The 72,089-nt window shown below is 39.6% G+C and overlaps 1 long non-coding RNA gene across 1 annotated transcript; it reads left to right on the plus strand.

The window, feature by feature from the left end:
- Positions 1-14,612: 14,612 nt before the first annotated feature.
- LOC137154181 (uncharacterized) lies at positions 14,613-34,276 on the plus strand. The gene is made up of 4 exons (XR_010920128.1): positions 14,613-15,670; positions 16,423-16,592; positions 33,372-33,427; positions 33,790-34,276. It is a non-coding gene; the product is annotated as an uncharacterized lncRNA (long non-coding RNA).
- Positions 34,277-72,089: the final 37,813 nt, after the last annotated feature.

Below are 72,089 nucleotides of genomic sequence, written 5' to 3' on the forward strand. Positions count from 1 at the left end.
AGCATGGAGTTCAAACTAATAACATCTATGATGGCATGACCTTGCATCTGAAGTCAGGTGGTCACCTTTGCTACGTTACCTGGAAGTTCCAGTTCTGGAGCACTAATGTGCACTGTGTATTACACTAATGCATCACAGTAAAATGCTGATTTTGAGTGTAAGAGGAGGGAGCAGGAATGTAGTGTGGAGAATCATGTTACAAGGCTGACAGTATCAATACCCTGAGTAATCAGGGGTATTTGAGACTGCTCATATGGTAAGTATTGCAGGCACTTTGAAAGTAGATGCAGGGCACAGATAATTTACCATACACATACCTATAACATAAACATGCCATGGTAAAGAAAAAATTAACTGGTAAAAAGGTAACTCTGATAAAGAACAGAAAGTGTGGTTAGTAGAATTTCTTGGTGTCTTCTAAACAGACTGAAACATAAAAATTCAGTGTCAACATTGTATGAGTGAATTGGGCACATTTAAACACCTTTTTCATCTGTTTTCTTGTTGTTAAGATTTCCTGAGGGGACTCTTAGTGGTAAAAAGACAACTAATATGTCAAACTAGACAGTAAATGGATGTGTGATGTCGAGTTCATTTAAACCAACTTGTCCTACTACAATATATAGGCAATTTCTCTGTGGGTGGTTTGATATTGATATAAAAATATTATTACCAAATTTCCAGGGATACTGACTGGCCAGGTGCCAAATCCCAATCTCATTGAAGCCCCTATCAAACTCATTTTGAATTGAGTGTGAACAGGGTCTGGCCCTAAAAATGTATCTCAAACCATTTAAGAACTTTTTCAAAAATCAAATTCTTTTGGACCAGATCCTTAGCAGTTGTAAATTGATTTGAATGGAGCCATGCTGGGATACAACCAGTTTAGGATCTGGCTTGTTATCTTTCCTAATAGTTACGTCACTAAAATTTAAAGCAGCATCATTTAAGCAAATGTTAAGTTCTCCTGCATGAACATATTTTTATATATTCTACAAATGATTCAAAAGTTGTATGTTACTTTTTAAAGCAGGCAGGTGTAATTATTATGTAAATCCATTCATAGCTATTGCAGTTTCACCCTAATACAAATAACTATTTTGATTTTGTGCCCCTAGGCAAATGCATTTAACTGCAGTGCACAAGCTGAAAGCTCCATTATGTGTTTTGTACTAGAATGTAAGATTTTTAACAATATACAAAGTGTTCACTTGTGGTTTCAATCATTGCAGTGTGCCTGGGAGCAGCATTGCAGCCTCTCTAGAGCAGGCTTAAATGACTTGCTGTAGAATTTAAACTATTGCACAAAATGAAAAGTAGAAGAAAAATGTCAATAAAATTGCAAGGCAGAAGTAAAGACCTGTATAACATTCTGAAACATTGTGAGTTCTACTCAGAAGAAATTGCAGTATATGCCCACTTCTGCAGCATGAAAGGTCATGAATTGGGTTTCCACATTCAGCTGAGCTACTGTATTAAGTAGAAAAACTCACCCCAGCTGCAGTCATATTTGTGTACATCCCTGCATACTTCGCCTAGAAAGCATTGTGAAAGTGGCAACACCATAATATATTTCTCTCCTCCATGCTCTCTTTACACACACAGCACTAATTCTATTTTGTGTCCTGTTCCCCCCCCCCCTTCTGATACTCCCCACTTCCACCTCAGAAATATTTTTAAAATGTCAAAATTAATGCCCATAGGAGCTGGAGATCCAATTACATATACCCTGAATCCTCTATGCAAAAACTCTTTGCAGGCAGTCATTTAAAATGGATAGGTGTCTGGACCTTAGTAGTCAAACTCAATGCACGTCCTAGTTCTCTGGCATGCCTACACTCATGCCCATCTGCTAAAGTGGCATTGTGCCCACTCAAGGTAACATCACAGTTTCAACAGGACACAGTTGCCAAGTGCATGTAGGCTTATAAGGATAGCCTGCAAAACACAGCAAGTGATCCTTTTTCTCCTGCAAGATCCTCTTGAGGCAAGAACTACCAAATTAGGCCCATACACACACATTTCATTGCTAGAGATCACATCTGTTGACACCTAATGTAGAACACGCATAAGGGAATTCTATCGTATCCCAAAGTTTGACACGTTTGTTCCAGGCAGTTTGTGAGAATGAATAGCCAAGTCATTAGCTCTCAATGGGGATGAGGAAATAATAATAATAAAAATCCCTGACTCCACCTGAATTTACAGAAAGTTATGTTACCATAGCAAGGTGTCTGACCTGTGGTGGAAAACCCTAAAGATCATTACCCAGTTTCAAGAAATCTCATGTCACTATTTTGACTGAACTAAATCCTAAAGGGTAACAAAGGGTAAGCGTACATACATTGAATAATCTTTGGCCAAACTCATCCCTAGTGTAAGAGCAATGAGCTGAGTTACATTAAGGATATATTTGTCCTCCCGAGTCTAAGTTTACAGAGGCTGATTCAGCTGGTTGGAAATATGATGATGATGAAAATCCGGGAAAATTATTATTTTTTAAAGTCTAAAAGTGACATTAAGGGCCAGATTATTAAAGTGGTCTCAACCTGGCCTCTAGTTTTATAGGCACAGTTTTATTCATGAACTATTTAAAAACACAACAAATTGTGGCCAAATTGTGGGCACCCTTCAAAACTTGCTGTTTACCATTTTTACCTGATTTTATCTATGGTGTTCCTTATTTTTGAGGATAAGGAAATTATTGCAAATACTGCAGTAACCAGTTAAATGCAAGTGAAAACTCTGACTACTAACATTTAGGAGCTCACTATCTGGGTGCAGTCAGGTAGTTAATTGTCTACTTAGCATTTGCACCCACAGTTAATTGTGCCTGCAAAATAGGTGACTGTTATAAAAATACAGATCTAAAAGCTTAATGCCGAGAAATGCTGAGCACCTGCAAGTAGCATTAATGCCTACATCAAGAAGAGGTGCTCAGTGGCTTCCAGGATCAAGCCCTCATTCAACCAACCTGTTTGAGACTTACCTCCCATGTGTTATGCTAGTAATGCTCATGTTAGAACTGTCCTATGACATCTGGACAGAGCCTGAATGTGTTTTCAATTGAATCTTTTATTCCTCCATGACTACTACGCTTGTTCACCGAAACTGCCTATACTCATCCTCAGCACATGAAATTAGAATAATGCCTAATTAACACAAGAGAAGGGCAAACTTGTTCAGATGTTCCTCATGATTTCAATTCACAGCAGGAGAAAGGATATCATTCCTGTAATACAGTGTTTGCTATGATTATTTCATCCACCTCTTCTCATGATACTGCCTCAGTTCTGGAACCCAATGCTTGTCTGTTATGCAAAGTAGATTTGTTCTTCAAAAATTCTTAAAGATTATGAAGGGCAAATAGATTATTTGATACCTTTGGCTTTCACAACATTGTTAATTTTACCTTTTCGTGAAGATGGAGACAAATGAGAATATTAAACAAAGTCATGAAACCATTATAGAGGAAGGTGATGTGATATAAATAGAAGGAATACAAGTCTTGGCACTGCAAGTCATTGGTATTTCCTTGTGTCTAAAAGGAGATGTCCTCATGGAAATGTATAGGGGATCATATCTCAGTACTCTTATTACTCAACCTCCTTGCAGTGTTTGATATAATCCATCAATGGGCAATTTTGATCAGCTGACACAACACAGCTGTAGTTGATGGACAGCACTTATGATGAGATGCCACAATCTCTGCTGGCAATAAAAAGTTGATGATACCCAGCTCCATGTCTCATTTTTCCATTAGCAAGCAATCCCATCACAAAAAGACATAACATCTACAAAAGTCTTCTGCTGAAGTAGCTGGTTCAACCTGAGCAAGACTGAAGTGGTGCTGTTTGAGAAAGGGAAATACTCTGAAAAAATAACTGGCACCTTGATCTCCCTTTCCAGCAAAGGCATTTTCCCCAATTCATCAAAGTATTGTAGAAGTGGCTTCTTCCACCTTTAACTGGCTAGAGAACTTCATCCTGGAGAAGAATCTGGCCACAGCGATCTAGTTTTGTCACCTCCAGACTGAATTACTGCAGTTTGCTGGGCCTGAAAGTCGATACAATGCAGAGGATTCAGCTCACACAGAATACCAGGCCACTGTGAGCATATCAAACCTGTGCTAAGATCCCTCCACTGGCTCTCAGTCTACTTCTGGTGCCAGTTCAAGTCTTGACCTTCGGCATCACTGTCTTGTTAGGGTGGAGGGTCATGTCTATTAGTCTATGCAAGTGCTTCTTCAGTGTACCTCATCCCTGACTTGGAGGACCATAGGACAATGAAGAAGCAGTTAAATCTCCAGTAACTCGCTGACCTTTCTCCTGAGAGTGCCAAAAATGGTGCAAATAATGCAAACTGGATGCAGATACTTGTCCCTTGGAAATTGGACAGAGACATAGGTCATTGAACAGTCATGAGGTGGCAACAACTTTTGATCACTGCAATCTGAGTAAAAATTTTATTTTGTAAGGTAAGAAATAATAATAAATTATGGTCTATATGCATAAGTAATTTGTATAATGGAGCTGTTAAGATAAATTGCAGGTGCATGATACACAAAGAGTAAGTTTGATCCAATTTTTTATCTGTAGACCTGGTCTAATCAGGAATAATGACTGCAATCGAAGCACGTTTCTTTACCCATTCTGGGTAAAGAGTCATTCTTCATATCTGCTGCCTACTAGTAGGCAAGAGAACCAAAAAAGTGGACCCATGACTGATATTTGCTCCATTCAGCCAGCACAGCAGGTCACTAGCTAATGGCTGGCTTGGCAGGAGTCCAGAGCAAGGAATTCTGCATAGATGTTCTTCACCATTGGAAGTAGGGTGGAAGAAAAGCATTATCAGAGAGAGAGTAAATGAGTCAGGGATAAAAGGAAGACAAAAAGTGATGGAAAATTATTCTGTTTTAAAAGATGTCATTGGGTGTTTTCAAAAGGGAAAATTTATTTGTTGTCTTATGACAAATTAATGTAAAAATGTGCATGCCTTATGGCCTAAAGGACAACACAGTGGGATCAATGTTCTTTTTGTACTCTATGAAGCTTGAGATTAAAGTCCCCACTGATAAACTGAACATTCTTTAAAAGTGACCAGAAGCAAACAGTGTCTGTTTGCTGGTACTTTATTACAAAGATACCACTGAGAATAGCTGAGAATACTATTTGATCTTAAACAGGTTGACCAGATGATTGCAGTTGGCTCCAGTACATGAGATGCTTTCTGCAAATTATTGTTTCTGGTTACAAACCTTTATAATATCTCAGAATGAATTATGTATGTATTTCATGTTTTCTTTTCTCTTATCAGCCTTGATGTTCTCATTTCAAGTTTCACCCTAGCCTCCTAATAATGCAATATTGAGGCCATTCAGACACTAATTATGCCTCCATGGCTTTCTTGAAATGACTAAATCAGCATCAGTTCTATAATTATCATTAGCAAGTTTGTATCAGTGCCTCACATCACATGAAAAGCTTAACTTTAAATGATTTATGAATATATGCATCTAAAACATATAATGTGCCCTTTCTAATTGAATACATATATGTATATGTTAAACATATGCACACACAGTTTAGATATATGCATACCTGTATAGATACACACATACATTGTGTGTATAGTACACTACTCTGTACATAATATAATCACAGTCCTATTGCATGAAAGATATATTTACAATCAGATACTAACAATATTGTTTTCCTAATTTAATGAATTGGTATATATGAGGATACTGAATACCAAATGAATACAGTGTGTTAAGCATCAGCAATATTTAAACAGTACAAACATAAGCAAGCATTTCTGATACACAAGACTAGTTCTCAGACTCGATGATTTCTTAATTTTCATTATGTTTAAATGGAAGCCTGGCAAAAATGATTGACAGGACAAGAAGAAATATCCAAATGCAATTCCTCTATATTTTCATCATTTCTGAACTTGAATTATTCATGTTGCCAGTAGTCATTTGTCATGAAAACAAATCAAGATACATATACTACAATGCTATACTTCCATATGTTTATAAATTGTTTATAGTGCATCAGTCATATACTTTAAGAAGGACATAAATACATGGGCAAAAACTATTGGAAATTCTACAAAATAAAACCATTTTCCTAACTTTAGCCTGGTTGATAAATCCAGCATATAACACAGAAAAAAAATTGTATAGATGGAATATAGACTTTTTTAAATCAAGTACTCCTGAGAAGAATAACCCATATTCCTGGGAACTAAGAGACTTAAGGATTCATATGAACCTCAGTCTCCTGTGACGTGGTACAACATGTCAGAAACCATTATGCCAGCTGACAACAACTAATTTTTAAATTCTGTGGCCCTTCCTAGTACTGATTCTTTGTTTTGTATAAAAAGTTGTGCCAATCTCTGGTATTTAATGACCTATATTATTACCCTCTAGGTAGTGGAATGATGGTGCCAAACTAATTATTGCTTTGTCTAATTTTAAATCCAGGTCTAGAGAGATTAACAATTTACGCATTAATTCCAAGCATCAACAGCCTACCTAACATAATACAGTTTAAAATGAATTAAAAAGCCTGCTCTGAAAACTTTTATATATTCTGGGCCAGACCCTTATCTGATGTAAATTACCATAGCTCCATTGACTTCAGTGTGGTTATGCCAAGTTACACCAGCTGAGATCTGGCCCTTTATATGCAGAAAATTATTTTTTTTCTCTGATGTATATAAATGTCAGAGGGTAAGACTCTGATCTCATTTATGCTGGCGGAAACCCAGAACCAGTCTGTTAAAGTCATTGTATTGATTCAAAATTTACGCTGCTGTAAATGAGATCAGAATCTTGCTTTACTTTACTTTACTAAGTACTTTACTTAGGTTCCTTTAACACACATACCAGTGCTGTTGGGGACTTTTCCAGTCTTTTGCACTAAACAAAATATGTGCTAAGCTACAAGACAAGATATTCACAAACTTGGAAAGTGTGAATATTACTTTATAGGTGGGTACAAAAAATAGAAGCTGCAGTATTTCTTGAATTGCTCCTTCACCTCCCGTATTTAATTTTTGAATGCACTCGATGCATTAAACAACCTAGGAATTTTAGGAATATAACTCGAAACAATGTATTGATAAATTATTACTAGAGATGGTCTCACACCAGAACTCCCAGACCTGAAAATGCTCCAGGTTTAGGGAAGCTTGGTTCTGAAGTTGGGAGCCCTCTCTAATTGTTACAATTTTCCAGTTCCATAAAAATGTATGCAAACATGAATGATACCAAACCCACTGTTAGGGACAAGAGCACAAATGCTCAAACTTTCCAGTTAGTCTTAAAGTTAAAAAAAAAAAATCTAATAAAGTATGTAGTACAGCAATGATAGAGTTTCATTTCAAAGTTAAAAGCTGGGATAGAATTGAAGAGATTTTTAGACTATTGTTTAGTACTTCCCATTACACAGGAGAGAGATAAAAACATCTGGAAGAAAACATTTCAGCATAAACATTTAATTTGGTGTCAAGATATCACAGGCAGTTGTGCTAATGGAGTCATCTTTGCATCTGTGGCATCAGCTGCTGAATGGCTGTGTTGACCCCCTTGATACTATTGTACAGTAGTTTGACTCAATTTTAGTTCTGATTAAGTTGTGCAATTGTATCAATTTAAGGTCAAGGTCCTGAATAAATTCTTTTGTGAGAACTGTTAGCAAGTCTTTTCAAATTAAAAAGACCCAAGTGTTTAATGGTCTTATGAGAATAGACTTACAAATGATGATCTTTAAAATAAATTGTAATTTTATGGAAACTTATTAAGAGATTTTTATTGTATCAGTAATTTGCAATATTGTAAGTGCTATGGTCAGTTTTGTGAGCAGTAACAGAAAGAAAGAGCAACAGATATTTATTCATGCATTTTGTCTTTGTCTTCAGTTACTACAGTTGATTTTTATGGGAGGTGGATTCTTTATAGATTATTATGTGTCTGTTCTCACTGATAGCTTGATTCTGCAAGGTGCTGTGCATTCTGGTCCCACTCCAGTATGTGCTTTGTTTTAGGCACACGAGTCCCATTAACGTTAATAGGATTGCTCATGTGCTTAAAGTTAAGCACATACTTACATGCTCTGATTGGAGTCAGAGTGCTCAACACCTTGAAAGAATGAACCCTACACCTAAAATGTCAACAGACTAAATAAAACAGCTGTAGGCGTAAGAAGACAAGTTAACAAGGCTGGTTATTAAATTGTTGATGATCGGTAAAGGTGATTCTTCTGGTAGTGCCAAACACAATTACATACATTTATCTTCATAACACCTTTATATCAACTCAAAGTAAGGAGATGCATCACACAGTAAAATTTTATAAGAAAGCAGTTTTGCAAATGGCAGTGATACTCATGTTATTTAAATAGTTCTTAGAGAAGAATAAACCTCATCTATTTTCTTCCTCTCTTTCTTCAAAGAGTTAAGGTAGACCTTTCTGAAATATTGTTGTGCTGAATGTTGGAAAGCCATTTTATTTTGGATGCTTGATTTATGCTCATAAAAAACACCTTCCTATAGCTGAATTACTAGCAAGAATAGATAAAACATTTCATTCATATAAAAAGCTTTAGAGATGACTGCACAGATAGATTGACAATGTTGCTCCATGACTCAAATGAACCCACATTATTAAAGACAGCTTTTCCGAACAATAAAAATCACAAACATTGTGCTAATTTTGCTATAAAAGCAATTTAGCTTTGGGAAGATCAATGCCACCATTTAAAAGTATTGCTTAAAGCAGTTATTTGCTTGTGAGTAAAGCAGCCTTAACCCATCAAAAAGAAAACTTTGGTTAGAAATCTGCTCCTGAAACAATAGCAAATAAATCCCAGTGTGGATCTTATCAGACATGCAAATCCTATAATGTATATTCTATTAAGCAAACCTTTTTCTGTAAGTATGTGTAATTTTGAGCAATTTTGAAACTGCATGTAAATATATTCAGTATTCTGTTAAATAGTTTTCCTTTTCTTTGATTCCAAAGTTAATTACATTCATTTGTATGTTAAATGAGAGATTTTATAATATGTATTTGATGATCAGATACAAAATGTTTCTCAGATGAATATATAAGATGGTTGAAAAAATAAGACACTAGCTGCAATCTGTTAATAATGCTATTGTTTAATTTTCACTGTATTTTTTTCCAAAATCAGATGTTTCATTCTGGAGATTGGATAAATAGGTACAAACTGTATTTTTGTTGTTATCATTAATCTCTAATTATAGGCCTAACTACTTCTGTCACCTTAGTTAAGGTTGCCTGACACTGCATTATAAGATGACGTTTCCATTAGCTTATAACTTTGCCAAACTTTAATGATTTGGGCTGACATTTTCCATGCCAAGCCATGTTCAAGCTGAATTTTTAGGAAACTTTCAGCCAGAACTGTTAAGTTATTTCTCAGTACAAGACTAGGAATGAATACGTTGTTTTGCCTCTGTTAAAAAAAAAATCTTACAACTATTTTGTTGAGGAACTCTAGTGCCTCCATGTTTTGGAGCAAGGACTTGAAATTTGGCAAGGGAATCATCTAGGTGTCAGGGATGTACCTTTTGGCATCCTTGTAAAAATTTGCCCAAATCTGACCAAATTATGAAAATTTCAGTTTGCACATGCTCAGTAGAGACTTGTTAGAATTTGTCAGCTAAATTCATTAAAGATTCTAGCTGCACTAAGCGTGCTTATTCACAGGATTTTTCTGAAATTGCTTCTTCTGGGTGCTGGTGGCAGCTTTTATGCTGGATGCAAGACCTGAGAGAATGAAGACTCTCTCTCCTGTGCTCTTAATGCTTCCGTTGCTTGTGCCCAGGCAACATGGAGGAGGAAGCAGTTTGATGAGTAGAGAGAGAAGTGAAGAGTGAGTATAAAGTTCTTAATTAGTCACTGGAGTGGGGTATGTAACCTGGGTCTCCCAAGAGAGTGCACTAACCACTAGGCTACAGAGTCACTCACTCTGTCTCTGGCCAATGAATATTTAAGTAATTATACAAAGTGGAATACCTTCAACAGGAGAAACTGAGAAAGGACCACCCCACAATACCGAATAGCCCACTGGTTAAGGCATTCACCCAGGAGTGGGAGACCTGGTCCAAGACTCTGCTCCAAATGAAGCAGAATGGGGATTTGAACCTGGATTATAGGGGAGGTGGGCTCCACACCCCCACTTCCTGGGATTTTCTTGAGAAAAGGCTGACCTGTTTTAGGCCCCTAACTCTAAGAGAGGGTTCATGACTACGAATCCCAAACGGACATGGGTGCTTCCCCCTGACATGAGTTAGGTGCCTATTTCCCTTTGAAAAGCAGGCCCTAAGTCATCTCCTGGATATTTGTGCTGGTTATCTTGATGTGCTGGCTTTTGTGTATCCCATTCTTAGGTATCCAAGACTTGCCATGCATTATATAGAAAACCTGGCTGAGGATTCCACTGAGCAACAGGGTGCCTAAAGTTAGTTGCTCCAACACTGAGCCTAAATCCCCTTTGTGGATTTAGCCATGAGGTTGTAGCCCTTCCATCAGAAAAAATCCTGTTGAAGTCAAGGGGAGTTTTGCTAATGTGTTAGGTTTTATAGATTATAAATCCAAAAGGGACCAACCAATGTGATCATCTTGTATGACCTCCTGCTTAACACAGGCCATAGGACTTCCCTTACTTAATTCCTGGTTGAACTAGAACTTAACTTTTAGAAGAAACATCAAGCTCCCACTAAAATCAATGGGAGTCTTAACAAAAACAAAAATACAAGAGAAGTTTTGTCTGTTTAAAAAGTACAGAATCTGCCCCAAAATGGGCTGCATCCTATCAGAATTATCTGTTTTTACAGCAACATCAGAACTGAAACAAAAGTGACTTCTAAGACTTAGCATTCAGTCCCCAAATAGTTGTGCTTTATCTTGGTCTTCTACCTTTGGTTCTTTTATTCTTTGAACTATGGCTTGATCCTGTTGCTGCTCCATGTGTGGAATTTCCACTGAATTATGTAGAAAAGTTGCAGGATCTCAAAGGTGGAATTCTTGCTCCACTAAAGCATCTGAGAGTTTACCATTGTCTTCTGTGGGCCCAGTTCACATGTGGATTGTAAATTACCTTCAAACCAACTAAGTAGTCTTAACCATTCTGAGTTAAATTCACTTCCATGCATACGGCCAGCACAAGACCTGTGAACCACTTACATCCCACTTCAGCTTTATTTTGAAGTTTCAGCTGGGATGTAAGTGGTGCATTGACTTTATGTTGGTCCTCTGCACAGGAATGAACTGAATCTCTGAAACCTATTGTGAAGTACATGGGAACTACCTGTAGTATTTCATTAACATTATATGTCCATCTACTTGTTTGATTGTTATTGTGCTGTTTGCTACAGGATTACCAATGTTTAATTTTGACTGGGGTTAGTGGCATGTATGGAGGAAATGGAATCTTAGCTTCAGATTGCCTCATTTACTGATACTCAAAGAACAGTGCAAGTGTCATTTGCTTTTGAGGTTTCAATTCCAATTATGATGAATACAATAGTCTGCCTTGACACAGGGGAGGGATCCTACATTGGTTGGTGGTATTTTCAAACTATGGGCAAACAAAATTCACCCCTGTACAGAGGACCAGGATGAGGCCTATGCTCAAACCTCTCAAAAATAGGTATGAAATGGGATTTATGTGGTGCATTGGCTGTGTGTTGACTCTGTGCACAGAGATGAATTTCACCCCACACGAATGTATATTACACAGCTACTGACTGGATGCAGACTACTTTAATGTAATGAGCTGTCATAAAGGAGAAAAAAATATGTATATAAAACTAAGATTCCAGGGTTAATGCAATGAAAAGATTGTTAAATAAATAAATTAATTCAATGGTCAGGCAATTTCAAAAAGTCATGGTACTCCAGTTAATTCAGCTATGCTGCACATCTAGCATACTTCATAGCACTAATGTTCACAGAGGTACGTTCAAGTTTACATTTAGCAAGGGAAGCAGGAATAGAAAATATTATAAACAGTATACACAACAGAGCCAGGTTAATGTTTCACTCAAAATGATAACTTTTGGAATTTTGCTTTAAGCTCATCCTTAATCTTATATTAATACTAGTGTTTGCACTTAATCTCCCTGGTCCTTGCAAAATTAAAATACAAGAAAATGAGCTGCTAAATGAACTGTTAATGGGCACATTCTAAACTGAGGTTCCATTAAACTGCGGAGGCTTTTACTGATGTGTCTTTATATCAACTTGTTTAACAGATATGTCCTCAGTTGGGGCAGCATATACTTCCTTAATTGACAGTTACTCATTCCCCTGAACGCTATGTAAAAGGGCCACAGAAATGTAAAGGGGGCGGGCAGGATTCCCCCTGCACAGCTTTTGCAGAGACAGCCAGAGGGAGCATGTCACGGGCAGTGCCATCTCACATAGTTCTGTGGAGAATCTGGGCCGTGCTGAGGCCCATAGGTAGCCCCAGGAAGGTGCTGTAACTTGGGACCCAAATGCTGTTGGAGTCATTCCAGGAGCCTCTCTAGCCATGTTAGTCTCACTTCTCTGGGCTTTGAGTTTTGTTTGGGCTCTGAGTTAAATGGCGTGAAAGACCCATTCTGCAATTGGGGCTATGCGCCAACACGCTGGCTTTCTGTCTGCTTGGGGTCCCGAAAGTGGCACAAAGTAACTGGATGATGTGCCAAGGATCTGGCCTATGTTGCTTTGTCTGTGTTTTTCTAACCCCCCGCCCTCATCCTAAAGGTCCTGGCCTCTTGAAAGAACCATCAGCCAGCTGGTGAAATTTACTTAGGGGCTGGCTGACTGCATGATCATTTCATGGACCATCTTCCATCAGATGGGTCATATGTTGCCACCCAGTCCTCCATCCCCGCACCTGAGGGAATCCCCATCCCCCACCTTACCCAGGAAGTTAGGAATGCAGGTTCCCCACAACTGCTTTCAGGGATGCTCCTAAACCTGTTGTGCTGCTGCATGAAAGGCAAAAGAGGAACACCAACCTTTTCCCTTCCCTTTAAAAGAAGCCAACACTCCACGTGGGTGCACCTCCCTGACTCCCCAGCAAAAATTGTCCCTGACACACTCCTGCCCCACACCAATGACATCAGTACAACTTGTCTTCTTGCTTTGAATTAACTCCCCCAGTCCTGAAAAGAGTGAAGATCCACCCATGGTGATCCTACACCACTTTCAGGATCAGGGAGATGGGAATGTAACTAACCAGGGACAACCATGCCCTACCTCCTCCAGAGCTGGGGAGGCAGGCGAGGTGTCTGCCTTCCCACTGGCATGGAAGAAGATAAACTTCCTCTTATGGTCCTATGTTCCCCAGCCCTGGAAGCAGGAATGAAGATATTCCTTGTGGAATCCCTCCTGTCATGGTGAATGTGGGTACTGGTGGGGATTGTGCATGTGGTGTGTGTGTGTGTGAGAGAGAGATGGTTTGTGTGAATAGGAGAAAGAAATAGATATGTGTGGGTATATGAAAGACAGAGAGAATGTTTTATGTGAGAGATTGCTAGGGATAGAATTGAGTGTGTGTGTGTGTGTGAGTGTTAGGCATGTATGACAGAGAAACGGAGAATGGTGTATGTCTTAGAGGGCCTAATTTGTGTTGTTTGTCCACTTTAGGCCTAAAAAGGCTATCAAGCCATCCTAAGAACCCCCTGGCAGATTCCTCTGATGTAAGGGGAGTCCCCAGAAGCTATGGAGTTGGTGTAGCTGCTTCTGTGCCATTCCACTGCAGCTGCTGGGGATATGCTAGAGAAAGGAGGTGTGGCTGGAGTGTCCCTATCCCTCACTTGTTTCTAACTGTCAGAATGTCTCCTAGAAGGTTTTGATAGCTTGGCTCAAGTTAAGACAACTCCTGAAGCCCGATCTACACTAGAAAATTAGGTCGGTTTAACTATCTTGGCAATAAGTGTGAAAAATCCACACCCCTGAGTGGTGTTGCGAAGTCAATGTAAGTCCCTGTATGGACAGCATTAGCTTGATGGATGAATTCTTCAACTGAGCCTCTTGGGGAGGTTGATTAATTATACTGCTAGGATAACCCCTCGTGCTGGCATAGTTAGTGTCCACACTGAAGTGCTATAGCAGCGCAGCTGCAGCATTTTAAGTGTAGACAAGCCCTGAGACCGCTCTAACATTATAGAGGGGAAATGTGAAGCTGGCAGAATGCCTTGAGAGTCTTACTTCATCCATCTGCTGAGTGGAGTTTGGGCACAGGGATGAATTTGGCAGGAGAGAGGAGAATTAGAATTCTTAGTCTTTTTATAGCACTTTACATCTTCAAAATGCTATACAAACATTGACTAATAAATCTTCACACCATCCATCTGGATAGGTATCACCATTTAATAGCTGAGGAAACAGACAGAGAAGTGAAGTGACTGGCCCAGGCTGTATACTGAGTCAGTGGCAGAGCTAGGTTTAGAACTAGAGGACCGTCTGCCTTCCCAGCCTGTGCTTATTCTTCCACAGCTGTGGATGTGTGTGAGAGAGAGATCTCTTGGGTTGGGGGCTGAGAGAAGAGTGTGCCTGTTTGTGTGTTTGGAGGAATTGGCCCTAAAGACCGGGGGAAGAAAGGCTGAAAAATCACAGCTGACATGCAGAGGGGGAGGCCAGGCCCCAGAGGGTCAGCACGAGGGGGCTGGGTGGAATAAGCCGAACATTTTTATTTAAAAACAGTTTTTTTTTCCCATTCTTTCTCCCAAGCGCATGCTGGGCACTGCCCTGGGGCCCCCTGAGCTCCTTTGCCCACTGGGCCTTTCCCCTTCAATCGTCTCCCGCCCTCTCTCACACTTGGGTCAGGCGGCCACGCCGCTTGTCATGCCAACACACCGTACTGAGCAGAGTGTGCCTGGCGGGGGGGAGACACTGCTCCACCGCTGCTGCTGCGCTGCGAGGGGCTGGAGACACCGCTGCTGCTCGGGGAAGGGGGAGGGGAGCTCGGGAGACAGACGCTGCTGCTGCCGCTGCTGCTGGGGGAAGGGGTGGGCCATGGAGACACGGCTGCTGCTGACCGTGGGGGACCGGGGCTGAGCCGGGCTCCAGGAAGATTGCTGCGGCCGGAGGCGGGGCGGGGGCTATGGAAGTGGGGATCCCAACTCATTTCGTTCCCGCTGCCACAGAGGCGAGGGAGTGAGAGCGCCCGGGCGGCTTTGCCATGACCTCCCGGCCACCTCCAGCCCGTGTGCGCGCGTTCCCCTGCCGCAAGCCGCCGGCAGCAGCCCCTGCCATGTAACATGACCTGTGCCGCCGCCGCCGCCGCCACGGCCCTGTGCGGCGCAGCCATTGAGCGCTCCCTGCCCATGAATCTCCTGCCTGTCTCCCCCTCGTCGCCCCTTTGAAAACTGATCTTTGGCTCTTAGTGTGAAAGTGATTTGAATTTGGCTCGGCGGCGCTCTGCGCAGGCGTCCAGCTGCTGGCATGCTGGCTCCTTGCAAAGCAGCTGTTTTGGGTTTGAAATTCCAACATGGCAGAGGCTGCAGTCAGTCTTCCCTTCAAAAACTTGGAATGATTTCAAATCATAGGCACCTTCACTTAACCCGAGCCCCCATTCATCAGCAAACACGTCGGATCGATGCTACTCTAACCTATCGGGTTCTTGTACCAAACCTGCAGGTAAGACGATCCCTTTGCATTTTCCCTACGAGCATTTAAAACATTTATTTAATCTTAAAGCTATCCAAGACAGCCATGTATTTTTTTTAATCGCCTACTCGTGCCTTAAGTATTCATTCTAATTTGCAATCGCTGTAATATAGTAAATATTTCCAGACTGCTTTCCTAATTGTAGTCTGGAAAGTACAGATATACAATTGCAGTGCATGGTTTTTTTTTTTCTCCTTGATCATTGCCAACAATAGTAGGGAGATTAAGAGTTCGCGATTGCAAGATCCCTCCCCACCTCCCTCCTTTAATTTGATTTATTTTTAAGTTGTATGAAAATAATAAAGTGTAGGTAACGTGGGATTACGCTTTCCCTGGGAACTAACTTCTAAGTAAATAAGTGCAAATAAGAATCGTGTAGAACAAAAGTTGGGGTTAAATCGCAGTATTTTAGCTGGGGGGACATGACTATGTCAGAGGAGCTGTTGCAGTAAAATGTAAGCACATCATCTTGGAGGGGGTACTGCGTGGTGGGCGTATTGTTGGCTTGGAACGGAGAGAAAGATGTATAATTTAATGGTATATACAATCCACTGATCCTATTACTATCCTCCCTGGAGCTCTTGTTAGTTTCAATGGGAGTGAGTGAAATTGACATGGACTTGCATTCCTGGTCATGTGCTTTTTTTCCTTTCTTTCTTCTCTTGTGATCTGAGATCCCCTTTTTGTTGATGTTGCTTTCCCACTTAATTATATGCATGTAGGTTAAATGAATACCTGACGAAAGGGCCCACGTTTCAAGGCAGTGACATTTGATAGCTGAGAGGAAAAGTGGCTTTAATGAAAAGCAACCTTTGGAATTCCTGCTTGTGAAAAATCCAATTCAGCTTTTTGTGCTGCCAGCAAGAAATGATCAGTAGCACCAGTGTTTATGGTATGTCCGTTTTGGGATCTACTTCCTTTGCATCTTACTAGCAAAGACAAATTTAAATAGCATGATAAAGCACTGAGGAATTTGCATGTGAATATGACTAGCAATAAATACCTAATGTTTAATGGTACATCTTCAACTGTATAAATAAGCATTTTTTTCTCTTGCTATCATTTGTTTATCATTTCTGCTTTGATTTTAGAATTAGTTTTGTCCATTGTATCGATCTCAGTTGTAAACCTAAAGTTGCATGTTACTAGCAGTGCACTATATACACCACCGAACTCAAATAGTATGTAAATTAGTAAAACTCAGTGACTGGAGAAGGGAAAAACGCTTAGTAACGAATATTATACGTCTCTCCCTCTATGCACACACACAGAGCTAAAATACAGTGTTTTTCTATTTCAAACTAATGATATTATTGACTGTTTCTCTGAACTCCAGCTGATCTCCCCCTTTCTTCCCCCACTTTTGGCGTAATCCGTTCCTGCAGGTTTTAGCTGATGATGGGGGAGGAAATGTTTTGCATGTAAACAAAACAAAAATACAGTTGTGATCGATTGTTTATTGTCGTTGATAAGCAGGATATTTTATGCTAGTTTACATGGCTGTCATTGCTTTATTGTTAACGTGTAACAGAATGAAATAATCAGGCGCTCAAATTGACTTCATTTTTTTAAAACCGCTCACTCTCAACCCCCCTGCAACCCTCTCTCCCTCCTCTCCCCCCCCCCCCCCAAAAAAAAAAAAAAAAAAAAAAAAAAAAAAAAAAGTCAGATAAAATGGAGCATGGGGGATTTCAACAGACCTTGTTGCGGTTCAGTATGTACTCTTCCAGATATGCAGTTCAGAATATAGAACTAGCAACAGAAACAGCTATTAATCTGTTTTGTCCAAGCAAAAGGGGGAGGGGGAAGATATGCTGACTTTTAATAGCATGTGGTAGTAACAAATAAGGTTAGAGAGAACACTGGGGCATGGGGGAATCTGGAGTGTGTGGTTGATGATCTCTGGTAATAACACATCTGAATGAAAGAAAGGAATTGAGAGAGCAGTTGCACAATGTACACTCCTATTTTGGTGCTGTAGGTGACATCTATATCTATATATATAAATATATATCCTAGACTGCTATATGGAGGTGATCTGATTTGAATTTTGCATTTGGAACTTGTTGACTTTAAAGTGATCAATAAGGCGACTGTTTATTTCAGATGTACCTAATTTGCCCTGAGAAATGTTTTGAGGGGAGAGGGCCACAGCTTTTTTTTTTTTTTTTTTCCTAGAGCTGTTGGAGTGAATGTGATTGCCAGATGGGAGATTTCCCTCTGTGATGTTAAAGCTGTAATATATATTCAGAACAGATTGGACTGCTGCTTGTGATGAGGAGGATATTACATTTATAAATTTTAAATCGGGAATCGGACAGTATGCTGAGAGCTGAAATTGGATGGTGCGGACAGGTGGATATTTCAATGTGATTCCCGGATAATAGTAGTAATAATAATAATATCAGAAATATGCAATAAACATGGTAGTGCTAGGCAGTTATGAATATTTATGGAATATAGGTACATATTTTTAAATGTGCTCTGTTCCCTAGAAAATCTTAGCTAGTTTGTGTGTTGTTTTTGGTAGTTTGTTTTTAAAGCCCACTCTTAAAAAAGAAATGAAATATCAGTTACACATCTGAAGAAAAGTTTTTTGATACAATTATTGTTGCCAGCAAATGCACCTCCTTTCTAGTTTTTGTTTTGCCCAATTATGTGGCCTCACTGTCTTGACACAGCCACAAACCTGAAAGGCTGGAAAGTGGGAACTAGTCACACTCGAGCAGCTCTGCTGTTGCAAATTAAAAGTGTTTTGTGGTCAGGAAATGAAAACTACAATGTCTCTTTTGAACAAGTCGTTTATCAAGAGAAACATCTATCAAGCAGCGACTTGTCACATTGATCCTCTAAAAGTTAGATCCGAGGTGGAAACTGCTTTGATGTTTTTTTATCCTAAATTTATGAAACTGAAAAAGCTAAAGAGACTAGGACCGATATAAATTTAAAAATCACTTCTCTCTGGGTGTGACTAAACCAAGATGTTGTTACTACTGTGGTACAGAACTGAGAAAATAAGAATGTATCAGATATTCTTCCTATTTTTTCCATAATAAAACTTTCACTTTGAATGTTTGGCACATGTATTTGTGTTAATACTTCTAAGATCCTTTCTGTACATTCCTACATTTTATCAGGCATGCTTTCTTGCTCAGTAGTGCATGAGTTGCTTTCAAACTGAAAGATCTTTTCCTTGTTGCCATTGTGGTGCTGTTTCTAGAGTTTAGATGGAAAAAGCAAATCCCAGTTTTCTGCCCTCATTTCAGTCTTGTGTTTCTCATGCTATATTTGTCATCCTCCTCACATCTCCTATAATGTAAAGCTTCTCCTATTGCCAAAGTGTTTATGGCAAGTAAAATGGCATTTGGGTGACAGAACTTGCAAAATATTACAGGTCCCCTTAAGTTTATTTTCACCTTTTCATCTTCTTTCCATTGACTTTTTTTGTCATGTGAGCCACATTTTCATTCTCACTGAAGCAGAGTATTTTTATTTGAAACCTCAATAACTGTACATTCAAAGCACCTATCCAGTTTATTTTTAGTGATTTGAAGAAACTGTACATCAACTAACTTTTTATTTCAACTTTTTTCTTTACTTCATTATGCATGAAGTTCTACAGATTATCAAGGAAGTTCTTACATATATATTTTAAAGATATCCTTAGTTTTGGTTAAAGTAGGAGTGAAGTCTTCCTTAAAATAGGGCACTTTGACCCTCTCTCTCTCTCTCTCTCTCTTCTCCCCCTCCCCCCCTTCAATAAGTGAGACTAATGCTGCTTATGGCTGCTTGATATTCCATATAGCTCCATCTGCAAATAGGCAGCTAACAGAAGCGTGGTGGGAGTTTTGGTGAGTGTTCTACTTGCTAATTAATCATGTTTGAAATGAAGGAATAATAGCATGGTAATAAAGCCTCATTGTTGTTTGATGTTTGTAACAGGATGTGACTCCTACACAAACCTGGTGGGTTTTTTCCCCCCCAACAAGATACCTACAGTACAGGATCCAGTTGTTTATATTATCCATTGGAACATCTGTGGAAATACAGGGATATCTGCTGTTTAGTAGCATAGAAGGATTTTATTATTAATAATTTGATCACAAAATTGTCAGTGAAAAAGACCAGCTTTAATCACTAGTTGTTTATTTTTAAAGACTTTTACTTTTGAACTGAGTTAGAAGTGTTTTCCTATTGTTTTTCCTGTAGAACTAATATAGATGTAGAACTAATATAGCATTTTTTTAATACCAATCAGTAAAAAATGGAACTTCACGAACTCTTCCGCAACTACTTGCTCATGTTACGTATACAGTGTAAAAAAATTAATGAAGGAAGTATTCCTGCATAGATTATACAGTTGTGCCCCCACAACATTTTAAGATTTGTACTGTAATAACAATGAGATTGTTGTCTGTGGTTTGTATGTGGGTTTCATTAGCAGTTGCATACAGCTGCAATCCTCTTCTATTGGTGTTGTTCATCTTTTAATTATTAATACTACAATTATTGAATTTTTCACCATGTGCAGTTTCAGGTGGCAAAGCTTGAACTTCAAAATCTGACTTTCCAATTTAGGACTATTTTATGGTGCATGAAAATAGTTAAAGATCCGGTTTTGACGACATGTCTTATGTGTGTTTTTTAAAAGAGAGTCTCTAGATGAAAATCATTCTGAATGCTTGCTGTCAATAAGTTAAACACATGTATGCATACAAAAAGTGCCAGATGTAATGACTGATCTTTTGCAGTCTTAATCATCAATTAATCAGCTAATCTGCTTGTTAGGAGTGGCTTTAGTGGTACAAAATCAGCATGAGAGCTGTGTATGTGAAATACTTGTATGTTGTTTTTAACATGCTGGTTTCATCTAGCATTTTCAAATCTAATAATAGAAATATATTTGGCTCTTTGCCCTCAATCAATATATCCCTTAAGAGAACAAACTTCACATAATACTTTCATAAAGTGCCAGATTTATTACTATGGAGCTGATAAATTTAATTACTGGAATTTTACATTGATTTATTGATTTTTTATGATTGGAGGAAATTGTTCTGCACATATTTGTGAGGTATTGAAGTATACTGTTGATCAAGAGCACTTGATTAATCAGCAGTCATTGATAAGCAAAAGGCATAAAGATATAACACTACAAGAATCTGAAATAAATTAACTCAAAGTCCTATTTATTATTGAGAAAGTACATGAGAAACAAAATAATATGATAGTGAAAATTCGACCAAATTTGAACTCAAATTGTGGCTATTGAACCAGATTCTTGGTTTGTATAGATTGGCATCAAAGAAGATCTGGCCCAGTGGATTATTTTAAAAAATAAAAATAGCAATTTTTGGCCTATTGGAAGCTCTTTTTAAAATCTGTTATATCAAAGTGTCTGATCCAAAATGAACAGTACAATTATAAAGGTAATTTTAAGAGCTGTAAATTCAGGATTGCATATCCCTGATATTGTTTCAGAGTATGACACTCTTGCTGCTAGAGATGGTATCCTTTAAGTGAAACATTAGCTTCCTTATGGGAAAGATCACTTTGGGGAATTTAGGATGGGAATAAGCCTGGAATTTCCTCTAAATAAAAAATAAAAAGTCCCAATAAATAGAGCTAGGTGAAGGAATGTCTTTCAAGTTGAAAATCATTACTAGAGTATTTGATTCCATTTCTAAATGGCATCTGACCTTTTACCCTATGTTAAGGTTTTGTGAGTGAGACATTTAAGCACAAAAATATCTGTTGCTTCAAAATTCTTTCAAGCATTCATTTCTGTACATTCTCTCTCTCTCTAAATCCCAAAACATCACAAACATCTTCCTCACTTTAAACTCTACTCCTTAAAGGACAGTGACTAAAACAGAAGAACAGAAAAAAATCCAGCTGCAATATGCTACATTCATAAGTTCTACAGATACAAAGTCTGATCCTTCAAGGTGCACTAAACACCTACTGAGAGACCAAAGGAGATTTAGGACTCTCCGCTTTTTAAAAGAGGTTGCTCAGCACCTTGCACGATCTGCACATTAAAGAGAGTGTGCGTACTGTGTTTCCTAGAAGATCTATATTTGTAGTAACTTACTAACTATAATTCTGCCTTAATTCTATGACATGTAAATACTTGTTGATGTTAGTAAGACTCACATTTTGACCATTGAGGATAGTACTGAAAGGAGGTACAGTTGGCTGATCTGGGATAGCACAGACTCCAGAAATTGGGAGGAAATTAGACTTGACATTTCCAGTTTTAGCAATATGAGGAGTTTCGGAAAGTAATAACCTGAAGAAAGCATCATTGATTAACATTACACACAGTTGAGTTACCGTGATGAGAATTTGGATTTTTTTCTGGTTTTTATACAGAATTATGTTGTTACAATGTAATAATATGAAAACGACAATATATGTTTGTTCATATAGTACTACTCACTGTAATTGTCAATCTACCAAAACAACACTAAACAATTTTTAATCAGATCACTAACATTTCTTACTATGCTTTTTAGTGTTTCTGTAATAGGAAGACAAAAATAATTTTTTCCTTTGTTTAAATACAGGAATAAAACGTAATGATATTTCAGTTTAAAATTCTTTACATATAGGGGAAAAAAAATCTAATCTCCATCTCAGCTATATTTAAAAATAATATAGCTAGAAATTCGTGTCATACCAATTGCTTATGAATATTCTTTTTAAAAATAATGTTTTTAAGTACATAATCCCAAAGCCCATATTAATACATTACTGAATTAGAGTTTCTGATATTATTAAATTCTGTGAATGTGAGTACAGTTTTTGTGTGCTTTAAGATACAGTACAGCTAATACTAGCACTGTCTAAATCTAATTTATTACAATATCAAATTGTTACTGTGAAAAAGATCCTAACCAGATTATTTCGGTATAGCAGCAAATTTTTGGCTGTCGAGGTTCATTTGCCTCTCTACTTGTAATTATGTGTTGCAAGTTTTTATAACCCTTAAATATACCCTTTCATATTCTATTTTAAACATGTAATCAAGCCTCATATGGTCTATTTTAAAACAAGTGGTTTATTTAGGTTTCATATGCTTGTTCCACGTACATACCCTGCATCACAAGGCATATATCTCCACTGCATCCAACAGTTTTTGTGCAATATATTTAAATGTACTCACGTGCAAGCTGCTTATAGTTTGGTGATGACAAATGGGTTTCAGTAACGTGTATGTTGTTTGCTTTCATACTCTAGCAGTGAGAACATGCACTCAATGGAACCTGGTAATAAGATAGTTGGTTGTTACAGAACTATGCAGTGTTTGAATGGATTATGTTCTAGTACAGATTGTATTTAAACGTTTGTTTTTATCTTCTGTTTGATAAATATCTAGGAATAAATTTGACAGTCATTTGTAACTTCTAATTATAATGGAAGTTGAAAATATATATATTCGAGGGGTGGGGAGGAGGAGTGGCGTTGAGGGATAGATTGCGTCAGTATTCCCAGCAATATCTGCAAACTGTCACCTAAAGTTGCTTCTTCCTTGTGTATTTTGAAGTGTCAGATGAATTGTTGTGCCCCCCTTTAACATATCGTAAATAACTTTATCATTTCCCTTCTAAGCAAGTTTATCTTCTCAGCTTGTCTCCTGTATCCCAGAATGTAAGCAAATGGGTGTCATTAATGAATGACAGAAGGGTTTATGCAATTCATTTTAATTCTTAATTAATCAAGCAAGGAGAGCCGTTTATTTCTACATTGACATTTGTGCACAATACAGATTATGTTAAAATAAGTATATTTCAGCTTATAGATCTGGGGGGGAGGAGATGACTCCAACAATTGTTTTATATTGCTGAGTGACAACAGACGGTGTGAGGGCAGAAGAAGAAGGTTATACGCAAAAATAATCCATCTCTTACAGTAGTATCCGTATTGACGTTTTGACTATTGTGAACTGATAGCACTGTTGTATAAATGTGTGTGACAGCTATGCTTATGGAGGAAAAGTAACTGTTATACACAGGAAAATTTAACCCTTCAGTGTGTCGTATTAAAAGTGTGAACTTTAGTTTGTTAGGCTACTGTCATCACACATTCTAAGTTGCCCTATCCCCTCCTCACTAACCTAATTACTTCAGCCTCCTTTGTTGACATGTAGAAAGCAACATTTAGTCTAGGCTGGGAAAACAAAGTTTGCAGGTATTGACTGATATAAGAGATCACATTGTCATAGCTAAAACAGATTTAAAAATAAAACACTGTATCCTTTTCAAGTCAAAACTGAGACACACTGGAAGGTCCAGCAAGGATGTTTCTGAAGACACCTTGAACATGCACCATTTATTTTCAAAAGAGGTATCTCCCATCATTCATGGATGGCTCCATCATGAAGAGACTTATCAAAAGAGCTTATAGAAGTAACTATTCTTTTATGTCCTCCAATACTCAGACACTTACAAGATTTTCTGAAAAGGAAAAGAATCAATCCTATCTGAACCCCTTGTTGCTGGCCTTTTGTGGACCACATATTGGATACAGAATTGTACAAATAAATTCTTGATCTATTTGGGCTAATATATGAATACATTCTATTTCCATTGATTATTCACATATAGGAATCTAAAAAGAAATGGCTTAATGTTGCTGTATAAATCAGCACAGTTGGGATCTTGTATATACTCTAGAAGGTAAATAAATATAGATCAGGTCTAGTTATTCCTATGAAATTAGCTAACAAACATGTTTTCATTATTATTTAAAAATGTATGTAGAGTTTGTGCAGGAATTTTTAATTTACATGATTGCCTTATGTACATAATTCGTTAAGACAGAAATTCAAAATTAAATGAGTGCACTGTATCCTTCACAAATGCAGAATCAGATTAACATTTCTTTAAACATGAGAAAATTATAGAAAATGAATGAACTGCATTTCTCAGTAATTCAATGAGAAAATCATAAGTTTTGAACTTGCAAGACAAATACTTTGAATATGGGAACAGACTATAAACAACTTACTAATTATGCAGTTGAAAATAAACTTAACAATGACCTTTCTATAATATTATAAAATCTGCTTTTGTGTATTTATCACTGTTAATGCAGCACTGAAGAAAAATATACATATATACCCTCACACACTTGAAATTAATGTAAAAAATGTATAGGTATTCTGTCTTAAAGCTACCAACTAAGTAATTGTTACTTACTTACTTACTTACTTACTGTACAGAAGTTTGTTTATAAATCTTACTTCAGTATTTTAATAAAGGAAAGTAATAAATATATTTTGGAAACTGGATGTAACAATATGTTTTCATCCTTGATTTTGTTTTGTTAACAACACTGTTTTGTTTTTTTTAACACTTCACAACACCATGTCACACAGTGGTTTGTCATAGGTGTAAAATGTACAAGTTTTTTTCAGTCTTCGCTTTCACAACTTCAGCAGTAATGCTAATTTAGCTAGCACTATAATGCTGGTGTTCAGATATTTTTTCTGACCATTTTGAGATTAACACACAGAGCATTGTTGTTTGTATAAAATCTTCAAAATGCTGAGCATCTGTAAATCCCACTGGCTTCAGCTGTAGGTACTCAGCACCTTTCAGGATTTGGCCTTTGGTATGTCTGATGATCAGAAATCTGTCAATAACACTGCCATGTCACAGACAAATTTTAATATACAGTTGACTTTTTTAATTGGGATTGAATAGCAAATTGAATTGACAAACTTTTGATTTAGGTAATCTAGATCAAATATATCTAATGCAAATTATGCGGGGATATATGTTTATAGATATGTTTTAGCAACTGGAACCTTAATTAATGTTGGCTTATATGGTTTGCACTATTAGCACAAGATAAAGGGGTTATAGTATGATATCTCTTCTGATCACTGGAGAATTTCATTTATATCATGTAGAATAATGGTAAATTTCAAAACCTGACTTAAGTAAAGGGAAAATAGTGTCAACTGAGTCCTTCATGCAGGTAAGTAGCAGAATATATATTTCTCAAGGCACATCAGCTCTTTAAATTAGTTATAGTAAAACTATTGCTATGGGTAACTCTGGTTAAAAATAGTCTTATTTGTAGTGACCTTCCTGTCTTGTTTTGATTAGGTGCGGTTTGATTCTTCCCTCCCCCTCACTAAACATGGAGTCCTCTGAGTTTCATGGAATGTTATCTGATGTTAACTTAAATCTTAGGAAGTACAGTTTGGGCTTCTAATTTTGGGTGCCTGATTATCAGACATGCTAAGTTCCTGCAGCTTCCACTGATTTAATTTGGAGTTGGCAGTGTGCAATGCTCCTAGAAACCAAGTCTTGGATGCCTCAAGCATCCCAAAATCAGTAGTCACTTGAAAAGTTTTTAGCTTTATTTACACTTTTGATTGATAAGATGTGCCTATCTTGACGTGCCAGGAAATGCCATTGACGCAAATGAAGTTTTCTCAGTGGAACTGAGAGGAAAATTTGATTTCTAGTTTTTGGGACGTAAAGAGCAAGGCTATAAGAGCAGAACTCAAATGCCCTTGTTGTTAGATGTATTTACAGTGAGTGTTTAAAGCTGACTGTAATTTTGGATGAGTGCTTTGGTTTGTAAACTTAAACATTGCAGCTAGTTAGCAAAACGTTAAAAAGATGATATTCTAATTGCAGGAACTTTCCCTGGTTTTACCTCTTCCTTTTTGAACAATGATGGGCATTGTGCTCCTTAATGGTGCATAACTACTACAGAGATAGATGGCCTAAAATAATGAGTTTCTAATAATAATCAGAAGTGTTAAGTTAGATTGAATTGGTTTCTGTATTGAAATCTTGTAGCTGTGAGAATGTAAACCTAGAATCTTGACACACATCTGCAAGAAGTGAGCTGTTTCCAAGCTCTTTACAGGCTATTACACAATAGTTTGTGTGTATTTAAATCCATGTCTCCCCCCACTCCTGTTTTAAAGACTTTAAGGTGTGATTCCTTCATTAGTCTATTTAGTTGTTGTACTTACAGATAATAGCATCTAGTGATAATGAAATATTTTTTAAATCACAACCAAATAATTAGCTATGCCGTTACACTGAAAAGATTGGATCTCCTCAAGTGACTTCATGCCCTACTCTTTCTTTTCTTTTAAATCTAGCGTTGTGTGGTTTTTTTATTTTTATTATTTTTTTTTTCCAACACTGAAGAGGTTGATTAATAAAAGTAGCATTCAACTGTGAGCAGCACTTTTTTTTTTTTAAAAATGCTAACCGGCGTTTTAAAGAGTTGTCACTTTCTCTCAAGTTAAAAATGAACTTGTTTTTTGTATGTGCACTGGATCAGCTCGAGTGGCACAAGGAAGGGAACAAAATAGTTCAAGCCATGATATAGATTTACAGACATTTTAAATTAAAACAAAACACCCCAAAACCCTTTGGGGTGTGAATGACAAAGCTTGCTTGTATGTGCCCAATTCCTCTGGGCCTCCATTTGCAATACCATTATTTAAGCCTGGCTGATGTCGAGCAATCTTTGGAAAATGAGAGTTCTCTGTTTCTTTCAAAGCAATTTTGTTACCCCCTCCACCCCATTGTGAAAGCCTTTTATATTTGAAATATAATAAACACAGGAAAAGTATGCTGTGTATCTAAAGGCCAATCCATTCTCATAGACCTCACTACCGACACTTATGTAACACTCAGTCTTTTGACTAAGATCAAGTGTAGTATCCATTTAATATCTGTTATATCCTCTGTCAGGTGAACTATGTGCTGTAATGACAGAGGGGATAGACTCTCTGATCTAATAAATCATTTCCATCTCTAACTAAGATTAGTTTTTTTCTGTAAGATCATAAACTGATTAGAAACTGTCAACCACTTAAAAACATCCTCATTGGATGCTAAGCTTTCTGAATATAAAAGCGGTTGTATTTGTGATAGGGTAACTATATAATGAGTAGCTCGGAGTTAAACTGCAAAGACATTACAAATTTTAGTTTTCACTGCAGTTACTTACTGCTGGAACATAGAACCACTGAATATTGTTCTGTACCATTGACTTAACTATCTTATTGTTAGTTCAACGGAGGCTGTCCTTTTATTATCATCAGAAAGACTGGATTTTGGAACAGAGATTGGGATACAGTATGGAAGTTTTGAGCTGGTACTTGTCACTAGAAAGAATTAAGAAGTTGATAAGCCACATTTCTGAAGGGGGCTTAAGGGGATGGCCACTGGTATATGCCTTTGCATGGAATTTGCAAGAAGCTCTTTTCTTGCTCACTTTACAAAAAGGTACAAGGTATTCTGCTAATCAGAGGAAGGGAAGGAAAGAAATGAAACAAAAAGAGAGCATGAGAAAGAAAAGCAAAGGGGAAAAATAAAGCCCAAACAAATAAAGCCCATCTCAGTGACTGTGCTCCATACTTAGATTTAATTAGAAGACAACTGCACTGGAAAACTGTTCATTTAGTAATAGTTAACGACTGATTTCTCCCCTTCCCCCCCCCCCTCGCAACCCCCCCCCCCCCCCCGGCCAATCAGAACAGATTATACGCTTTGTATAATGGTAATTTCCCCAGGAAAATCAAGTATGGTAGGTATGGTAGTATTATAAGGTTTTCATTAATGATGTTAATATATCATTTAACTATCCCTTTAAAGGTGAAAATAACTATATTCTTTCTTTTGCACTTATGTGGTAATAGTTTTTTTTTAAATATCAATGAATATTAAACTAAAGTGTTTTGTGAATATTTTTATGCAAAATACTATAAGATAACTGGATAGCCATTAATGTATTTGTTACCTAGCAGAAAGTTGCTGGAAGAAATCAAACGTATATGCACATTTTGCTTAGGATGACTGCTGTCAAGAAGCATTTCTTTTATGTTGTAGTATAATTTGCTTTTTTAAGGTGTTTTGGATGGTTACATGAAGAAGTTCAGGCAAACAAGTTTTATTTCATGAGAAGCTGACTAGGATCCACTTGCTGTCAATAGTAAGATAATAAGAATAAAAATCATGTACCATTTAAGAAAATAAATCAATCCCTCTGTCTACATTATCTATGTCCTGAGTTCTACCCAAAGAGGTGCATGTGGGCTTAAGTTATTAAGAACGCTATGGGCTATGTCCTCAACTGGTAGAAGAACAGAATAACTCCATAAAAACCCTCTCTATATAGTAGGGCAAAATTTGGCCCCAAAGTTACCTTCAAAATATTTCTGCACACTTACTTCTATATAACTATATGTGTGGATATCAATATTTTTGTGGGTACTTTAAATATATTTATAATTAGAATCTTAACTAAGTCACTGTTAAACTGCAGGAGACTTATTCTCTTCCTCCCTCTCCCGCCCCTGCCTGCCCCCCCCCCCCCCTGCTTTTTTTTTTTTTTTTAAAGTACATCTGTGGCAGGTACATTTGAAATCCAGATGATCTGTATCTTTTTAGGCACTCTGCCCGAACACCTATGTTCTGATTAAATAATGGATTTTTAATTTTTGCCTTCCTGTACTATGTATATTTATAGCAGCAGGAACCCTTTATAGGTTTTGTTTGCAGTATTAAATATTTAAGATGTCTGAGAATATGTATCTTAAAGAAGAGTGCTCATTGTTCATGGATTCAATGCATGTAGCTGCCTCTGCATTTTTCAAAATGTCTGAAAGTGAATTAGGCAGACATCCAGCCTCTAGAGGGCATTCCAATGCTTCAGCAGCCTAACTCCGTCTAGCCTTCGAGTGAATGCAGCTCTGCACAATGATAATGAGCTTTAGAAAGTTACATTTTTTTGTTTTAAGTATAAGATTTGTGTACCTGTTCACATAATATAACAGTGGTCTAAGAAGAAATGGATGTGCAGTGGTCACAGTTATTAAAAAGAACCATTTACCATTACTTATACTTAAAATAAGAAATACCATATTTTGGAGTCAAATATCCTGCCATGGTAATTTTATTTGTTTACTTATATTGTAAGTGATGACCTTTATAAGGTCAAAGAATTAAATAAACTGTAGTGAATGAGCAATTGATATAAGCACTTCACTGACTTAACAGTTAATGGATGTCTCTTAACCCAGTGGGACTGGCCATGTAAGTAAGTAGTCCCTGCTAGTACAAGTTGCAGAATAAAGCCTCTGGTATTTGAGATTTTAGTACAAAATAATTAAGAAGTCTAGGTAATAAACAGTTCATCTGGGATTAAATCCAGTAGCTCTCCTGTGTCCTACATTCAGTTGCTTTACCCAGTTGGTCTCTGTGGATGCCCCATGCTGTTTTCTTTCTTGTATCTATCATTAGTGCTATAGCAAGTGACCTTATAGAATTTAAGGGAAATCAGAATTGATAAAATGTTCAATCAATTATTATTAGTTGGGATCATGGTTCTCCACTCTCACACCAGGGTTATGGTGGTGTGGTTCCATTGAAATCAGTGGAGATACTCTGCCATAAAATTAGTGTAGAAGAGAGGAGAATCAGGCCAATATTTCTTTCAGATTTTCCTTCAAACTTCGAGGTGTCAGCAAAAAAAACAAAACAAAAAAACCAAGAACAAAGATTCTTGGCTGTAGCATCATGAAATAACCATTCTCCTTCCTCCCCCCTTCTTCCCCCTCACCCCCCCCCAAAAGCCCATGTTTGATCCTTACATACATAATGTCACCAACAATCTTTACTAAACACTTACTAGTTTTTTCCAATTGCGGCACTTTAGTGCTGAAACACTTCTAGATGTTATCTTGGCAATTCATATTGAAATTCAGTTTGAGTATGCAAACTCTGTGTAGGAGAAAAATATCTACAGTTGTTGATGATTGAACCTAGGTCCTCCAGGTTATCACACAGATAAGTGTGTTACTACAGACAAATTTTGCTTAGTTAATTGCATGAATACATCACATCTTTACAGCTTTACATTTGAAGCTGGATGGATAATCTCAACAATAAGGAAGCATAACGTAGTTCTAGACAGCATAATAAAGAATGAGGGAGAATCTAAGAATGGAAGCAAAAGCTTAGGGGAGTACTTTGGTTCATTTTGTAGGTCACCTAAACTATAGTCAAGAGACCTACGTTTAATCCTTGGCTCTTTCTGTCTTTCTGAAAAGCACTATTAAAAAAAAAATTCAAATGCAGCCTTCATAGGTGAAGGAAACCAAGGTCTGTCAGACAGATAGCTATGCGAGTCAACAATTGACAACATGTAGGATTCACTAGCGAATTCCTAGTTTGATATGCAAAGTGTTCTTTCCCCTTGCTGCATAATGTGAATGGATGGTCAACAGTGTAAGGATAACACTAGCTGCATGAGAAAGCAGAAGCATTTTATTAAGACAGAGCCCAATCCCAAAAAGTGCTGGGTCATATTTTTACATCTTAATGATCCATGGACAAGCATAGCTAACTTACTGGAGAAATAATGGTGGCTCTGCAGCATGATTCATCTGATGCTTTTTCCCCTAAGGGTTGAGAAAGTCACTAGTGTGTCACTTTAACCTCTGCAAAAGCTCAGAAACCCAGCTTGGTTTTTAGTGCAGTAGTGCATGTTGGGGCTGTGCAATAGGCTGCATGACATAGAAACTTCAATAACATGAAAAAGTGTAGCACTTAGAGGACTGCATTTTTAACCCTTTTCCATATCTAATCCATATGGCTTTTATGGATACTATATGAAGAGGTAGTAATGGTGTGAGAGAGTGCTGGAAATGTAGTTAGGGTATTTATTTATTTTAAATGGATGTAGAAAATATAAAGTCTTTTTATGTTGAAGATCTTGTGCTCTGTAAATAGTTATGTTTACAATCACAGAATATCACCCAGCAACACAATCTAGTAAAGAAGAAATTAAATGTAGCCTAGCAGCCACTAAATACCATGAGAGCAGCCATATCCCCATCCCGCTCCACCTGAAAACCAGTACCCTCAACCTTTCTCAGCAGCCCTGTAAAAGAGATGACTTTTACAATATGTCCTGAAAGGTGACAGATTTGGGCTGAGCGAGTTCCAGAGCTGGAGAAGTTCTTGTGGCAAATACCATATCTATTGTCCCTTCCCTTTTAGAGCAAAGGGGTGGGGAGGGTCAAGCCTGGTTGAAGAGGTCTGTGTATAGTGGTAGCTTGGGTTTACCCTGATCTTGTCAATTATTCTGGCTGTATCAACCTCACAACGGATGTGTGGAGGAGTGATGTTGCTTAACACAGGGAGTCACTGTACTGGTGTGGGTCAAGTCATCCCAATTACTATGCACATTGTTGAGTGTAGCTGTGTATCAACCAACTTGTTGTAAGATAAATGGAGCCAGGCCTGGAGCTCAGTATTCTGCTGCAGAGAAACAGAGAGCTAAACCGGAAGATCAGAGAGTTTGAGCATTTGCTCTTGATGAAGTGCCGGCCAATTTGCTTAGAAAGTTGTTACCTTAGCCGCAGATCTCCTTGGTTCGTTAAGATATGTGAGAGATCTATCTAGGGTTACTCTAAGGTCTACATTACAGAGTTTTGTCGACAAAAGTCAGCTTTTGTTGACAAAACAGTGGATGTGTACATACTACAATGCTCCTCCCTCCGACACTCTTGCTTTGCTGACAAAATAAAACCACCTTGATGCGAGACATAGAACTTTTTGCGGCAAAGATCAACAAAGTGTCAGTTAGACACTGTGCTTGGTTATGTCAATGTAAATGGCCTCCAGGAGGTGTCCCACAATGCCCATCCTGACTGCTCTGGTCAGCAGTTTGAACTCCGCTGCCCTGCAGCCAGGTACACAGGTATCCTCCCCTTCCCCTTTAAAGGTCTGGGAATTTTTGAAATTCCGCTTCCTGCTTAGTTGGCGTGGAGAGCTCACATCACATCTTCCCAGCTGACCATGGCAGCTCCATGGTCCAAACTCTCTCCTGCTTGGAACACACCAGAGCTGTTAGATCCGCTGGGTCTGTGGGGAGAGGAGGCTGTGCATTCCCATCTCCACTCCAGCCATAGGAACTTCGATACCTATGGACGGATTTCTTGAGGCCTTTTAGAGAAGGGCTACGAACTGTACATGCATCAGTGCCATGCAACCATCAAGGAGCTGAGGCAGGCGTACCAGAAGGCTAGGGAGTCAAACCATTGCTCTGGTGCTATGCTGAAGACCTGACGCTTCTATACCATATGTGGCGGTGATCCAATCTCCACCAGCAAGAGCCCCGTGGATACTTTGGTGGGGTTGGAAACAGCAGACAGCGAACTCGACCCTGAGAATGAAGTTGTGGATGAGGAGGTCGTGTTGGAGGACGAGATAGAACAGGTGACAGGGTCATCCAGTGCCATAAGGAGCCAGAATCTTTTCTCTACCCCGGAGGGTTCGAGCCAGTTCCAGCCCTCCATATCTGGTGCGCAGGAGAGGGACCTCTGGTAAGTGATCTTTTTGATTAGATGCTGCTCGATTATATGAAATAGAGCTGTCTTTTGCTTTGTTATATTCTACAAATGTATGAAACGATAAAAATGCACAAGAGTAGCTGTGTTTACATGTTTCACGTTCCCCTGTGCAGCTAAGCAGTGCAGTGGGAAAGTGTGTTAATGCACACCAAGATTTCATGGGAATCCTCTAGAGAGATCTCTAAGAAACTTTCCTGAAGGTACTCGCCAATCCTCTGTCAATCCTCAGCTCTTGGCAGAACTGCTTTGTTTCTTCCCCCATTGTAGGAAACTTTCCCATACCAATTGGCAATCGCTTATGCAGGGACCGAAGTGGCACACAGGTAAGCAGCATAGGGACCTGGTCTGAAGCCACTTGCATGGAGGAAATGCACCCTAGCATCCCTACTCACTGTCAGGAGTGAGATATCGGCTTCTATAACCTCCACCTGTGGAAAATTATAGCAGAATTTGCAGTTTTGTCCCTAATTGCCTGCAGTGATCCCCATAGACACCCACCAAGACCCTTTTCCCTATCTTGAGTGCATCCCCCCGCCCTGTGCTGAACTCATCATGTTTAGGGTGTTTGCTGAGCTGTGTGCTTGCCAAGGGACTGTGGGAAAGAGGTGTATTTTGCTGTAATGATTCAAAGCTGTGAGTGCACTAATAATCATGCTGTTGTTTATTGTTTCTTGTGCTTCTGCAGATGTGGCCTTCAGGGATACCTTCTCCCCTCTCGCCAAGTGCCTCCTCCTGACAAGGAAGTGACCGAGGAGGAGCAAGGAGGAAATGTTTCAGGAGGTTCTCCAATCCTCAGAGGCAGAAAAACAAGAACACAGCACATGGAGACAGATTGTAAATGAAAAGCAGAAATTAGATAGGCAGGAGAGGAGGGAGAACCAGGAGTGAATTTTAGCAGGACTAGAGCAGATGATAAAAGCCATGGAGGAGTACACGGAGCTGAATTTATTCATGTTGTCCCCCTTCCCTCCCCGATACAGAACTGCCTGCCATGCCCTCCCCAAACTCCTCACTTCCAACCTCCCAGCCCATCTCAGTACCCTGTTCACTCCACCCTTTCAGACAGCTTCCAAAATAATAGCTGGACTTACACACAGTCCACACTGCCCTTCACTGTTTTCTCCCTTCCCAACCAATGTTTTGTGGTGTTAATTATTATTTAATAAAAACATACTCTCTGAAAGATAAGCAATCTTTATTTATCTCCTACACACGGCTGAAACTGTTTGCTGCTGAAATTGATGCACTGTGGCAACTGAATCATTTGCAGAGTACAAATCATGGTCAGGAATCATCCACATTTTTATGCAAGGTGGCAAGTAAACAAAGTGGCACAGTGCTGTATAGAAAGGCACCTTACTGATGCCCATTGTCAAAATGGTACCTCAAGGCCTCCCTGATTCTAATAGCTCTCTGTTGTGCCGCTCTAATAGTCCTGATATCTGGTTACTCAAAGTCAGATGCCAAGTGATCTGCCTCCACCCTCCTCAGGGTGGAAACTTTTCACCCTTAGCCTCACAAATATTATGGAGCGCACAGCAAGCAGCTATGACCATGGGAATATTTTCCTTTTTTAGATCTAACCTGCCATAAAGCACCCACGTGCTTTTAATCTGCCAAACGCATATTCTACAGTCATTCAGCACCTGCTTAGCTTGTTATTGAAGCACTCCTTGCTGCTGTCCATGTTGCCCGTATAAGGTTTCATGAGCCATGGGAGTAAAGGGTATGCTGGGTCCTCCAGGATCACTATGGGCATTTCAACATCCCCCATTGGAATCTTCTGATCTGGAAAGAAAGTTCCTGCTTGCAGCTTTCTGTACAGGCCAATGTTCCTGAAGATGCGTGCGTCATGCACCTTCCATGACCACCCTGTGTTGATATCCGTGAAATGCTTATGGTGATCCACAAGTGCCTGCAATACCATAGAGAAGTACCCCTTTCTATTGATATACTCCATTGCAAGATGGTCCAGGGCCAAAATTGGGATATGTGTGCCATCTATCACCCCGCTGCAGTTAGGGAAAACCATCCACTATTTCATGCACATTTCCAAGAGTCCAATACTTCGTAGCAGAATGTGATTAATGGCCCTGCACACTTATGGTAACGCAGCCCCAGTGACAAACTTCCTGACTCTAAACTGATTTGCAACAGTCCGATAGCAGTCTGGAGTTTGCCAGCGTCCACACAGTGATTGTCACACACTTTTCCACTGAGAGGGCAGCTTTCATTTTGGTGTCCTTGCACAATAGTGCTGAGGTGAGCGCCACACACAGTTCCAGGAAGGTAGCTTTCCACCTCTAAAAATTCTGCAGCCACTGCTCATCATCCCAGATCTGCATAATGATGCAATCCCACTACTCAGTGCTTGTTTCTTGCACCCCAAAGCAATGGTCCACCGTGTGCAGCTGCTCCGTGAATGCCTAAAGTAATCTGGCATTGTTTCTTTCCATCGCACACAGCAGGTCAGGGACCTTGGATTCTTGTTTCGTTTGGGAGCTCATGATATACTGCTTGACTATTGGCGATGTGTTCAAAACAATGACCACAACAGTGGAGAACGGTGCAGGGATCCATCCTTTCAGACAGAGATGGCAGTTGCACAGTAAACAGGGCTGTTGAAAAATACCACAAAATGCAGTTGGAAATCCCTGGAATGAATGGATGGAAAAAAACTGCATCATGGCACATTGACCCTGCACCCATGATGCACTGCGATCCACTCCACCTTCCCACAATTTCTAGTGACAAGGTGGCGAGTTGCACAATGGGATAGCTACCCACAGTGTGCTGGTCTCATTGTTGATGCTAGCGCATCAACTGTGGATGCCCTCCACCAACAGAAGGAGCGCTGTGTGAACAGGCACAAGCCATGTAATTATGGTGCTTTGTGAGTGTTGGTGTAACTTACGTCGACAAAACTCTGTAGTGTCGACAAGGCTTCAGCTAGACAGGGTGGGATTCATGTTTCAAGCGATGTCTATTGAGAAAGATATTCTAGTCTTAGGCTACTCTTGTGTTGTAATGATGGAACACACTTGAAACTGTCTTGATCACACTGGATTGTAATTGAAACCAACCACAACATTCAGCCTTCTTACTCAAGTCAGCATTTAGGAAGCCTTCAAGTTCTGGGAATGACCGTGCTTGGTTGCCTAAGCAAATGTCATGCGTGTACATGATCTTGTGGGACTGGATGAGTGTAAGTTCATACAAGTTGAAAAGAGTCAGTGCCAGCAAACAGCCTTGGAGTAGACCACTGGCTTGTCTTTTCCACATGCACTCAGAGATGTTTGTTGTGGAGGAGAAGGTCAATGATGTTGACTACCCATTCTGGGAATGCTCTTGACAATTTGACTACGCGCCTTCTGTGCCAGACCGTGTCATATGCTGCTGTTAGGTCCAGAAATATGGCCCCCGTCTTCAGGTTTTTTCTGAAAACCGTTTTCGATTAATGTTGTCAAAGCTAGCATTTGATCACAGGTGCTATGACCTCACAAAAGCCTGCTTGCTCAATGCTGAGCATTGACTTCAGTTCTTGGGAGATGCACTGAGTCAACCAGGGTAATGCTATGTTGACTTTCAGATGGATCTCATGAATATGCTGCAAATATATCTTTTCTGATAAAAAAATTTTTTAAAATGGTGTGACAAAATCCTTAAACATTAATGTTGTTAGGAAGATATTAAATCGCTAAACAATTCAACATATGCTCAAATGTTGTAACTAGATGGGCATGCCTCTTTTAGTATTCTGTCTTTGGTCTGAATTTAGAAAGGCGTGAGTGCTGTCTTTGAAGCAGGAATGTTGCATCTTTCAAAAGAAGGGTTCCCCGGCCCTCACCCCTCCCACCTATGCCCACGCACAGAAATGAAAGCCTCTGAATTTATCTTAAAGCCGTTTTAATAGAAACAGCAAGTTTATAAATCATCTAAGCAATTACCTGAACAATTGTGGGAATGGGGCTGAGCTTGGGCTTCAGCCCCAGATGTTTCGAGACGTCAATAATGGCCCTGCCCAGATATTTACAGCTTAATTTTGTTCATGTGCACTAGTCCATAAATGGTTCCTTTTCCATTTCCATTTGGACAACTGAGCCACTTATAGAAGAGTGATTTAAACATGAATGATGGCAAGACGTGAATAGAGACAATTTATCTTTGGAAACTTTACAATCCTTTTCTAATATTTAAAATGTCCTCTAGATCACGAATAGGGCATGATTGACCAAAACATAAATGCTCCTTTTTAAAATGTGTGTTTTCTTTCTATCAAATCAGTTTTTGCTTAGCTTCACTATAGCTTGGAAAGAAAGACATTTTGTGTGTGCGCTATATCACCTAGCAATAGTTTATTGAAAGCCAGTGTGCCAACCCCTCCCTCCGCCCTCCCCATCCCACCGTACATTACTTGAAGCTAAACAAATTGAAAATAATGATAGGTAACCATCTGCTGTGCTGAAATTCCACGTACAGCAGTTAACTCCATTTTACAAAACAACTCCAATCTAGTGAATTACAGTGCAGTTCTTATGTGCCAGCAGATAGCAACAAGCAGTTTAGAGTTCCTCTGGACAAAGCAGCACACGTAGCCAGCATTTCATTAGGCACATTCATTTGGAGGGGTGAGAGGCGGGAGGAGCCCCTTTAAACAATTCAGAGAAATGCATTTGGAAACAAAGTCATACCATTGCCTGATTGTTACATTTGTTTCGAAAAGGAGCCAATCCATACAACTATACAGAAAAGAGGATCATAGAAGCATGCACACTTCAGTTTGGATCACCGTTTCCATAGCTGTGCTGTACTGTAATGACTTGTGGCTAGTCTATTTAGTTTTAAATCATTCACATGTCTTCTAGGCTGCCCAGTGAATACCTAAAACAAAAAATCAGAATGTGTAGATGGCCAAAATGCATTGGAGAACAATAATTATTTATAGAATTCCTATTGAAGAATTGACACAACGCCGAGGTAAGTGTACATTAAAGCTGTCTAAGTAAATAGTTTCAGAATACTGAGCCAGGGCTCTTCAAATAGTGACAGACTGATGTATTATTAAAATAGATACCATGATGTAATATTAAAATGATACCATTATTATATATGCTTTAAACTCACTTTCAATTATGTGATCTTAGGTTTTGACCGTATATAAAGGAAGTTGCTTAAAATGGGCAGTATATTGAGTTCAAAGGACCCGTACAGTTAATAAATTCTCCCATGTCTACTGGATTTTTCATCAGGGAGACTTCCAATAAAAATGATCTATTTTAGAAATAATATTGTTTAGTAGGTTGAAATGTGGTGTAATAAAATTAGACCTTCAGTCTTCTAAAGTTACTACTTAGATGGCACCCTTGGGATGGTAAAATGGCTGTATAAGCAGATGAATCAGACAGTTTCACTGATGGATACATTTGTCAGTCTCTGTTACAGATATAATATATTCTTATATCTGTAATCCTGACACTGTTACATCCAAATGAAATCAACATGAGGTTGTCATCTTTAAGCAAATATGTTAAGTGTTGTCTTTTGTGCTTTGGATTTGAAAGAAAGGGGCCCAGGGGAGCCAGCATCATGCAAATGGAACAAATCCCATTTCTTCTGAGCTGTGCTGTTTCCCCCTTCATGGCAGCTGGCTGTGTTATCTTTGTGTGTTTCTCTGAGTGCTGACAATTCTTTCAGTGATCTAAGTTAGGGCACATTAGAAAGTGGAAGCAGCTGTCTGTCGCTATACTGAGAGACGTGTTTGCTCTACTGCAAAGATGAAGGACCATGAATCCTTGACACACTCTCTCCCCCTCCCCCCTTTACTTTCCAACATGATCAACATTCAGACGCACAGATTGTCTGCTTGGACAGTTTTTTGTTCTGACTGACAGCATCTGGCATAGACAAATTTAAAAATACATAGCATGCCATGCTTGGAATTGGAACGTCCCTTCTTTATTAATCTCCTCATTTAAACCATTCATTTACATTTCAAGAAAGATTATAGCTTGATTTGGTTGAAACGTTTATTTTAAATGAATTACCTCCTAAGGAAATACCTTGAACGACCACCTAACCGCTAGTGTTCATTAAAAATTACACCTGATTAGTGTGGCCTTGGAGCTGGAGGGAAGGCTAGGATTTCCCCATTGTTTTAATCCACATTTCAATAAAATGTTGGTTAGCGCTTTTTTTTTCTTCCCCCACGAAGCTAAATAAAAACGATGCTTTCGTTTGCAACCATTGTCATTTCGAACGCAACTATGATGTGAAGTGTTAGCCTTCAGAATACTATTCGTCTAATTTAATCTGCTTTTTCTGAAAGAATACATTTCAAGCCTAAATGTAACACATACATTTCAAACACCTAAATGTAACATTTTATTTTACTGTGCTAAGGAGTTTATGATTTAGGGACAAGATGTTTTACGGTGTGGTACAATCTAAGATCAGATTTTCCTGACAGGGAATACGCATTTATTTGTATATACTACTTTAATAATAAAACATAGACTGTAAAATAGCCTACTACTATACACTCTTTCTCTCTGTCTCTCTCTGCTCTCTCATCTTCACAAACCAGGTTTGCAAAGCAGACAAGCTTGTCTAGCATTTATGTAAAAATAATGTGAAAATTGGCCATACCAGTCAGAATATGGACTTGAGTCCAACGGATAAAAAATCTCCTTGTACCAGGTATTTTAGACCTTTTTATATTACTGTGGATTGCAGTTTTAACTAATAGTACAGCAAGAAAGAGAAGATGCATTACTTCAAGGAGGCACCCCCTTCCCAGTGTTATAATAAAATAGAGGACTATTCAAGTGCTTGTCAGTAAATATGTAAAACAAGTGCGCTGATTTATTTGGTTGGGGGGAGATGTTGCAGCAGACAGGCTCAATTAACAATTGTAAGCAGGAGAGGACTTGTATTCCTTCAGTATAGGTAGGAGAGGTCATTTGCTTTAGGATAAATTCTGACAAATTTCAGATACAGACACTGAGGCTGAAATAAAAATGACAAAAGATTCTCAGTTACACGTCAAACACATTTTGCATTTGAAGGGGATGAGGAATCTGAGCCACTTTCACTTACCCTCCATGAAGGGATAATGATTTTTTTTATATTTTTCTAAATAGTAGGTTTTTAAAAAAAATTGTGGAACAAGCATTGTGGAGAAACAATCATTTTAATTCAAAGTCTTAAAATATCATCTTGGTCCTTTTAAAAAAAAATCACAGTCATGCCAAGTATATAGTAATTTTTGGTTAGTTTTATTTTCCTAATGGAGCAGTAGGTTGATGAGTTTTTGACAAACATCTTATTCCATGGTTATGTGTAATCATAAACTTGAAAGGAGTTTTTATTTTAAATCATGTATTAGTTTTTAACACAAATTGCTCCATTTATGTGGTAAACTTCCATTTTTTTAATGATGAATTATAAAGGGTAGTGCAGATATGCATCCGTAAGCAAACTGGGAATAGGTTAGAGTACACAATTCCCTGGTGTAAAAGCAAGGTTTAGCAGTAATGCTTTTAATCTGGACTTGTAGAGGATTCAGGAGCATCCATAGATCTGCTCCAGTAATTACCATACCCCCAGTGGCACTGGATGAGACATTTGCCTAAATACTTGATGTCTTCATTACACTGTTTACATTTTAATTAGAAACATGCAAATTACTGATTCATACGGACAACTATAGTTTAAGTGGGTTCGTTTACCATCCAATAAATCAAAAAAACAAAACAAAAAAAAGCAACCCACAGTTGGCATAAACAGTTTACTAGGAATCATTCATGGGAAAAATGTGTTGGCATTATAAACTACTTGAAATATGTTTTTATTTTAGCAGAAGTAGAATTTGCATATAAATTCGAGAACGGCATTTTAAGTTGGCACTCATTTATGCGTGATACATACACATATGTATGCATGATACATATACATTCCCTGGTCTATATGTAAAATTATATTTGTATGTATACGGAAAAAATCTTGGTATATGAATGTTTTGCCAAAGCTGAAAATGTAATACAAGCTAGAAAATTAAAAACCTATTTCAGTATATACCCATAAACGTACACACGTGTGTATCTGTATAGAGATATATACATACATACACTCACACATGTATATAATTTCCCTCTGACTTTTGCATGTACCTGTCAGCACCAGTGCCCTAAAACAACTCCCACTAGGAGTGATTTGGACTGAAGCAGTGGTGCCTGTCAGTGTCCGTTCCTGAGTCAGCAGCATGTCCATTGCTTGAATCGTGCGACAGTCACTCATCTAGTTTTCCCCTCCCCAGGGGGCAACCGTCCTCCTCATCACTGAGGAGAATGACCCTTCTGTCTGGCATGCTCAAGATCCTGAATCTCACCACATCGGTGTGCGAGTTCAAATCCCTACTCCTAAAGGCAGAGCTGGGATTCCAGCTAATGACTCAGAGATACAGAGGGTCAATGCACTGGTGATCTGGAGTACCGAGCCTTCACACCAGCTGAGTTGTACTTTTAAAATTTTTTCCCCCAATAACTCACTCTTTCCCTCCCGCTTATCCCTGCCCCAGGTCTATTATAATAAAACTGACATTATGCAAAATGGCAATTGATCATCTAAATATACTTTTTTTAAAAAATCTTTCAAATGTAACTGTTGTCTTGATCTGAGTTAATAATTGGTTAAGAAATTTGTTTTGCTTGGAAAAAAATATTTATTTTCTAGATTCTCTCTTAACTTCACATTGTATTAGTTTTCATAGGCTGTTTCAGGGAGCTTATGCAAATAATAAATAGAATATCAATTGTTTGAATGGAACACGGAGCCTTAGTTGTCATAACTAAAGACTTGTAAACTTTTATTTTATTTTTATGTTATTTTAACTTTAAAACCATATATTTTTGCTTAAAAAAAGAGTGAAAAAATAAAGTTCCCTTTTTGGTTTGGTTGTGGGAATTCCTTAAGATTTACAACAGTTGCACTTATTTGGGCATCTTGCTTTGTTATTGTGTCTATGTTGCAGTGCATCTTGAGTTTTTTGATAGTTGAAGCTATAAATCAGAATAAGCTATGTACACATTTTATAAATATATTTTACATTTGACAGTGCAAATTTAGTTTTGTCTTTTTGCTCCTTTCATCATTCAAAGGCTCAAAAATATTTTGATGCTCAGAAATATCTTGATGCTCATTTCAGTTCTGTATTATGCTCTTAGTAACACATGTCCCAAATTGCCAGTGCAATTTAGTTAGTGTAGTGCCTTCTTCATAAACATGTGTTCATTTGTTTGGTTTTGAATTGCTTCTTTTGGCGGTATTCTTATTAGGTCTAGCATTTCCTAGAAGTGACTAAACAGAACAGTCTATATCTCTGAAGACAGAAACATGCTGCTTACTTGTACAGGCTGCAAAATTCGAATAGTTTTGTGCTGTCTGGTAAATTCAATGTGCTTTTTGCATTGTGGCCTGAAACAGTTGTGTGGTGAGGGAAACTGGCTGCCTGCCAGCCATCGACTCTGAAATCCTAGGTACCTGAGAGCTTATCAGTTCTTTTGCTTTGTAAAAGAAAAAGTGATGAAAATGTTGGTAAACTGCCATGAAGGTTTAAGGCTGCTGGAATAAGGAGCCATATAATCAGATTGGAAAATGGAGCTTGAGATTCTCTGCATGGGAAGCAGCCGTCTGTGGACCTACTGAGATGCTGTGCAAATACCCGAGCTGACCACTTTGTTAGCAAATCAGCTTGTTTGCTGCAGCAGCAGGGTGGAAAAGACTAGCCCTTGTGATGGTATGTAACACTAGAAATATCTATTGCTTTGTACAATTTAATCAGCTTGCAATTAGCTCACTCTACATTAACCTACTTGATATATTTCTCTTTTTATTAAGCCTGTGTACTTTAAACAATTAACTATAGAAAGTAATACTTCAAGCAAATCAAAAGCAATCCTTTAATTTTATCACCCTGCTGAAAAAGTATCAGGTGGTCAACTGGTCTTCATCAGCTTCTTGAAATTCTTTGGTTCACTGTAGCGTGGAGAGGTCCTTTAACCCATTCACATTTAGAATAATGTCAGGATTTTGTATTTTGTCCGTAATATAATGCTACATCATAAAACCGAAATTGGAATTGTTGTAATGAAATATGTTGGGGGGTGCCCTTTCTTATATATACAGCTTTTATGCTACTATTTGTTTAGGCATTTCCATATACTATCTCTCTGAAGGCTTTGATGACACAGCTACTTGTACTGATAATTCCACTACTTCACCTTTAGGGAACTTGATTCACTCACGTTTGAAAGAACAAGGCTGTCATTGCTGATCTTGTGCATTGCTTATTAATCCTGTAAAATTCAGATAATGGAAAAAATTGCAAAGTGGTCCTAATTTATTTTTAAATCAGGGGATAATAGCTTAGATACTGCTACTAAAATGTGAAATTTGAAGTTTAACTAAGAAAAATAAACTTATCCGAGTGAAGAATGAATGTAGGAGGATTGCCTTGGTTTTTGGAGGGGATTATTTTTCCCATTTCAAAAGTTCCCTTTTCTATCTAAAATAGTTAGTTATTTTTATTATTGGTGTGACTCACTCCATAGTCACCTGATACATAGCATATGATTATTTATTCTAAGGTAATATAGAGTACTGTTCATGAATTCTGAAACAGACATATACACAGGTATTAAATATTAGCAGTTGCTTCTATGTGATTTCTTACGAGAAGTTTGAAATAATTGCTTGAAACTGCCATGTTATTTTCTAAAGTTAACTCATTCAACAGTTTTGCGGATATGAATGAGAGCAATCAAAGAGGTGACAAAATGCTATCGATCACGAATAATAATGCCTTTCATGAATCCTATTCATGTTGTCACTATTATCTGAATGTAAGTGTTATGGATGATTAAGACTCTAATGATTAATACAATCTGAAACTTAGCTCAAATATTTTATCAAAAAGACATTGCAAGTTCTAATCAAGTGCATTACAGAAAACCCCCAAAAAACATTTCATTAAATACCAGCAGATCATATCATTTAACTAAATTTATAATATGTGATCTGCTTTTATTACAAAATTCCTTTGACGGGAATACTGACTGGCTATGATTAAGCCCCTTTTTATCCTTTTTGAAGAATATGTATATGTTTTGATTAAACTAAAAAACAAAAGCCTTACCTCATATAGTACATTTATCTTATTTTTAGTGTAGGTTTGTAACATTGTTTTAATATGTATAAAAATGCTGTTTTGTCTTTCGTTTCCCCAAATATAAAATAAAATAAGTAAAGAGAAATGGATAACCTGTATAGTTCTTATGCTGCAAAGATCTATTCTCTATTCTTTTAGAGGACAGACTCCATTAGATATGCACTTACTGTACATTGGCTTGTAAATCTTACAATTTAATGGTAATTCAGTGAGCAGTTATTGCTTCTGTGGCCTTTTTTCTTTCTTTTTTGTCCCATCTCACTTTGTGAAATAGGGTTACCCTTTACAAGTGTCAAATCCATAGATTCATCTTTTGTACTCTATAGTTGTTCCTAGTGCATTATTCTAAGTGAAAAGAAAAATAGGAAGCCAAAACTACAGGAGGGGCATTGGGGGAGGGGCTGAATGTGTGGCATACAGGCATATAGCAACAGAAAGACCCAGGCATTTTAGCATCAGTCTAACAGTCTAAAATTTTGCTGTAAAGGTAAATTTTCTTCAACCTCATTCCCATTCACTTTTCCCTAACACTGTACTCTCTGTTTAAATTCCCAGGAAGCAGAAATAGTGTCTTAACGATACAAGTCTTTTTGCCTTGTTTACATGGTTAATACTCTTATCTCTTTTTCTGATATGAAATACTTTTTGCAGAAACAATATAGACATTTGTAAAGAAATTATAAAAAGATTCTCCTTTAGAAGATAATGAGTTCTGTTCAGGAACTGCAGGTTACATGGAACACAAATGAGCTCTAAGTGGAGGGATTTAAAGTCCTGCTATACAGCATTTAATTTCTTGAGGAAAGGAGTTCAGTTCAAGGTTAGCCTGTTATTGTGGCACTGGCAACTACTTCTCTCATTTCTGTTCTTCTGCCAGCACTACTGCACAAAAGGCAGTCATTTTTATTTAATACGTAGGGAGGTATTAATCACTGCAGTATTTTCTTGCAAAAATTTATGTATCACATTCATTGTTTCACTATTCATGACAATAATAGGTGTTTAATTACTCAATAAGAGCAGTTTATAGATTCCATTTTCCTGTATGCTGGACGAATGTTATTGATTTTATACTCTGATGCAACGTGAAACTGTATTAAACACAATTAGAATTCTAAAGCTAGTAACGTACATTAGTTATGGTAACTGAACTCCCGTCTTCGAGTAACTAGAAACCTTTTCTATACAAGAAGGATAAATCTGAATAAATTTCAAAGCTCCAGGAGAAGAGGGATTCATTTAGGATGTTTCTTTATTAAACAAGTTGTTGTGGGGGAGGATTTCCTTATGGTTTATTTCTGACTGGTTTTGTGAATGTTTTAGCTTTACATGAGAGGGAAAGGGTTCACATAAGTAGAAAGTCTATGAAGCGAATAGTCATTTACTGATAGTAGTAAGTGGTGCGATACCAAACTCCCTATGCAATTTTATCATTGAGTTTCTTGCCAATGTTTTCATGTCCCACTGGTGAACACGGTTTTGTGTAAGAAAAATAAAATTGACATTGTTGACTTTGGGCTGTAAAAAGTTATGGGAGTAAGGAAGACATCAGTCATTCTTGTTCTCTTGTCTTAGCTTTCAGTTTTGTTCAAAGGGATGAATAGAAACCACGTGATCTAGCTAAGCCCATTAGCCCACCATCACTCATGGCATATAATCCTAGATAGTACTTAATTCTGGACAGACTTGTTTCCCATTCTTCAGGGCATGTAACTCTACCTGCAGTGATTTACAAGAGTTGGACCACAACCAAAATAAATGTGTGTAAGGCTTCCATTGTTGGTCAGCACGAAAATTAACTCTGATTTTCTCTACTGTTTTCAGAATAATTTCTAATTTGGTTTAATATGCTTTTAAAAAAACCAGACCAAAATAAAAACAAAACAAAACAACCAACCAAACTAAAAAGCATGAGTTAAAGGTTAGTTCATTTCATTGTTAAGTTATATTTTGTTAAAATATGGAAGATTGGTGTCTCTCAATGTGGCATTCCATTACGTTTTGTGGTTTTAAGTAACCAAATCTTGATTATCTTTCAATAATTTTTCTTGCCCACTTAAGTCTAAATAAATTCAGTTTCAATATTCAGTTACTGTTTACTTCTGTGTATGAATATATTGCTCGTTTCTAAAAATCATTCGTATGTGCTTTCTTTAGCTCAGTTTGGATATTACTTGAAAATACAGATTAAATTTATACAAATCACAACCGGATAGCAAAACTAATTTTTCCCCCAATGTTTATAATATTGCTTCATTCAACTGAGAGAGAGATGAGTTTTGGTTTTTGCTAAAGATAAATGATTCCAAATATGATTTTAAATGCATGTATTTGAAAAAATCCTTTATATTCCACGTAAATGATAATTTATATCTCTTACTCACTTATGGTGTTTGCATGTGTTTAGGGAGAGCAGTTATTATAAAAAAAGATTTATAGTTTTATCATCTAAATATAAAGGCAATAATATACTCAAATATCTTATTTCTTGTCAGGGAAACATTTTCTACTTTTTAAAAGGTTTCATTCTTCTTTTGCTTTTAAAAGACTAAATATTTGGTGGTCTGTTTCTATAGCTGATACCTTTTGTGTAATGTAAGCAGCATATATGCTTAAAAAAAAGATTTTGTCCATTAATAAATATTTTGCATAACATCCACAAATATTGAGCTCAGCTGTTCTGAAGGGCCCTAGTTCAATAAGTTTTTTAAAGCACATATCTAATTTTAAGGGCTTCCGTGGGACTACTCATGTCCTTAAAGTTAAGTATGGGCTGAAGTGCTCTGCTGGATCAGGCTTTATCCAGATGGACTTCCTTGTGTCTCCTTTTAGACCAATAATTTATCCCCTATGTGCTCTGAATAAGTATCAGTGGATAATTTTATTGTTAGTGTTTTAGGTGATGTGTTATAGGTATTCTTAATTTTATGAAAATCAATAAAAAATTCAATCACAAACTGCACACCAGATATTAATATTAAAATGTTGTTGCAGGCTCCATGTTTTTATATGCAGTGCAGTCTCAATTATCAGAATATTATAGAGACAGTGAATACATTTGGATAGGCAAATTTTCAGATAATAGAATGAATTTTTACTATATTTATATATTTTACAATAGCATCTACAAGTGGCAACCGAGATGGCTGCCCCATTGTGCTAGGCACTGTAAAAACACACAGTGAGAGACTGTTCCTGCTACAAAGAAGTTACACTCTCAGTAGCCAAGATTGACAAAGGTTAGTTGGGGAAAGAAATGAAATGACTTGTCCAAGGTCCCAGAGCAGGTTAGTAGCCAAGCTGGAAACAAAACTCAGATCCCTGACTCCTAGTCTAAAGCCTATCCTCTATACCATGATGCCTTCCCAATTATTAAATTATCAATGTCATTAATAGAAAAGGGGGTGGGGACACTCTTTGTTTGTTTAACAGGAATATTGGATATTGATGTTTGAATAACAAAGTTTATACCGATTCAGCTACATGATAAAACTCTCATCAAGATGGAGTCGTAAAGTTGAACCAGGAAAAAATAGTAAAAGAAGTTTTACTTTACACATCTTACTGCAACTTCAGCAAATAGTTTTACTCTTGTGTTGCGTGTATGACCATTTTAGAGAAGGTTAGTTACCATTGCTACTGGATGGTTTTCTTACTTGTTTTTACCTTATTGTAATCTTTGTTGTTTGGTTCATCCTGCATACAAAGTTAGTGGTGGGGCTAGCCATTTTGATTGGTTCTTAAGGAATAATAATTTAATTACTTTAGACAAGCCATTCTGTAGCCTGTATCCTCCTTATGACAGTTCAGTTTAGAAGTTACATTGCTTCATTTCAGTAACTTTATTACCATTTGGCTCAGAAATTGCTATTTCGCCTTGGCCACAGATTTCATCAGTTGCCCGGTTCACCTTTGTCCACACTATACTTGTGAAATGACCTGCTCCTTTAGTGCTTGTCAATAGTAAATTGCTGCATCCTTGGTGTCCATGCTGAAGCATAGTAAAGAATACAACTCTTTATTAGAAGACTGAATTTTACACTTAATTTTTTAAAATTAAACTTGAATGTGAGAAGTCTTAATTATGTAATACAGGTAATTAAAGCACTAGCCAGGGTCAACTGTTTGAAGCACATCAGTTTGAAGTGCCATCTGATTAATAGGCTTGATGATATAAAAAGTCCAGCACAAAAGAGTGCTGCCAGGGTCACTGCTTTAATAGCTGTGGAAAGTGCAGTTTTTGCTGTAATTCTCTCTTAACAATTGGATCAAAATAATAATTTGTGAGGTGTTTATGGTTGGCTTCTCCCATGTGACGTCAGGTGAATTATTTGAATTGATGACATCAGTCAAATTGTTTTCGTGGAACTTACAGGAGATCAAAAGTTGTGACTTGGCTGAGATCCCTTTTTTATTTTAATTCAGTTGCTCGAAATTGCACTTCAGGTAATTTTTCTTGCCTCTTCTCCAAAGAAGCTTTCAGACAAAAGTCTGCAGAAAGCTAGAAAGTGCAGCTCGCTTTCTCCCCGCCCCCCTTCGCTCCACATAGCTGTGAGTTCCAGATCTGCATGTTTGTGAGTGTGTGTATTGCACTTTTATTTTTGATATATTTCTCATATTATACCCGGTTCTGGAGGCTGTGGAACACAGGATCATTTATCAGATATGGTGTGTTAACATTTAATATAGTAGCAATTTTGAATAGTTAGCACTTGTATGGGCTCTGGATCCTGCAACTGATAGGTGGCTGCTGCACTTGCGTCAGTGGCGCTCCATGTGGGTGCTGCAGTCTGTCCGTGTGTTATCAGTTGCAGGATTGGAGTGTTGCAGACATTAATCCTTGGAACATTCTGAAAGATGGGGAAGTGTTGTTATCTTCAATATACATATGGGGACCAGAGGTGCGGGGATTAAAGCCCCAATCCTGCCAAGAGTTGTGCACATGCTTAACTCTAAACATGTCCCTAGGCATACTCATGTCACCAAAGTTAAGCATGTTCTTAAGTCTTTCCAGGGTCAAGGCCAAAGTAGATTTTTCTAAGGCCACAGGGGGCTTCTGTGTCAGAACTGGAATTAAGACTCCAAGAGTACTTGGCTCTTGGACTCCATGCTCAGTTCTCTGCATGTGCATCTTCATAATTTTCCAACAATATCGGTGTTTGTCAGTTGTGTTTTATTTATTAAAAATATGTTTTGCTCTGAAAATATGACTTGCAATAGTAGGAGTGGAAAAAAGCTCAGATTTCACCAGTAGAAGTGACTTTAGAGTTGTGTGAACTATTTGCTTTGAGTTCATGTGAACTCATACATGATGTGAGGTTCAGATCGGATGCAGACTTTATTATTATTTTTATTATTTGATTTATAGTAGCACCTAGAGGACTAACAGAGGTGTTTGTACAGAGCCCAATGTAATAAGAGAGAGTCCCTGCGCAAAGAGTTTACAATCTAAATTTGCAAGACTAATATAGAGGAGGCTTTTATTGCAACCCAGGAGGTTCTCACAGCTGTGAAATTGGCCAGTCTGCTTTCCTGTACCCTAAAGGCTTGACACCCCCATACATAGATGGTCCATACTTTTCTTCAGCATTGTTCCAGGAATGATGGCTTCCACTCCACCAGTGGACATCAAGCTGTTTTCTCCCATGCCCTGGTATTGCAAGGTGTTGGGGAGCTCAGTACTTATGGGGTGTCAAGGAGGGAGGATCATTGGTGCTTCTTACGGGTTTCTAATGGGGAGTTTTGATCCATTAAATATGATCCTCCAGTCAAAACTGCAAGGGTTGATTTACTTTCAACGTCCTGCATGGTTTCATCTGTATTGCAAATGGAGCCTTGTTGGGGTTTGGCGTGGTTTCTCCCTCCCATAAGATTTGTAACATTCTATGTTAATTAGAAAATCACGGAGGGTGCATTTTAAATAAAAATACTAAAAAGGAAATCAAAACTTTCACTCATTTTTGGCATGCATTTACTCTCTGCTTCTGTTAGGGATTAAATCTCCCATTGGATAACAAAAATGAATATTTGCCCTAATATAACTTCACAGCCATTGAGATATAGCAGTTATACTTCATTTTATCAGCTATGTTTATTTTTAATCCTGCTACAAGAAGAGAACAAACTCTACCTGCTGTACAATAATATGGAGCTTGAATTGTCAACGTATGTCAAATTCTGATCGATAAACATGGTGAACTTAGTTGTTTTCTTAACATTCCTACTGTAATGAAATTAGACTAATTGAACTCTGTTCTTGCAGGGTTTCTAGGAGCTAAACATTTTCATTGATGTTGGACAATGAAAATGAAACCTGTGGTCCTTAAATAGATAGATCATTGATTAAATTGTACAAATAACACCCAAAGCTGTGCTCCATTTAAAACAAACCCAATCATTTTCATAATGTGGCTAAGAAACTCAAAAACAGATAGGTGATATCTTTCATTGAACCAACTTCTGTTGGTGGAAGGTACAAGTTTTTGAAATACACAGAGCTGTTCTTCAGGTCTGAGGAAGGAAACATAATATCTGAGCTAAATTTGTATTTAGCTACCTCATCTTGCTCATATCCTGGAACCAATACGACTACACCAACACTGCAAACAATTATGAAACTCAGGACAATATCAAAATCTGGGTAATTCAAATGTAAGTGTTCATAATCCTAAAACTACTTCCATCTCTAAATATCTTGGGGTATTGCATGGTGGGTAAATATTATCCCCATTTTGCAGATGGAGAAATTGAAACAAAGAGAGATTAAGTGAATTTCCTGTGAGGCACCTGCTGGATAAAGCATGGACCTAGCAGACAGACTAACGTGTGCACTCTTGGATATGTCAGTTAACTTCTCTGAGCTTCAGTTATCCTAGCTGTCAAATGGGAATAATATTTTCTTCCCTAAAAAAGGGTGTTGAGGCCTAACAAAATAATAATTTAAGTGTAAAGTAGTATTAACACCAATCAGTAGCAGATGAATGATGATAATGATGACTTGTTTTACCAGATCCTAGGAATATTAAAAACTTTGTATATTTGGTAAAGTCCTTTTAAAGTTCAACTGAAGAGCTCCCAGAGAGTCACAGCTGAACAGGACCTGAACAGAATAAAACAGAATGATCAGAAAGTAAGAATAAAACCATTGTTTTCAGATTCCAGTGTTCCAAGGTTTAGTTTGAGAACCTTGGAATAGCCCTCAATGCTTAGTAGGGCTATTTGAAAAATAACTCACATACCAATTCCTTGTACTCACAGAGATCTAAAAAATGAGCCATATTGTCTCAGGTTCCTTGAGATGCTGAGTTAGTGACACACAATACTTCTGATAGGAAGGAGAAAAATGTTGCTTGGGTATATCTCCCTTCCCCCTCTCCACCCTGGTCCGTCCCCACCCGCCCACACACCATCCCACAAACAAAACTCAAAAACAGTAGTAGGGATTTTGCTGAAATTTTCAGATAAGATCACCTTTGGACATATGCTAACCATGTAAAATTTCAGCCTCAGAGAATTTGAAAAATGTGAGCATCTGAAAAAGGGATTTATGATAAAAGTTGGTACTTCAATATTATTAGCAGAAACGATGCCTAATACAATATTTTGTCTAATGTATGCTCCAATTTAAATTGTACAATATGTTGACGATTTAGAAGAGCCCACCCCCCAAAAAAACCCAGTGTAAATGGAGGCTCTGTAATATTTGTAAAATGGTTTTCAGTACAAACAAAACATATTCAATTGATGAAATAAAATAAATACACTCCAACTCAGATACCTGTTTGACTGGTCCATTTCATTGTACATGACTTGCTTCTTACATTAGGCAGTAAAAATGTGTTCAATGAACACAAAAAATAGGATTGTTTGGGTCTATTAAGAGATGTCACAGTTTATTTAAGTAAAACTATTAAGCCATAACCTTTGTATCTTCCCTTTTACCCTGGTGTATGTCTAGGGCAAACGTTCAAACCAATCCTTTTCATGTACATAATCATGGACTGCAATTAATCACAATCTAGTTCTTTAAAAAGAATCCATTAAGAAATAATACCAGCTGAACAATCACTAAAGTAGAAAATCTGATGCATTAAGAGTTACAAGCTTGCCGTGTAAAGTTTGTGTAGCATTTAACATCCCTTGAGGAACCTTAAGAGTAACTTATGTGTAGTATTCAGTACTCGTAGAAGTCGGAGAGCAAATTTTAACATACATTGCCATATGTTTCATAGGCTCTGAAACTGTGAGAATATTTTTTTAATCACTGAACGTCTGTAGGTTTAAAGAAAGTTTTTTCATGATCCCGTAGTTACTGATCATTAACATTACAAAATGGTGAAAGCTTAACATGAAGACCTAATAATAATAATAAAACCCACACAACTTCTTTCCAATATACCTAACACACTGTAGTTGTTGATATGAAAAATTTGCCTTTCATGTTAAAATGCTGCTATACAAGACAAATAGCTGAACTGTGATGATATCATTATGGTAAAACCTGGGCATGTTTTGTGTGTTTCTGAGCACAGCATTAGTGGAGGAGTATTGGGAAAATGAAGTAAGTACAGGAGACAGCAGCAGTGCTGGACTTCAGGAGGCATAACACTGAGGAGAGATTAGGAAATTTAGGTTTGTGATCATTAGGAAAAAGGAGATCCGGAAGTACTATACATTCCAAATTCCAGTTTGCAAAGTGCACAGGTTTGGACAGTACATAGGAATGTATAACATAGTACAAAATAAAGAGGTGTTTAATTTCTGAAGATTATAGAGACTGTGTACCTGACACAAAACTATTCAGCACAGACGAAGAAGTCACTAACTGAACATCAAAACAGAATGGCCATTGAAATAGATTCAGGGGGAACTTTCTTTATATAAAGGTCAGCTGCTAGTTATTAGCAAAATAATATGCTAATGAATGTAATAGGGATGAAACCAAGAGGATTCTATAGAAATTACTCTTAACCAATAGTGATATTTTTCTGTAGTGGTTTAAGACCATAGAACTATAGAAGTGATATAATTCTCAGTTCAGTTACATGCAATGGCTGAAAATGCTTTTTGAAAAGTTATCATTTTCAATTAATTCTATATGACTTTGTTTTAAGGGATGAGTGTACTGCTGAAGGCTGCAATTAGGAATATTTCAAAGAGGAATAGTTACAAAAATGAAACCTGCCTGAGTATAAACATAAGCTTCATGGAATCATTCTGTGTGGGGAGGTTTATATGCAGTAACTTAATCTGAAAGCTAATCCACCTCAAAAACTTCTGATTGCCTGTGGGAAAGGAATACAGAGTTTAAAAAAGAAAGGAGAGAATAGACTTTGATTATTTTTATGGATTAGGATTTTTGTGCTAGGCACTGTGCAAACGCACAGCTAGACATAGTCCAGAAGTTGGCAGAGAGACTATGTTTAATAGTTGTGAGGGTTGACAATTACTGATAGTTGGATCACTAGATATCTACCACAAGATATCTACCACAGTTACTCTGAAAGGTACAGTGGGCCAACTACTCTGGTGCTAGTCTGGGTGCCAGGATTCCTGGTGCTGTTATGTGGGATATTGTGCAAGTGGCTGAACCTTTCTGTGCAAAATAGGGGATGATATTGAACAACCCTGTAAAGCAGTCTGAGATCCAATAAGCAAAACTACGCTAATGTTAAAAGGTAATAGTCATTATTGCTACCATTTTAGTTAGAGAGTTGAAATGGGAGAAGAGACCACCTGGAAGAAGTTAGGCATATATTAATCCCCATCCCCCATTTGCCTCATGGAAAACTCTAGAATTTAATAGAGAACAAAATTCTGTCTATGGGTTGTTGGTTTTTTTCTAAACCATCCATTAATAGAATTCTGTGGCAGAAAGATAATTCTCCATTAAATTATATTGATGGTTCAAAAAACCTATTAAAAAAAGAGTCCATTACCTTAAATTCTATCTTCGAGTGATTGCTCATATGCATTCCAATGTAGGTGTGTGCGCGCCCCGTGCACAGATTCCTGGAACTTTTTTCCCTAGCAAGCCCCGCATGGCCAGCTCAGGCGCCCCCTGGAGTGCCGCGCTCATATCGCGGTATAAAGGGCGCTGCTGGCTCCGCGGGTCCCCAGTTCCTTCTTTCCGCCTGTGACGGTTGCTGGAACTATCGCCTCTTGCTGCGTGCAAGTAGCTCATTCCCTAGTTATTTGACTGTTTTTCAAAGTTTGTTGTGCTAATAGTTGTTATAGAGTTAGTTAGTTGTAGTTAAGCGTTCAGTTAGAACCCCGGACGGGGTTCCTTTCTACGGGAGTCATGCCGGGCTCCACTGGCTTTAAGAACTGTGTCTTGTGCACCAAAGCCTTTCCCATCAGTGACCCGCATGACCGCTGTCTCCGGTGCCTTGGAGAAGAACACCGTCGAGACAAGTGCAGAATCTGCAAGTCCTTTAAGCCTCGCACCCAAAAGGAGAGGGACGTGAGGCTAAAGGCGATTCTCATGGAGTCGGCGCTCCGTCCAGCCTCTGAGCCGTCCCGGTCTCCGTCGGCACCGAGTGTGTCGTCGGTGCGGAGCGCCCCCCCACCGGCCCCGCTTTCGGCACCGCAGAGGGGCTCGAAGGGGCCCAAGAAGTCGGCACGGCCTCTGGCCGCACCGGAGATCTCCCCCCGGCCCTCGCAGGGCGGCGGGAGTACGGAGACGCCCCAGCCACGGGCCGTAGAGTCTACTCCGGCACCGGGGTCTCCGCGCGGGTTGCCTCCCCCGACTCCTGGGGGTGGGGGAGTGCACCCGCAAGGACCGTCGACGCCGGAGGCATTTACTGCGGCACGAGCCCTCCTGGCCATGCCTATGCCTCCGTCCCCCCCTCGGCCGAGGGAGAAGGGACCCGCGTCTCGAGGCAAACCCGCGCTGGGTGGTCTCGGTGGTTGGAGACGTTCCCAATCCAAGTCTCCTTCCAGACGGTCACGGAGGGTGGAGAGCGTCGGCTCCCCTCCGAGCTCCGACTCTAGGTCGTCGAGCGACTCGGCACCGCGGCACCGTGGGCGGTCCCGAGTCCATCGCCGGAGCCGTGGGTCCAGCTCCAATGCCAGCAGGGATCGGAATTCGGACCACTCTTCGGCGCGGAGCCCGTCCTGGCACCGCGCCAGGTCACCGTCGGTAGTCTCGAAAGGCCCGGAGACTCCGATGGGCCCGGCACCGATGGGCCCGGCACCGACATCGGGGCGGCTGGACTCCCCTCAGAGTTGCCGTCATCGGCACCGCTCTCGGTCTCGGGCGGGGAAGCAGCACCGCAAGTCCTCTCGCCGCAGGGGCAGGTCGGCTACATCGTCATCATCATCCCCGACCTCCTCGTATCGCCGGCACCGCAGACGTCGGCACCGGTCCACGTCGTCCTCGTCCGACCGCTCCACGCGTCGGCAACATAAGTGACGCACGGCGAGCTCCGGCGACAAGAAGGCGGTGCGGCTGCATCAGCCTTCCCTGCAGGCCCCCGGGTGGACCCAAGGGCCTTGGCAGTGGCCGTATTGGGGACCCTGGAATGCCCCTATGCCCCAGGGCTCGGTGTCACTACAATCGGTGGTGGCTCCCCCAGTACCCCCGGCCCCCAAGGCTCAAGAGCAGGGTTCCGAGGATTCGGACCCAGGGGAGGGACCCTCCACTGCGCCCCTACCCTTCTCTTCCTCATCATCGCCTGATGAGGCGGCAGCCAGGGACCATAGGGGGCCCCTGTTTGACTTCAGGGCTCATCAAGACCTCCTAAAGAGGGCTGCTGAGAACTTGGGCATGGAGTTTAAGCTCATGTCTGAGGAGGAGGACCCCCTCTTTGGGCCCTCGAGCTCTGTGGGACCCTCACGGGCGACCTTGCCAGTACATGACAATGTCATGAAGATCGCAAGGAAACTTTGGCAGACCCCCTCCTCTCTGCCCTCCACGTCCAAGGGGGTGGAACGGAAATATTATGTCCCCAAGGAACCATTTGAGTTCCTTTACCACCACCCTGCACCAAGCTCCCTGGTGGTCGATGCGGCCAACCAGAGGGACCGTCAGGGGAACCAGGGTAGCACGCCCAAAGACAAGGAGGGTCGTAAGCTGGATTTATTTGGGAGGGAGATCTACTCTACTGCGGTGCTGCAGTTTAGAGTAGCGAACCACCAGGCCCTCTTTGGGAAATACAATAAAAACCTGTGGACCTCTATGCAGAGGTTTGCCTCCCAGCTGCCCCCTGACCAGGAGGCAGACTTTTCCACTATCCTCCAGGAGGGGGCCGCGGTTGCTACCGCTGCGCTGCAATCGGCTAGCGACGCGGCGGACACCGCAAGCAGGGCAATGGCCTCGGCGGTCGTGATGCGCCGCTGTTCATGGCTTCAGGCTTCTGGCCTCACACAAGAGGTGCAGCAGGCCATCCAGGACTTGCCGTTTGATGGCCTGGGTCTGTTTTCGGAGAAGACAGACGACAAGCTCCACGCACTCAAGGACTCTCGGGCCACCCTGAAGTCCCTTGGGTTGTATACCCCCCAGGCCTCCAGACAGCAGTCCAGACCTCAGGCCCAGAGGCAACCACCACCCCCGCCCAGGCCGGCTCCTCGACCCGCCCAGCAGAGGAGGGGTCGTGAGCGCTACCGTGGTCCCAGCAGAGGAGGCCGCCGAGGGTCCTCTGCGGGGGGCCAGCAGGGGCCTGCAAAAGGGGGTAATTCTAATAAACGTTTTTGACCCAGAGCAGGAGGGTGGTACTCTTCCTTCTCTCTGGGATCTTGACCGGCCGTTTGCGGATAGGCTTCGCCCCTTCGTTACAGAGTGGGAAGCCATTACTACGGACCGGTGGGTCCTGGAGGTGATTGCCAGGGGGTACACCCTCCAGCTCACAGCCTCCCCCCCCAACACCCCTCCGAGGCTGTCCCCCATCGGGGATCCGGCCTCGGCCCAACTCCTGGTGCAGGAGATCGAGTCTCTCCTCGTGCTGGGGGCGGTGGAAGAGGTCCCACTGCCAGAGGAGGGCAGGGGCTTTTATTCTAAATATTTCTTAATCCCCAAGGCGAAGGGAGGCCTTAGGCCCATTCTGGACCTGCGTCGCCTAAATAAGTTTATTAGGCGTGTTAAGTTTCGTATGGTCTCCCTCGCCACAATTATTCTGGTCCTTGACCCAGGGGATTGGTATGCCGCCCTTGACTTGAAGGATGCATACTTCCACATCTCAATATTACCGGCCCATAGGCGGTTTTTGCGGTTTGTGGTAGCGGGACGCCATTATCAGTTTTGGTCCCTACCCTTTGGGCTCTCCTCAGCACCTAGGGTTTTTACTAAATGTATGGCCGTGGTGGTGGCCCACCTGCGCCGTAGAGGTGTTCAAATCTTCCCCTACCTGGATGACTGGTTAATCAGGGGGAAGTCGAGTTCACATGTGAGACATAGTCTGCTTCTCACACGCGAATTGTGCACTAGACTGGGGTTGCTTATTAATGAACAAAAGTCCACACTCACTCCGGTGCAATGTATAGAGTTTATTGGAGCCAGGCTAGATGCGGTACAAGCCAGAGCCTTCCTCCCTCAAGCAAGGTTTGAGGCGATGACAGCCATTATATCTGATCTCCACTTGTCCCCCATGACGACAGCCAGGCACTGCCTGCAGCTGTTGGGACATATGGCGGCTTCTACATATGTAGTAAGACTAGCACGATTGAGGCTTAGACCTCTCCAGACGTGGTTGGCTTCGGTGTATGTACCGCACAGGCACTCTCTAACTAGAATGGTCCTGGTTCCCCCACAGGTGCTGTCGTCCCTCGATTGGTAGAGGGACCCGAGGGAAGTGATGATGGGCGTCCACTTCAGGGAGTTTACCCCATCTGTGACGCTCATCACAGACGCATCCGATCAGAGATGGGGAGCCCACATTTCTCACGACCAGGGCACCCAAGGGCTTTGGTCACCGGAGGAGAGAGCTCTGCACATCAATGTGCGCGAGCTCAGAGCGGTCCGATTGGCCTGCAAGGCCTTCCTCCAATTCCTGAGGGGCAGGGTAGTCCAAGTCCTCACGGACAATACGGCAGCCATGTTCTATGTGAACAGACAAGGAGGGGCACGCTCCTCGGCACTCTGCCAGGAAGCTATTCGCCTCTGGGACTTCGCGGTGAGACACGGGTTTCATTTATCTGCCTCTCACCTCCCGGGGGTACGAAACAGCGAGGCGGACCGCCTCAGCAGGTCTTTTTCTCCCCGCCACGAATGGTCCTTACACCAGGATATAGTGGCTTTCATCTTCCAACGGTGGGGTACTCCCCGTCTGGACCTGTTCTCTACAGCAGAGAACAGGAAATGCCCGAGGTTTTGCTCGCTCAGGGGTCGCGAGCCGGGCTCTCTGTCCGATGCCTTTTTGGTTCCCTGGACGGGATTTAATGTATGCATTCCCCCCTGTCCCGCTTCTGCCCCAAGTCCTCCTCAAAGTCAAGAGGGACAGGGCAGACATTATCCTGATCGCCCCAGCGTGGCCGAGGCAGCACTGGTACAGCATGCTGCTCGACCTCTCCATCACCGAACCGATTCCGCTACCCAGACGGTGCGACCTGATCTCCCAGGACCATGGGAGATTGTTACACCCCGACCTGGACTCCCTCCACCTCACCGCCTGGAGACTTTGTGGCTGACGGAGAGAGAGAGAGCCTGTTCCATGCAGGTTCAACAGGTCCTCCTGGGCAGCAGGAAGCCGTCCACACAAGTAACATATAAAGCTAAGTGGCGGAGGTTTTCGGGGTGGGCAGAAGCAAGGGGGTTACACCCAAGCATCTCGCCTATACAGGCTATCTTGGAGTACTTACTGCAGCTTAAACTGCAGGGCCTGGCTTTGGCCTCCCTCAAGGTACACTTAGCGGCCATCTCGGCCTTCCACCAGCCCATGGAGGGCCGCTCCCTATTTTCTCACCCCATGTCGGTGAGGTTCCTTAAGGGGGTGGAGAGGACTTTCCCTCAGGTGCGGGACCCGGTGCCACCCTGGGACCTCAACTTGGTCCTCAACGGGCTGATGGGTCACCCATTCGAGCCCTTAGCTACATGCTCCCTTCTCCTTTTATCATGGAAGGTGGCCTTCCTGGTGGCTATCACCTCAGCCAGAAGGGTCTCCGAACTGAGGGCGTTAACCTCGGAGCCCCCCTACACGGTTTTTTATAAGGATAAGGTCCGGCTGAGGCCTCACCCGGCTTTTATGCCTAAGGTGGTGTCTCAGTTCCACTGTAACCAGGACATTTTCCTTCCTGTGTTCTTTCCAAAACCCCATGGGTCGGAGGAGGAAAGGAGAGGACATTCGCTGGATGTCAGGCGAGCCTTGGCCTTCTATCTCGAGAGGACCAAGCCTTTCCGGAAGTCGACACAGCTCTTCGTAGCTGTGGCGGATAGGATGAAGGGCTCACCTGTCTCCACCCAGCGCATCTCCAAGTGGATTACTGCCTGCATTAAAGCATGCTATGAGCAGGCAGGGGTACCCCTCCCAGGTGCGGTAAGAGCACACTCTACTAGGGCCCAGGCCTCTTCCGCAGCCTTTCTGGAGCGGGTTCCCCTGCAGGACATCTGCAGGGCAGCGACCTGGTCGTCAGTCCATACGTTCACGTCGCATTACGCCATCGTGGAACAAGCAAGGGAGGATGCAGGGTTCGGCAGAGCCGTGCTGTCAAGAGCAGGTCACCGATAACTCCTACCCCCCTCCAAGGTACGGCTACGCAATCACCTACATTGGAATGCATATGAGCAATCACTCGAAGATAGAAAACAAGGTTACTTACCAGTAACTGTTGTTCTTCGAGATGTGTTGATCATATCCATTCAAAACCCACCCCCGTCCCCACTGTCGGAGTTGGCAGAAAGAAGGGACTGGGGATCCGCGGAGCCAGCAGCGCTCTTTATACCGCGATATGAGCGCGGCACTGCAGGGGGCGCCTGAGCTGGCCATGCGGGGCTTGCTAGGGAAAAAAGTTCCGGGAATCTGTGCACGGGGCGCGCACACACCTACATTGGAATGGATATGAGCAACACATCTCGAAGAACAACAGTTACTGGTAAGTAACCTTGTTTTCTTAGGGATATGTCCATGAAACCATATTGATGCCATTCCTATGAAATCCAACAGGACTTTTATCTGTTACTTAATTTGGTAATCTGCAAACATTTATTTGGTGGTTCTTTTTAAGACTATTGTGCAGCACCAAGAAGAAAATCCCTTTTCTGATATGTATTATTAGAAAATGCTGTGGAGGAGATTTTCACAGGCACAAGTGGCATTTAGATGCCTAACTGTGGAATTAAGCGTCTAACTGATGTTTGTGCCTTTTGAAAATCTCCTGAATAGTCACAGATTATCCCATCAGACATCTTGATAGACCATGTGAGCTTTTCTGATGTCATGTCTGTGTATCAGTCGTCCTCATTGAATAACCCAGACCCTATTCATTATACTTCATAGTGGTGGGAGACAAATTCTGGAAGCAGAAGGGAGAGTGAAAAAAATTCCTTATTTTGAAGTGATATAAACATATACCTACTGTCTGAATGCAAGGATAGTCAAGAAAAGGGGGGATTGAAAAAAAAATAGGAGAGGTTTAAATTGACTTCCCCCTTCCTCCGAAAGTGCCAGGATATCTTTTCAATATCAGTTCGGAGCTGCTTAGCTACCTTTATGTTACTTTTATAATATTATACACTTAGCCCCACATTCAGGAAAGCACTTATGTACATACTTAACTTTAAGGATATCCTTAAGGGCTTTTTCTAAATTAGGATACTTTCCTGAATCAGGGTGCACTCATGTGAGTTGTCCTATTTAATGTCTCTAGGTAAATACTACAAACCCCTTAAGATCTTTCACAACAGAATGAGGCACTATGTGATGAAAGTGAAATCTGGTGCTTTTTCAAAAGTGATCAGCATTTTTAAGTTAAACCCACATTTAAAACTTCAAAAGAGAAGTAAAACATTATAAATACCATGTGTAATATATTAAATTGACAATGAATATGCCCTGATACGATATAGCCACAGTTTACATTTTGAGTTATACAGAAATGTCATTAAATCCTGAGAATTGGCTTCAAAATTAGGAGCTCCTTTACATTGCTTCCATGTTCAAATGGAAATCTTTTTGCAAATGGGTAATTAAAGTATTTAACCTCCTTCTCCTTCCATTTGTTAGAAAACTATTTTTTTAACAATTATGCAAAAAGCTAAAGCCAATCAAGCCATTACTTTGATAAACAGCTTGGAACAGTTTTGCCTAAATTCCACAAATAAAAAAAAAAGCTAAATAATCAAGACCTCATTCAACCTTATAGGGGATAATTATGTTGGTGCTTTAACATCGGGCAGAGGAAAACATAAAATTAAGGCATGAAAGAGTGTGTGCCTATTTTGAGAAAATACTAGGATAATTGGTAAAGATTTTATTACTATTTTATTATACAAAGATATTGGTTTTCCCTCCAAATATGTCTTTTCAGCCTGTTAAGTTGTGTTCTGGCTGGTGTGAATCTGGATGGAGTGGTTAAGAAACTGCTCGTCACTGAAATCTTGGTACCATCTCTAGATGTTGTAGGGGTATATTTTCAAAGTAGGGTGTGTTGTGTTTTTTAACTTTGTCACCCCCTTCAACCAGTTCTGAAGTTCCTGGGCTGCATGTTCCATATGCGCTGGGTATGTCCATTATAACACATTGGGATTGTACAACTTCCAATAGAATGCTATCAGCACAGTAGAGATGCTAAGATAACACTTAAAGTCAATGTGCCAAATCCCCAGCTGGTGTAGATCCATAGTCAGAGCAGCTGTACTAATTTACATCAACTGAGGCTATGGCCTAGTAAGGAAATCAGATGGAGGTTGATGGAGTTACTCTGGATTTACACTGGTGTAACTGGGATCAGAACCTGGCCCCATGAGACACATGGTTAAGTATCTCTGCAGTACTTTGAAAAAGTACCTCTCAGTGTCTGAATGATGAAAAGAAGTAGAGTTAAAGTGTCCCTGGTGGACACCTCTTCTCTTCTCTTCAAGTCTATGACCCCATTTTGGTCCTACACCCATGGTACTCAGCATGTCACTCTAGGGAGACATGGAACTTGTGGCGTTTTGGGGTTTGATTTCAAAGCCTCTTTCTCTGCTCGAATTGCACAGAGCTAGTGAGGCATTGACCCTAGTGGTGTCTCATGCAGCTACTACACACTGCATTTTTTCAAATATTCAGAAAATGGCAAGGAGGGTGTGAGGAAAGACACTGTTACCAGAAAGGATGGGGATGAAGAAGAGGAAGAAGAAAAACCTCTTCCTCCTCCTACCTCCTGGTAGTTAGGGGCAGAGATAGGGGGCAGGTAAATATCGGGCAAAATTGTGTTCTGTTACCAGATTTGACTAGTTGAATTGGACCCATTCTATTGAGTAAAGTTCCAGAGTCAAACAATCATGATATCCTGGCATTGAGGGAACGATTGCATTGTCATATTGTATCAACACATAACGACAGTAGTGGCATTGCAGTGTCACATTGCAAACTGTGCAAGCTAATATCCAGACATCACTTTGGGGTTACCATAGAACTGTTCCTATTTGCAATTGCTATGCTGAATGCTGTATGTATTCACCTGTGTTAATTTTTGCATGACATTTTAAAAAAATGTTAGTGTTTCAACTGTTCTTGGCAGTTTTTTCTGCAAATTTATTTTTGCAGCTTGAATAAATGTACAGTATACTTTTTGAAAAAATTTTTAAAGTAGCTGTTCACTCCTTCAATAGAGGGCTACTGAACTTCCCCGTATTTAAAATGGAAAGTGTCTCAGATTAAATTGAGCTCTCTGAAGTGCTAAAGCAGAACTTGTGAGCAATAAATGAGTGAGTAAGTCACTAACTCGCGAAGATGTTTAGATAGCCTCAATATCTCTTTTACCCAAAGGAGAAAGAAAAATCTCAAGTGCCTCATTGCACTTCACTGGCACTTTTTCAGGTGTGCCATGAAGGAATATTAAAACAATCGGTTTCTTAAAATAATTAGAAAGCTGCTATTTCTGGGGAAAGCAGAGCTGTGCAAAATGTATCCATTTTGAATTCACAGGGGTTTGTGTGCATATTTTTTTTTAAAGGATTTACTTCATATGAGTTCACATCCCTCAAATTCTGGATTCCAATGACCATGAGAATTCAGAGCAAAATTCTGCCAAATCCACCTGGTTTCAGCTGAAAATTATTTCTTGTCTCAAGGTCTGTCATGTCTTGGCCCCACTGAAAGTTCTGCACACCTCAAGAAACCTGGCCCTAGTTTGTGTGACAGCAGAATGACAAAGTGACCTGATTTTGCAGAGCATGGAGTACAAGGAGGGAGTAAAAAGGGCAACTGGAGAAGAGATTAAAGAGAAGGGTGGAGGTGAGCAGGGAAAATAAGGAGTTTAAATATGATACTGAAGATATAGGTGGAAGGTGTTGCAATCAAAGTGGCAGGTGAGGAAGATTTTAGTGGCAACATGTTGTGGGAATTTGACAAGTAGAAATTTGTGAGCTGAGGAGTATACAAAATGACACACTGGATCAGATGTGAGGTTCATCTAGTCAGTATGCTGCGTCTGACAGTGGCCAGTACCTTATGCTTCAGAGGAAGGCGTAAGAATTTTGAAGTAGGCAGATGTAGGATAATCTGCCCTCTGGAGGAGGCGAGACCAGAGGAGGTTACAGCAGTCAAGGGCAGGTCTGACCTATAAACTGTGGTCAAAGTTTGCGTTTCTGAAAGCCCTTTGTTGCATGGTGTTGATGCTAGGCAGCTTGTCATGGAGGAACCTCATTAAATACACACCCAACCTGATAAGTGTTTTGTTTGTTCACTTGTGGGCTGATGCAGTTGGAGCTGTCACTCAGTAGTCACTGGGACTAAGATGAAAGTCTGATACAGTTTTACTTTGCGCATACAGCCGTGCTTTGGTTTGGGACTTTTATGTTGGTTTTTGTCATAGAGAAAAGGGGTAATAGCAGGAGGATGAAGTGGTAGGGAGAGCTGATCTCACCAGGACTCTGTTCACCCCGTCAATATTGATGCTCTCGCAAGGATCATGTAGTTGCAGAGGACTCAGCTGCATGTTACAAATATGCATGATTCATTTTGATTGGTCTTTGCAGTTTTTACTCTTTTTCCAGTATAAAGATCATAGGTTTTATTTTATTATAGTTTGGTACTCGGTTAAACTAGGCTGGGTCACCTTGTACCACGCAACATGTTCATTTAACTCCGCTGCTAAAAGTTAATGCCATATTTTTTATCTTTCACTGACTGGATGTCAGAGGACATAACATTAATAGAAGACAGACACCTCTAATATAGTTTCATGAATGGCCTTTAAAAAAAAACCCTGGGAATTAAAAATCTACAGTAGTCTGGTGGACACAGTCATCTACCTGATATATGTGAACTGTTTTCTCATTTCGGTGTCTCATCTATTATAGGTCTTGTTCTATGTGAGGTGAGTTTGTTTTAAAAAAAAATAGCACAAGTAATTTTATTAGACTTAATAAATTGCTTATTCTTTGTACTTAAAAGATTTCTCCTTGAATAGGATGATCAAGAATGGAAGAACATACACAAAAAATAAGAGTGGAAGACTTGTCTAGTAGCTGGAGCAGCATACTGGGAATTGGGAGATCTTTTTTTCCAGTTCCGCCACAGGTTTTGTGTGTGTCCTCAAGTGAGTTGTATAACTTGTGTGCCTCCATTTCTCTGTCTACAAAACAGAGATAATACTTTCCTCCATCACAGTGATGTTGTGTAGATTATTTCAACATCCTCTATGGAAAGTCCTGTAAAAGTGCAAGTCATTATTAAATTATGTATTTGTGTGCGTGAGACTCATATTCACCACATATATTGCACTTAAATACTATGGTGATGGTTCCATATAAATACACACAGGCTTGTATGTATTTACATCTATAGCTATTGATATGGATAAACACATTGGACTACTTATAAAGTCTTTTTTATAGTAATATTCCTTTGTGCATAAAATGAATGATTGTGTATGTCAAAGGATGCAGTACAGGACTAGGATATCAACTAATATGGTTGAAGGTAACTTGGTATTGACATGGACTGATGGCTAAGGAAGGGTGAATGGGTTTATCTCTAAACTAAAAAATGACCTGATCCTTCCCACCTCTGACACTAATCCATTTTGTAGGTTACAAAGGGTCTGATTAAGTATCCCACCATTACTGTCCTTCCAAAATTCCATAAGGAAACCATGCATGTTCCTAATAGATGAGTGAACCATGCTTCATGAAAACAGGAGGTGTGTTTTTGTGTCATTCTGGCATGTGTGGGACAGTGCAGGCCACAAACTGTTTCCTGAAGAGGAGATTCATCAGAAGATGGGAGAGAAAGAAAGTCATTCAGTCACCCTTGCCAACAGGTCAATAGGGTCACTTTTGGGAGAGAGTGTTTTGTGACTAGTGGTGGCTCTCAAAAGCTTTTTCATAAAATCTCTTCTACTTTTGGATGCGTATCTGAAGCAAACTTGAGAACATTTTGAAGTTTGCCTATTACTAATGATTAAAATAATCCATAAAAGAAATTGGAGGGAAGAGGAGTTTGCTCAGGAATTATAGATGGGCTGTAGTGATTGGTTAAAATAGGTTGGTTAGTGAAGCTGTGTGGTGGAGTAGGATAATGTATTCATGTTATGGATATCTGAATCCGGACTAGTGAAATGAATGTAGTGTACTGAATTGTGTCTCCATGAGACACTGATCTATAGCACAAAACCAGTATTTTATTGGGCAGAATTCAGCTGTCAGCAGCTTCTATGCCTGACTGTTAGTGTTCCACTTCTATTCTGCCATCCTCAAGTACAGATCTGCATTTGGTCTGTACTTATGTACTTACTTAGCAGACCCCCCTCCCAAAAAGGATGGATTTTAGAGTCCTTAATATCTTTATAATTTATTGTCTGACATAGGTGACTCTTGAGCCAGCTTTGTGAACCACAGCTGACCTTTACTGGAACAATTGATGCTCTTGAGCCATGTAGTCAAAATAACTCACCTCTTTTATTTAATGTGGCTTATTTGTTTAATAAACTCTTTCATCTCATTCAAATATGTAAATATACAATCTAACACTGTAGGACAATGTGGATTTGTGACACTCCACAGGGGACCATAGATCCATAAACCAATGTGTGGATTATGTAATGTTGCATAAACTCTTTATTGTCATCTGTGACAGATATAATCTTGAACCTATATTTTTTATGTTACTTAACTGTTTCAGAACATCATGTGTGAGAGAATACACCAAAATGGAAATTTCTTCTGGAGAAGGTTGCAATAAATATTGGTTGGGTGTATTGCATTGTTGGACTCTGTGTTTTAGAAAGTTCCCAATTCTCTTGGCCTAACCAACACTGTAAATACATGCTGAACTTCCTGGTCATACATTTGTTGGATTAGCAATTTGGACCCTGCAGTTTCAATCATACACATTTTATTCTTACAATATGCTAGTCACAGTTACTTAAGGGGATCCTGTAACAATCTTATGTAGACATCCAGAGAATAATTCCTTCATGTGGCCATGCCTATAAAAGAAAAAAGGCACAATATAGTATTGAACACTCTGTTCTGGTGGTCTGCAGAAATCTGCCAACTTTTCCACTTAAGTACTATTTTTGTTTCATTAACAGTAACTTTACAATGGCAATGTATCATTTGCTATAAGAAATCTTTGATAACTGTTTATATTGAATTGTATTGCAGCAGCATACAATGTTGCAAGGTTTAAAAGTGTAGGGCAATATATTTGTTTCTGAATCTGACACTTTGGACAGGAGGCCTCATGTAAAATTATTGGCAAATAACTTGTAGTGGGGTGTGAGGAAGCTTCCGCCATGCTCCCTTTTCTAAAGCCACGTTCACTACAACAGCAACAGAAAGGGAAGATAGCATAGGAGCTGCTGTCCTGGCTCTGCACTACCGGAGATTCCCTTCTGCCCTGGGGTTATTCATCTGTGACCAACTCTGCTGGCCTTAAGGCCTGAATCTACTGGGGATGTGGCATAAAGTGGGCACACAATGTCCCAGGATCTGGGCCCAAAAATTTGCAAGGTTATTACTACTATCATTGCTGCATGGTAGTATCTCATTAGAACTAGCAAAATCACATCTGTGGATAGGCACTGCATTACTCTTCAATTACACTCAAAGTGAGGCATTCAAGAGGGCACAGCAAGGATCCTGAATGCTGAGTCACCTATAAAATAGTGAACGAGAATAGTGTTGCTGACCTTGTTGATCAAAATTCTTAATTTCTTCATAAGCTGTTTTCTGAAATGGGTGGATCTTCACCCAGCTAGTGTTCATAAAACTACAGCTGACCATTACATAGTCTTAGAAGTTGGTCCAATAAAAGCTATTACCTCACCCAGCTTATCTCTCTAATATCCTGGGACTGACACGATTAGAGCAATACTGCATACATAGTCTTATGAGTCCAGCTTGTCGATCATATGTATGTGTGTGTGCTCATGTGTGCGTTTTAAATTGTCCCAGTTAAAACAAAAAAAAATCTCTGCTCATGCGTACAAGACTTAGTACAAATGATTTTTAAAAAGAGAAGCTAAAGAACCTTCCTTCACTCCAATTATAATTGCACTGCCTTTGAGCTACCCATTCCACAACCAACCCAGGGCAAAAGCCATGAGAAGCAACGGGCCTCACACAATACACTAGAGGTCAACAATCGTGAGCTAGGTTGGGCTGGTGAGAGAAGTGAATTAGAATTGGAGATCCTCTACCAATAACACTCTTCCCTTTGATTATTAAGTCTGAGGATTGCCAGTATGAAAGACTCATCTGCTCTTGCCTGGCAGTACACAGGATGAGAGAGGACCTTTCAAAACCTAAGCCATGAACAAAGTATTATTATTATTATTATTTATGATTATTTTAAAATATTTAAGTGTGTCTGTGTAGGGGGAGAGGATGGTAGGATGGGGAATAATGCCATGTGTATTCTTAAGAAGATACTGTTGTTTTAGTAACCCTGCTTAGCAACAGCTGTTTAATAGTGGGAGAAAGCCTGGTGCTTATGGTGAGCGGCAGATGAATCTTTACCTCAACTTGCTCACACATGGAAAAGCTACAAATTGCCTTTATTTTCATTAGGATTTTATTTGTGTTGATTACCATGTTAGCTAATGATGTCATAGATAAGTACACACCTTTTTTTCTTAGTTGAAGACTCTCCCATTCAGGTCAAGAGGAGCTCTGGGTGCTTAGCACTACTGATAATCAAACCCAAGGTATATAAAACTGATACACATTTCTTAAACCTTGTTTTTAGTTATATCTTTTCTCAAAGTATCAAAGTATAACTAAAAACGTTTGTTAGTGCACTCTGGCACTAAAGAAAGTTGTAGTGGAAAAATGAGGATCTGTTGCCAAGATTCAATATCAATAGGGTTTTTTCCTGTGGATTTAATGTGACCATTCGTAGGTTTTCTTTTAGTTTTGAAATTGAAGGTTTTTATCTGGTGCTGTAGCTATTAAGTAAGACCACTTTCATAGGAAACATTCAGCTGGGACATTTACTAACTATTGCTATTATTTTGTAGGAAACTGATTTAAAGTGAACTAGAAAACTTCAAAACCATCGAAACGTAGGGTGACTTGGGAAAGTTAATATATTTATTAAAGTGCTACAGTAAAAAAAATGTTAAGATATGTTTTACAAATCCTCTTATTATAAGCAATAAGACAAAATGGTAGTCCTTTATGTGTCCAATAAAGACTGTCTAGCTACTGCCGCTTAACACAGTGCACTTCCTTATTGTACTGCGAAAAGAACTATGGAGGCTTTATGAGCAGTATATGTTTATTTGGCTTTCTGACGTGCTAGGGGGATGATAATACTGTTGTAAATGTGTGTATATTTTGCGGTGAAGGAGTTTGGTTCTCCACTAGATTGTCAGAGAAGGACTACCAGCCAACTAGCCAGAACACTTGGTTTGACAAGCCACTGTTACAACAGAGATAAAAATATTAAATATCTAACTGGCTTCAGTGGCAGACTTTAAAATAGGGGCTGTTTTAAAAACTAGAATACTGCATTTCAGTCTTCAGTAAGACAGTGCTAATATTTTTCCTTTAGAGAATGAAATGTACGGGTAGTTGAACTAGAAGTAGATCTGTTGCTTTTTAAAATTTTAAAATTTTACTTCTTGAGGTGCTATCCATCATGCAGGTAGATCATATGTAATTTTTAAAGAAAATAAGAGATCATCTTGCTGTAGTTTGGTTTGTTTAATTGTTTTCTTTAAATAGTTAACCCAGTCAGAGTACTGGGAAAGATAAAACTGATGAATATTTGTGCTTTGCTTTGTACTCCTGTAGCTGGTGTTTCCCCTGAAAACTACTTGGTGCTAGTAAGACCAGATAAAATATTTACATTTCCTGGTACTTTTACAATGACTTCTATTGCTTTAAATTATTTTTTTGTCCTGCTGTGTAAGTCATTGTCTGAGTATGGATTGTACAACTCCCACTGACATACTCAAGCATAAAAAGGAAACTTATTTAGGTGCATTCTACCATGTGTTGGATATAAGAGAATATGAATGTGCATGCAAAATTCATATGTTAGGTAATAGAAAACTGCTCTTATATGCTTTATGAGGAAAAATGCTTGTATACACTGTTCTTAAAGAGACACCATCAACTTGAAAATATTTCCTTCTGAATATGTTTGTACCTCCTATGGTTATAAGCAACATGTAAGATTATTATAACTGAAAGATATTAGAAATTTTAAAAGGAACATTTTTCTAAGGGCATCTCTATGCTGGGCAGCTGCAGTGAGGCATAGAGTGTCTGGTGAAGACAGTGTATGCCGACGGGAGAGAACTCTCCCATCGGCATAATAAAAACATCTCTGCTGTTCACGGAAGCAATGTCGACATAGCGCTGTGCACACAAATTACACTGACATAAGCACTCGTGTCGCTCGGGGGTGGTTTATTCACATGCCTGAGTGACATATATTATACTGATGTAGGCTGTGGTTGATAGTCTATGTTTATTTACCTTGTGAATTTGACAATATTTTTGGCTCAAGTCCTAATCCCAATGAAGTCAATAGCAAAACTTCTATTAAATTCAGTGGGCCCAGGGTTGCACCCTTTCGGTATCATCAGTTTTGCAGATGGTTAGCCATACTTCCTGTCTCGTGCACTAGTGTGATGTCTCTTCTTTCATCCGCTGTGCTAGAGGTAGCTCACATACAAGGTCTTTCCCAGGCTCTACGGAAAGGTGATATTACCAGTAACAGCAGTGATAGGTGTGTGCACCGGGAGTGAAGAGGATGTTTGGTGGTATTGCTCTCAAGACTTTTCTAGTATCAACAGAGAAGCAGAAAACCCTTTGGTTTTTTTACAGGTGTTCTTTAAAGAAGTAAAATTCAGGACATGCTATTCTTAAACTGATGAGCTTTTTTAATTGTGTTTATTTTTAAAGTTCAAGCTGACTGTGTCTCTTTAATGGTCTTCTTCAAAGATACATACATAACTTGAATTGTGATGTCCCATTTTCAAGGCAATGTTATCAATAACATGTATCCAGTATAACAAATTAGTAAAAAATTGGTTATTGCTATTAAAAAAAAAAGCGGGGGGGATCCAAATTCTATCTCAACAGCATCTGTGCTGATGTAGTGCATTTTAAAGCTGTCAGGCACCTTAAATTTTATCTTGTCAGCTAACCTGATCCCACTGACACCAGTGGGATTGGGCCAGAAAGAAGGAATCTTCATTGTCAAGAGACAAACTCTATTATCTGAGCTAACACAGGGATTTACATTTGGCTGCTGAACTTTGAAAGCTGAATTACATGAAGAAGCACATGGTGCAGAACAGTAATTGCGTGTGTTCCTGTGTTCTGAATTCTGCAAATGGAGGCTACCTGTCCCAAGCCTCAGGGAACTGTTTTGGGGAGTGAAGAGAAAGCTACGTCGGTACTAGGGCTGAATGCAACAACACCAATGTCCTGACATATTAGAATGCCTCTCAATTGTTGTACATTGTGAAGTGAATATTTGCTCTGCTCTTCATTCTGATATACTAGAGAACTGCACAATTGCACATACTTTTCTAAAGAGTACCACAATGGGAAATTGTTTCTCAAGCTCAGGGGCCTCAGGAGAGGATAAGTTAATGTTGCAATATCTCCTTGAACCCTATTTTTACTTTTCTTTTTTTTTACCTTTCAAGAATGCTTCCCCTCTACACATGTGCTTCAGCAGCCCAGTAAAGAGCTGATACAGATTGTCTGCTTATATACCACAAGTACAGTATTTTTGCTTCATAAAAATATGTTCCTGGTAGCAAGGAGCTATGAAATCCAGCAAACAGGAGTTTAATACAAATTTCTTTAAAAAGGTAAACTTATGATTAATTCAATGACACTTCAAGTGCTATTTACTTGAACATTTGGCCAAGATAATACCACAAATGTTGTGTAACTTTATGTGAAATTTAGAGCCATGTCATTCCAACTGTCAGCAAAAGCACATCTGCTTAAATACATGCTGATTTACACCCTGTGTGGTACTTTCAACATCACTGAAGTTACACCAGATGCAAGTTATTTCAGAATTGAGCCCAGAAAGTTACTTTTCAACTTCAGCTCTTTTCCACTCACATCGATCTCTAGTATAAAATTCTTCCAGATAAACTTGACAAGGCTGCAAGGATGAGGAAAACCATCATTTTTCATAGCTATT

The sequence above is a fragment of the Emydura macquarii genome, unplaced genomic scaffold (genome assembly GCF_026122565.2).
Source record: "Emydura macquarii macquarii isolate MOO-44397 ecotype Brisbane River unplaced genomic scaffold, CSIRO-AGI_Emac_v2 contig_1253, whole genome shotgun sequence".
NCBI classification, from domain to species: domain Eukaryota; kingdom Metazoa; phylum Chordata; order Testudines; family Chelidae; genus Emydura; species Emydura macquarii.